Source organism: Tursiops truncatus, chromosome 15 (genome assembly GCF_011762595.2).
Source record: "Tursiops truncatus isolate mTurTru1 chromosome 15, mTurTru1.mat.Y, whole genome shotgun sequence".
In the NCBI taxonomy this organism is placed as follows: Eukaryota; Metazoa; Chordata; class Mammalia; order Artiodactyla; family Delphinidae; genus Tursiops; species Tursiops truncatus.
Window position 1 is genome coordinate 38171421 of NC_047048.1, and position 68005 is coordinate 38239425.

Sequence of the window (68005 nt, forward strand, 5' to 3'; positions counted from 1 at the left end):
GCCCTCGTGCTTATTCATACCTCTGCACTGGCCATTCCCAGTGTGGGGAACACCCTGCCACCTAACCTTGCTCACTAGATCAACTCGAAAGCCTTTGCTCAGACGTCACTGCACAGAGAGGCATCGCTCCTCTGACGACTGTAATGTGCTGGTTTTTGCTTTATCTTTTAATTAACTTTTAAAAAAATTTTACTTATTTTTGGCTGCGTTGGGTCTTCATTGCTGCACGCGGGCTGTCTCTGGTTGCAGAGAGCAGGGGCTACTCTTCGTTGTGCGCGGGCCTCTCATTGCGGTGGCTTCTCTCATTGCGGAGCATGGGCTCTAGGTGTGTGGGCTTCCGTAGTTGTGGCACGCAGGCTCAGTAGTTGTGGTGCACGGGCTTAGTTGCTCTGTGGCATGTGGGATCTTCCTGGACCAGGGATCGAACCCATGTCCCCTGCATTGGCAGGCGGATTCTTAACCACTGCACCACCAGGAAAGTCCTAATGTGCTGTTTTATCCCTGTCACACGTTGCAGCCTTTAGCACAGTGTATCTACACGTGAGCTTATTGTTTGTCTGGACTCTAAGCTTGAGGAGTGCAGGGATTTTGTCTGTTTCGGTTTCCCTGCTTCTCCACCAACATGTCCCAAGCACCTAGGAGTGGCTCATAGTAGGTCCTCAGCTATTCGTCACAGGAATGCATGTTGTTTGAGGACCTAGTGTGTGCCTAGCCGTGTCTTTCGGGACGACAGAGGCAGGAACCAAGCGCGTGGGTGCTGAGCCCATGCTGGGACTCTGGCAGCGGAGCCGTGCCCACGCCTGTTGGGCTGTCCCTGCTTCTCCCTCCTCCTGTGTCTGGGCCCCGTGGACCCTCAGAGATCTGCCAGTGCTGTTTTTTGGCTGCGCCATGCAGCTTGCAGCATCTTAGTTCCCCGACCAGGGATTGAACCCGGGCCCCCGGCAGTGAAAGTGTGGAGTCCTAACCACTGGGATGCCAGGGAAGTGCCTGTCAGCGCTGTTATTGAATAACACACCACGCCCCCTAGGCCCCCCTAGCTCTGCCTGGAACCATGGGTGAGGCCCGCAGGGACAGCACCAGCAGCCTGCAGCGCAAGAAGCCGCCGTGGCTGAAGCTGGATATCCCGGCCGTGGTGCCCCCGGCAGCAGAGGAGTCCAGCTTCCTGCAGGTAGGCCCTGGCCAGCGGGGGCTGCAGGTGCAGCCCATCCAGCCGCCTCACTGGGTCCCCATTGCCCAGCCCCTGAGACGCCAGGCGTTCCTGCGGAGTGTGAGCATGCCGGCCGAGCCCACCCGCGTCCCCTCACCCCACCAGGAGCCCCGGCGGCCGGCGCTGCAGCGCCAGATGTCCATCACACAGACCATCCGCAGGTACTTCGCTGTCCCGGCTGCTCCGCGGCAGGTTGGGGGCTGGGCCGGTGGGACAGAAGCAGGCATACAGGGTCCCCTTCGGGCACTGGGGCTGGAAGTGGGGCAAGGGCTTTCTCCTCCATCCCGTCCCCTCATCACCCTGTCCTCCTCCTGCTCTGGGGACTGACTGCTGTCACCTACTGCCTTTCTCTGCTCCCCCCAGAACTTGCTCTCTCCTCTCTCTCTCGCCCGCCCCCCCCACCCAATGCTCTGGTCCCCCCTGAACAGCCGACAGGTGCGCTTTGGGCGTGTCCACACTCTGCCCCTGTTGGGTGCCCCTGCTGCCCGCAGGGCCCTCACACAGCGCTCGTCTCTCTCTTGGTCCCTGCTCAGGTACCTTGGGCAGGGCATGAGTGTGTTGGCGTCAGCTGGCGTGTGCATGGCTTGTGACCTCTCGGGAGCTGCCAGCGTGGTTGGTGTTCCCCGGGGGCTCCTGACGGCAGGTGCTGGCAGTGTTTTTGCTTGCATGTCCAAGGACTATGGGCAGCCTGCCTGGGTGTGCGGCGCCCCCTGCCTGACTTCTGTGGTGTCCAAGGTCAAGCTGCTGCCCAGGGCCACGCTTTCTCTGGCTGAGCTAAGGGCTGAACTCTGACCTCTGTCTCCAGACTCAGTGTCTCCCCACAAATGCCCGTCTCAGGGATGGAGTGAGGGCCTGTGAGAAATACTCACCTATTTCACCAAGGCCTGCCATCTCTGGTGCTGGTGGCAGCTTGGAGCTGGCTAATTGTTTAGCGGGTGGCCAGGGCCGAAACCCACCTATCCTCTTAATCAGACCCAGCCCACCTGGACCCCAGACCCTGGAATGTCCGGAGGCTTGGGGCGGGCATGCTGCCCAGGTGGAGTGCCTCTGAGGCCCCTGCTGGGGAGAGGGGACAGCTGGCCTCCCCTTGCTGAGTCCCTCCCCTGGCAGGGGCACTGCTGACTGGTTTGGAGTGAGCAAGGACAGTGACAGCACCCAGAAGTGGCAGCGCAAGAGCATCCGTCACTGCAGCCAGCGCTACGGGAAGCTGAAGCCCCAGGTCATCCGGGAGCTAGACCTGCCCAGCCAGGACAACGTGTCGCTGACCAGCACTGAGACGCCCCCTCCTCTGTACGTGGGGCCATGCCAGCTGGGCATGCAGAAGGTATGCCCTCCCGCTGCTGCCTCCCACAGTTCCCTCACTCTGCTGCCCTGAGCTGGGGCTGGGGACACAGCCTGTCTAAGCACAGAGGTTGCTTGGAGCTCACGGTCTGGGCGGGTGGTCGGATGGTCCCGTAAAGGCACCTAAGATACTCTCTGGGAAGCGGGGCTTGGGGGAGAGGACAAGTCCTGGGATTGTACCACAGGCCAGCCTCTGGGTGGGAGAGCATCCCAGGATGAACAGCAGCGTAAAGGAAATACAGGCGGAGAACGGGACCCCTCTGGTGCAGTGGGGTGGGGTGGTACCCACTCAGCTGTCCAGGGAGCCTCTGGGCAGCGGGACGAGCAGCAGCTGTGTTCTCCATGGCGGGGCCGGGTGGGGGAGGAGCCCCCTTGGCTATGACCCAGCCCCCGACTCCTGCATCTCCTCCCCTCCTCCAGATCATAGACCCCCTGGCCCGGGGCCGGGCCTTCCGCTTGGCGGATGATGCCGCCGATGGCCTGAGTGCCCCGCACACGCCGGTCACGCCGGGTGCCGCCTCCCTCTGCTCCTTCTCCAGCTCCCGTTCGGGTTTCAACCGGCTCCCGCGGCGGCGCAAGCGCGAGTCGGTGGCCAAGATGAGCTTCCGGGCAGCCGCTGCGCTGGTGAAGGTGGGTGCGGGGGCCGGGGTGGGGGCGGGGGCTGAGCCAGTACCACGCTGCGTCCTCACCCCCTCGCTGGCAGGGCCGCTCGGTTAGGGATGGCACACTGCGCCGGGTCCAGCGCCGAAGCTTCACTCCTGCCAGCTTCCTGGAGGAGGACACGGCTGACTTCCCCGACGAGCTGGACACATCCTTCTTTGCCCGGGTAAGAGCCTGGCACCATCACCCATGACCCCTGTGCCTATGCTTCCCACACTGACCACGCGTGTTTGCTCAGGAAGGTGTCCTCCACGAGGAGCTGTCCACATACCCAGATGAGGTGTTCGAGTCCCCATCGGAGGCAGCGCTTAAGGACTGGGAGAGAGCCCCAGAGCAGGCGGACCTCACGGGTGGGGCCCTGGACCGCAGCGAGCTGGAGCGCAGCCACCTGATGTTGTGAGTGCTTCCTGGCGGGCTCCGAGGGGGCCGGGGGGCAGGTCCTGCGGCTCTCAGGAGCAGCTGGCCCCAAAGGCACGACCCTAGAGGGCCCCGGGAGGAGGTCATCTTGTGGACTGGGAGCCCAGCTTGGCAACTGTGTTTGGGGGACCCAGGGGTGGGCACCATTCGAGTCTGGACTGCCCACACCTGGAAGAGGATCTCAGTCCCAGAGCCCACAGGCTGGAGAGAATCTCGGGGGAAGGAGGAGGTGACGTAGTTAACACTTGCAGATTAGCCAGGGAACCTCATGTAGGTCCGAACCCACCTCCCTGCCATGCCAGGAGCAGCCGGGGATCATGCTTTTACTGGTGAGGTGTGGGCTGACATCAGCCTGTCACATAGTGGGGAGCAAGACAGACACGGAGTGTCGCCCATGTCCCGCCGGGGATGGACTGCGGCAGGTGGGAGGTCTGGGGCTGGGAGTGACGGCACCCCTTCCCCCAGGCCCCTGGAACGTGGCTGGCGCAAGCAGAAGGAGGGCGGTGCAGCGGCCCCGCAGCCCAAGGTGCGGCTGCGGCAGGAGGTGGTGAGCGCCGCGGGTCAGCGGCGGGGCCAGCGCATCGCGATGCCGGTGCGCAAGTTCTTCGCCAGGGAGAAGCGGCCGTATGGGCTGGGCATGGTGGGCCGGCTAACCAACCGCACTTACCGCAAGCGAATCGACAGCTATGTCAAACGCCAGATTGAAGACATGGACGACCACAGGTAGGCGTGGAGGGGATGCGGCTTCGGGGAGGCAAGGCTCCAGGTGGGCGTGGGGCTCCGGGTTGGGGATGCCGCCTCTGCTGACGCTTTGCCCCGCAGGCCCTTCTTCACCTACTGGCTCACCTTCGTGCACTCGCTCGTCACCATTCTAGCCGTTTGCATCTATGGCGTGGCGCCCGTAGGCTTCTCACAGCACGAGACCGTAGACTCGGTGAGCCTCGGCGCCTTCCCTGGCGAGCCCTGGGCTCTGGGCTCCCTCCCACCCATTCTGGGAGGAGAGGGCTCGGCTGAGCTCCGTCTGATCTTTCTCCCCAAACTTCCAGGTGCTGCGCAACCGAGGGGTCTATGAGAATGTCAAGTACGTTCAGCAGGAGAACTTCTGGATCGGGCCCAGCTCGGTGAGGGTGGGGCCTGGGGGGGGCGGGGCCCCTGGGCTGGCCGAGGGCCCGGCCGCAGCTGCACATCCTCTTTCCTGCAGGAGGCTCTCATTCACCTGGGTGCCAAGTTCTCGCCCTGCATGCGCCAGGATCCGCAGGTACATAGTTTCATCCACGCTGCGCGCGAGCGTGAGAAGCACTCGGCCTGCTGTGTGCGCAACGACCGGTCTGGCTGCGTGCAGACCTCGGAAGAGGAGTGCTCGGTGAGTGCCTGCCCGCAGCTCAGCTCGCACCCTTGTCTGCACCTTGTGTTTGTGGTTACCTTGGGACTTCAGAGCCAGCTGGTTATCCTAAACCCCTAGTTCTCAGCACATTATGCCGTCCGTCTGTGCCAGGCCCCTTGCATAACATTTTCCTTTTTTCCCGCACCTCTTCCATCTCATGCCGCTCACCCTGTAGACCCTGTGTCCTTAATTTTTTCTTTTTTTCTTTTTTTTTTAATGACCGCGCTGCAAGGCTTGTGGGATCCTAGTTCCCCGGCCAGGGATCAAACCCAGGCCCGGCATTGAAAGCGCCAAGTCCTAACTGGACCGCCAGGGAATTACGCATGTGTCCTTAATTTGGGTGTGCTCTTTCCACACGTGTCCATCTTGTTTTTTGTGCACGTGTCTTAAGTTTCTATAAATGGTATTGCCTTTTCCCACTAAATTAAAAAAAAATTTTTTTTTGAATACTTTTTTGGCTGCATCGGGTCTTATTTGCGGCAGGCGGGATCTTTGTTGTGGCAAGTGGGCTTCTCTCTAGTTGTGGCATGTGGGTTTTTTCTCTTCTCCAGTTGTGGTGCGCGGGCTCCAGAGTGCGTGGGCTCTGTAGTTTGTGGCACGCGGGCTCTCATTGAGGAGCACGAGCTCAGTAGTTGTGGCGCGAGGGCTCAGTTGCCCCGCGGCATGTGGGATCCCAGTTCCCCGACCAGGGATCGAACCCATGTCCCCTGCATTGGAAGGCAGATTCATTACCACTGGACCACCAGGGAAGTCCCTGAATTTTAAAAACTTTATCCACGTTTTTATCATCTTATTTGGAGGTGCCGCAGTTTGTAGCAGTTCTCTGATTTTGGACGCTGGTGGTTTCTATTTTTAAGCTAATAGGAACTATGCTGTTGAATTCCTTATAACCATCTCCCAACACGCGAGCAATTTCCAGACTTTAAGATCAGAGCGGTGGGGGTGTAGAGCCAGAGGGAAGAGCTCAGAATCAGTGCTTCTGATTCCTCCCGTCTGGGAACTGTACCGGGACGTGGGCTCTGACCAGGGCTGAGCCCGTGTCCTCCCACAGTCCACGCTGGCAGTGTGGGTGAAGTGGCCCTTCCATCCCAGCGCCCCAGACCTTGCTGACCACAAGAGGCACTTTGGCTCTGTCTGTCACCAGGACCCCAGGTCAGTCCTGTGGCCCCTCCCTTACTTTCCTTTGTCCACGTCTCCCTTGGGAGTGCGGGTGGAGAGAGGTACAATGGCTCTCCTTGTTGTCTAGTCGGGCAGGAGGGGGCTAAGCCAAGGGCACAAAGCAAGGACTGACCACATCCTGGGCTCGTGCAGGGTGTGTGATGAGCCTTCCTCCGAGGACCCCCATGAGTGGCCAGATGACATCACCAAGTGGCCGGTGAGCCGGGGTGGAGGGGTTGTTTGGGAGTCACCCTTATCGTGTGGGGGAGGAATCCACACCTCATCCATCAGCGATGCCACAGAGGTCCCCGTTGGGGGACCACCCTGTGCTTCCAGATGCTTTGCCCTGGCTGTTAGCCAGCCTGTCCATCCACCACAGCCTACCTCTCTGAGCAGAACCACGTGGAGCCTTGGGAGGTCAAATGACATTATTCCAATTTGACAGATGGTCAAACTGAGGCTTAGGGTGTAGTACCTGCTTGAAGTCAAAGGAAGCCTATTTCCCATCCTAGGAGCCTGTCCATCTTTGCCCCAACCAAGCATAGCGTGGGGCCCAAGGTTAGGGGAGACCCTGACCCAACTCACCCCCGTTTGTGACACAGATCTGCACCAAAAACAGCGCTGGGAACTACACCAACCACCCGCACATGGACTGTGTCATCACAGGCCGGCCCTGCTGCATTGGCACCAAGGGCAGGTAGGGCTGCCTGTGTGGGCATGTGCAGCTGGTCCTGGGCACAAAGTGTTGCCCTGGGGCTATGCCCTCTTCCCCTCCCCAGTCCCCAAATAACTCAAGATACCAAGGGGCATGGGGTGAGGAAGGGGCTAGGCCTATCCAGGGCCAACAAAGGTGGGCAAGTGGGGCTGAAACCTGGGCCTGGAAGCCCTCCCAACTCTGGCCTGACCTTCCAGGTGTGAGATCACCTCCCGGGAGTACTGTGACTTCATGAGGGGCTACTTCCACGAGGAGGCCACACTCTGCTCTCAGGTAGGCCTCCGGGGTAAGGGTCCCTCCCCGTCCCCGCAACCACGGCGGGTGCTGACAGGCCACTCTGCACAGGTGCACTGCATGGACGACGTGTGTGGCCTGTTGCCCTTCCTCAACCCCGAGGTGCCCGACCAGTTCTACCGCCTGTGGCTGTCCCTATTCTTGCACGCTGGGCAAGTGACACCATGTGGGCTGAGCGGGGTTGGGTGGAGTGGGTGGTCCCAGGGACCCCAGGAGTAGCTGGTGAGCCTTCCCCGCTGAATGCCCCCCCTCCCCACAGGATCCTGCACTGCCTGGTGTCTGTCTGCTTCCAGATGACTGTCCTGCGGGACCTGGAGAAGCTGGCAGGCTGGCACCGCATAGCCATCATCTACCTGCTGAGTGGCATCACTGGTAACCTGGCCAGTGCCATTTTCCTGCCATACCGGGCAGAGGTAAGGCTGCCCCCAGGGTGGGGCCCTCCTACGTGCACCTGCTGCCCAGCATGAACTGGTTCCACCACAGAGTCTAGTTCCTACAGTGCCCCGCCTGGGAGCAGCTCCACTTGGCTCCTGTCCCGATACACTCTGGGCGGAGGGAGGTGGGACGGAGCGACCCGCTCAGGCCCACCGGCTCACAGGCACCCACACGCCCCCAGGTGGGCCCCGCCGGCTCGCAGTTCGGCATCCTGGCCTGCCTCTTCGTGGAGCTCTTCCAGAGCTGGCAGGTCCTGGCGCGGCCCTGGCGTGCCTTCTTCAAGCTGCTGGCTGTGGTGCTCTTCCTGTTCACCTTCGGGCTGCTGCCCTGGATCGACAACTTCGCCCACATCTCGGGCTTCGTCAGCGGGCTCTTCCTCTCCTTTGCCTTCTTGCCCTACATCAGCTTTGGCAAGTTTGACCTGTACCGCAAGCGCTGTCAGATCATCATCTTTCAGGTGGTCTTCCTGGGCCTCCTGGCTGGCCTGGTGGTCCTCTTCTACTTCTACCCTGTGCGCTGTGAGTGGTGCGAGTTCCTCACCTGCATCCCCTTCACTGACAAGTTCTGTGAGAAGTACGAGCTGGACGCTCAGCTCCACTGAGCTGGTGGGGTGCTGGGGCCGTGTGCCCTGTGGGCCGGGGCCAGGCCTGAGGCTCGGGACTCCGCCTGTGAGCCCTGCTCCCCTTGCACAGACCCCTTGTGCCGTGTTCACTGCTGTTGAACCCCTTGTACTTCCGGGCATTTATCACAGTAGTTCCCGAGGTTGCCTTCTAACTAGCCTCTCGACGACCACCTCATGTGGCCAATAAATGGACCGGGAGCGTTTTAGCTGCCACTAACTTGACCAGAGCTGCCTCCTCCTTTCCGGGTTCTGGCTGGAGGCTGTGGAGGGAGGTCCTTCAGTGCCCAGGCCTCCCACTCACAAGTCCCCAGAACAGGGAACTCAGTGTCACGTACGCCTCCCAGGGAAGTCCTCAGCCAAGTGCACACACCCTGTCCCCGTTCTATAGAAGGACTGGTAGGCGACAAAGGGACAAGGACCTATGAATGCAGTCACACTTCCCCATCCACACTGAGAGGTGCCCCACCCCAGCCCTCCCTGCCCAGCTGGCAGCTCCAATTCCAGCCCCGAGCCACCACCCTTTCCAGGAGCTGGTGAAGGCACTGCTGTAGGTGAGCCCTTAGGCTGAAGCTGGAGGCCCTGTCCATGGCTGGGCTCAGACACAGGCCTTTGTTTCCCCACAAGCAGAAACAGAGAGCCAGCCGCTCAGCTTTCACCTTCTCCTCGCTGCAGAGATTACAGGGACAGGTGTGTATGGCTTGGGGAATGGGGTGGCCAAGGGCTCAGGTGCAGCATTCAGACCATGTGACGTGCCTGCACGTTCTCTGCCCTCGCCTCCTCACTGTGAGGGGCAGCGCCAGTCCCGCCTGCCCGCGTACAGTGGCTTGACTTTCCAAACTCAGAAGCAAATAGGTTTATTCTGTATACAGGGTCAGGCCCACAGCCCTGTGGGATCCGCCATGGGATCGGGGTTCACGTTGAGAGTCCAGGTGGGTCCAGCTGGGGTGAGGCTATCTCAACACTCTTCTGGGAAAATGGCACAGGGGCCAAGGCTTCCTCCTCTCGGGGAAAAGCTCGGCCACCAGCACAGAGGGTTTTCCATGTCTGGAGATTCACTTTTGTCTCAGCTTTTTGATGAAGGACACCTCATCCCGATTCCGGATACCATAACTGAAAGAAGTAAAAGCACAGAGCGTCCGATCTACCGAAGGGCACATTTGTGACTCCTCACCTGAGGCTTGTGAGGGATAACAGAGACCAGGTGGGAAGAGCATGGTGTCCGGGAAGGTGAGGAGGTGGCAAGGGCCATGCACACTCTTAATTCTCTCCTCCTGGTTCTGTGCAGCCCTGAACCGCTGCTGGAGAGGAGCTGCAGGGCCCCTTCCACTGCTTCTCTGTCTCCCGTCCTGGCAGGGAGGCCTCCAGGGAGCTCCTTGCAGGAGGACCTCAGTCCAAACAGGGACTCTGCTGGTCTCACACATTCCCCAGGAACTGATTTAAGATCCCTCCTTCCCTTACGAGCCTCTGGAGAGGACCCCAGCCGAATGGCAGGGCATGGGGAATCAGAGGGCCACAGACCAGATACTTCCCTGCAGCTCAAGGCATAGCCTGAACTTACTCTCGGAGCTTCCTCTGGTCCTCTGCGAGCTTCTCTCCTGCAGAGGTCAGGTGGTACGTCCTCCACACATAGGACCTGCAAGATGGGAATTCAGTCAACCACGAGCAGGGTGAGCAGGGCAGCTGGGATGCAACTGTGCCTGAGGAGGGCTCAAGGCGCTTAGCTCTGCGGGGCCTGAGGCCACCTGCCTCCTCCTTGGGCTCTTTCCCTGTACCTTGTGTGTACCAGGCCTGAGGCAGGTTCAAGGACGCACTGCTCTCAAAGGGATGCATGGGGTGGCTGGGGGCCAAACCCACGTTGCTAATGAAACGGGTGGCTGTACCAAGACACAGTTAACGGGACACTTGATCCAGAAGAAGACAGAGCTGAGAGCACCCAGGCGAGGAGCTGGCAGCTGCACCATCTGTAACCAGGGAAACCACCTCCAGGCACACCGCAAGTGCCCTAAGGTGTCCTCATGTGAAGATACCCAGCTGCCTGGGTGGGGTGATGTCAGTGAAGAGCAGCTGAGGCAGGGCTCGTGGCACAGAAGCACCTGCCCTGGCCGAGGCTTGGGACAGGGAGCTCGTTGCTCCAGGCCACACTCTGGAGCAGAGCCCAGGTGATGAAAAGGCTCATGTCCAGCAAGAGGTCCTGTGAAGTCCAGCTCCTAGGAAGGGCTGCAAGGAGGAGCTGTGGCTGCACTCACCAGCTGATGTGCTGAATGCCCCCTTCGCGCTCCTGCCTGAGCTGCACGTATCTCTGGATGGCCTTCTTCAGGTCCAGGACTGTGGCGTTCTGGACTACAACCACAGCTGCACAGATGGGAGAAGATCCGTGGTGGGAATCCACAGCCACAGCCTCAGATTGCAGGAGAGGAACCCAGAAGCTTCTTCCTGAGGCTCAAGGCTGGGCAGGGGGAGCTTGTGGCTGCCCCAACAACCCTGGGCACGGCCCTGAGTTTCCACTGTCCAGCCCTGCTAACATCTTCTCCCGTGAAGGTTCAGACTGCACGGCCTGAGGGGGAGGGCAGCACTTACGCATAACTTCTCCATCCATCTTGCACACTCGGACTGTCATTGCTTGGCCGTATTCTAGTGCTATTTGGGAATTGACCTCTTCCAAAGTAACCTAGAAAAGACCAAGGCTGGAGGTGGGAGCTCTCTTCACCACTCCAAACAACAAAGAAAAACAGCTGATAGTCTTCAAAAAGTGGTGCCACATTTTTGGGAGGTTCTTGCATATATGTTAGGATTTCCCGGTTTTTCAGCACTTTAATCTCATGTCTTATCCACGTTTTCTATGAAGTGGATGGACGCTCGGGAGAAATGGGCAAGGAGAATGAATCGCCTTGAGGAACAGCCCCTGGCTCCTCCGGGCCAGGTGCTGGGTGGGAGGAGGAACACTGGGCCCCACCTTCCGGCCTGAGAGCCCCCGATCATCAGGATCCAGGGCCTCCGGCAAGGCTGGGGCACCAAAAAACGGTAAAAGATAAACATGTCAATACAACCGTTAACAAAACAGAAGTTAATTTAAAAATTCCACGATGGGCAAAATAACAAGGACTTTAAAACATGACAGTGCCAAAACTCACTGAAGATTGAGGAGAAAGGAAAAACCGGTAACAGTGATCTTTTATTTGAAAATGATATTATTTTGTTTGCCGTAGGCTTTTGTAAACCAACTTTGCGTTTTAAAAACACTGATGAAAAGTCATGTGTGTTAACTAGTGGGGGTTTTTGGCGCCCCTTTAAATTCCGCGCCAGAGGCGAGAGCCTCGCTCGCCCCCAGGCCGGGCCGGAGCCTAGACCCTCGTTTACGACCGGAGACGCCATCCCAAGGCCTCTGGCCGCAGCCCCCATCGACACTCCGGGGTCCGTCCGCGCCCCGACGGCCCCCGGCCCGTGCGCACCTGGATCGGAAGGTCGCAGAGCAGCGGGTCCTGCACTACCATGGCCAGACCCTCCTGGAACACGTCCACCGCCTCGGAGTGCGGCAGCGCCTCCTCCTCGTCCTCCTCGTCCTCCTGCGGCTCCCGCCGCGCCGCGGCCCCCGCCTCCTCCAGGCTGCCTAGCCTCCCGCGGAGCGGCCGCGCGACCGTGGTGCGGCACGCATGCGCGGGGACCGCCGCCGCAGACGCTCCCTCGGGGCGTTGAGGGGCGGGGCTACCTCGAGGACCAATGAGAAGTGAGTTACTGGGAGTCGGCCCGCCGCAATGCTCCCTGGGAGCGCGAAGTCGGCGTGACTATTGGTGGGCTGGTTGGGGCGGGGAGGCTGCCGGGACCAATGGGAGTTCGGAGCGTCGGAGCGTCGGCGCGCCGGCGCCGAACGGTCGCGAGAGCTGCCGGGAGAACCGGGCTAGTCGCCGCGATGCTGCTTTTCTGCCCGGGCTGCGGGAACGGGCTGATCGTGGAGGAGGGGCAGCGCTGCCACCGCTTCGCCTGCAACACCTGCCCCTATGTGCACAACGTCACCCGCAAGGTGGGCCCCGGCCGGCCGCGCGGCGCGCACAGCGCGGAGGCCGACCCTAACCTTCCCCGCCCATCCTCTGTGCAGATTTCGCGTCCAGCGGGCCCTCTGCCCGCAACGCCAGCCTCTCCGAGGCGCTCCCGCCCGGCACGGGCACTACTCCTGTAGCCTGTGCACGACTTTTCCGCCTGGGTCGCTCTTCTCCCCTAGGTACCCATGTCAGTCGTTGCTCGTGTCTTTGCTTAAAGGATTATTTAAAATTGCAGCCTCTTTCTAAATTTTATGCTCCTTCCCCTAATTTTATTTTTTCCGTAAGACTCATTTGCCTTCCAATACGCCTTGCAATTTACTTATGCGCTTTGTTTATTAATACTAGGGCATAAGCTGTAGGAGGGCAGGGATTTTTCAGTCTTGTTCCCTCTTATGTTCTAGTCTGAACAACTGGAATGTATTGGATGTTCATTACGTGAGTGATGCACACTTTATTACTCTCCCTCGGTAGTGCATCTTTCCTTTTTAGAACACCTTTAATTTTTAGAAGTAGAGCACGTTGGTACTACCTCATTCTTAATGTTTGTATACTATTCCACCGTATAGCTGTGTTGTAGGAGTTTAGAGTCTGAAACTATGCAAAAGGTGACATTTCAAGGACGTCTGGTAGAACTTGGAAAACAGAAAACTCTCTGCCTGGGGAGAGTGGCTGGACTCCTTTTTGGCTTCAGTTGTATTTGGTTCTCTTATCTTGGATTACCAAGTATTTTAGAGGTGTGGGAAAAGAAGAGGGTCACACCTAAGCCATTTTTTTCCTCCTGCTCTGTTGCTTCATCCAATCCTTGCAGAGATCTTCTCACTTCTTTTGGGGACATCCCAATTGCGGATCCTCTAAATTCTGACAGCATCCTGCTCTGTGACAGCAGGAACTCTGCTTTCATTTAGTATTCCTCCAGTCTTGTGTTGAAGGAAGGAAGCGAAGGCTGGGGAGACACTTGAGGACGGGTATGGTTTGGTGACCCAGGTTTGTACCATTCACTTACTTGTAGAGTCTGAAGACCTGCTGTTGTTTATTAGGTAACAAATCGGAAGTATCCAAAGCTGAAAGAAGTGGATGATGTGCTCGGTGGAGCAGCTGCCTGGGAGAATGTTGACTCTACTGCAGGTGAGAGGGAAAACCTTTTCTGTTCCAGAGCTGTGGGTAAGGATGAGGCTGCTGGCTGTGCCACTCTGCGGCAGAGTCTGTGATGTACTTGTGTGAAGTGGGCTTCTAAAACTAGAAAGTGTTTTCTTCTCTAATAATGTATTTGTTAGGCAAACAATATTGGCACAAGCTTTGGAGTCCTTCAGACCTGACTTAAGAGTCTCAGGGTGTCCTTGATTTGTCTGGGCTAATCCATAGTCATAGATTGTGAGAGCACAAATGAGCGTTTGGCATATAGCAGGCACTTAGCAGATGTGATTGGAGTAATAAAAAAACAGTTTAAGGATTTTGTTCTAATACAGATTTCTAAAAGTTAATGATACAGAGTATTAAACTGCACTAAACATTCAGTAAAATAAATATTTATTCCAAGTTTTGATTCATTTCTGGTAGAGATTAGATGTGACCAAAGAAGGAAGGAGAGCCCTAGACATTACTTGTATTGAGAGGAGGAAGAGCTAGCACATGATCACTGCTGTATTTTTCCCCCAGGGAACGTCCAGATCTGCTATGTTAAAAATCCAGCACTGGCAGAATTTGTCATTAGGAGATGAATTACTTACCAAAATGGTGTTTGAGAGTGTTTGAAGGCATTTCCATCAGAAGCAAGGTTCTCAAATTGAAATCTCAGTGAAAGTAAATACGTGCCTTGGGACACTTTGAAAAGGCGTGGGATGTATGTTGAGATCTTGATAAGAACAGCCTGGACAACTTCTGCCGAGACGGATCCCTAAATTCAAGGGGAAGTGGATTGGTCGTGCGTTGGGATTTCCTTTGGGAAGATGAGAGGGCCTGTCCATTACCAGGTGGTGGAGATGCACTTTTTAGGGGAATTTGCAGGGCATGGACCCTGTAATGCACACGGCAGCCGTGTCACCTTTCACATGGTGTTTCTAGCCAGTCTTCAGCCAGAGTTGAAGAAAAGGGACCCAGGGAAAGGAGGACTGTTTCCAAGATCACAGGTCTCATTCCCTCAGTGTGAGAGCGCAGTGGGAATGATAACGCTGTTGGTAACCTTAAATCTTGGTGCAGGGCACCCTGGGCAAGGGATTCCAGATGAGCTGTCTTTCACGTAACACCTACTTCTAACAAGTGTGTTGGTCACAAGCATCACTTTTTTAAGTAAACGTGGGTCACTTGTTTGTTTTTCTCATTGCCAGAGCCGTGTCCCAAATGCGAACACCCTCGTGCTTATTTCATGCAGCTTCAGACCCGCTCTGCAGACGAGCCCATGACCACCTTCTACAAGTGCTGCAATGCTCAGTGTGGACATCGCTGGCGGGACTAGGGCCAGGCTGGCCCAGCTGTGTCAGCGTCTGCTTACCGTATTCCCCAGGGTGGATTCCCAGCTGCGAGTGTGGCGGAAAGCTAACCCTTTTAGGGTGGCTGGCCAGGGGCTGAGGAAATGTAGCCCATCTCCCAGTCAGTGGATTAACTCATTAATGTCCAGGAGACTGTGTGTGTGGAGAGGAGTATCCATAACTTTAAGGTCCTGTTCTGCATCTTTTACATTTATTGGGCAGTTGACATTCTCTCACCATCAGCCGACACTCTTAAACATTTACATTGTTTGCACGACTAATAAAGTAAAACTTAGTAGTTTAGCACATTAGATGTCCCTCAGTATTTAAACTGTTAATTGCAAACTTATTTAATCAAAATGTATTCTGAAAATTTAATTAAAGTTAAAATTCTAATATCACCTTCTCAGTGTTTTAAATGCCTGAAGAAGTAGACATCAAACCCCAAAACAGGATTCCAAAACTGACTACTATACTTAGGGCCAAACTAGTTACAAAATTGTGAGTAACATGGATTTCTATTTCTTTATGATTTATATTCTTTTTTCCTATGATTGCAATAAACTTAATAGGTAGTATTTTTTTTTACACTTTATATTTTCTGTGTCTATCTTTCTACTCTAAAGAGAAAAAGGACACCCTGGGCTAGCAGGGGACAGGATCTTGGTTATTGATGGATTGGTTTCTTGCTCAGACTTAATTGCTTTTTCAGATCTCTCTCTTTTTTTAGTTTATTGAAGTATAGTTGACTTACAACGCTGTGTTAATTTCTGGTGTACAGCAAAGTGATTCAGTTATGTGTACATGTATTCTTTTTCACATTATTTTTCATTATGGTTTATTACAAGATATTGAATGTAGTTCCCTGTATCTATTCTCTTCATAATGAAGTCTCACTTATGAAATAATGGGACTTAAATTTATGCCTCTGATACAGATTTTTACTTTTTTGAAACTTGTTATCTTTCCAAGAAACTATTAATCTGTATGGGTCACGTGATGGTTGACCAGGTCCTGAGCTCACTGTGTCCAATTTTTTCTGTTTCAGAGCAGTTTGTGCTGGATTTGCAAATGTGGTTTTATCCTGTGGCTGTTATCTTCAGTGTCTTCTTTCTGTGCCATTAGTTAGTTATGTTTCCTCAGATGCCTGTTCTCGTTTTTGTTGTTGGAGGCAGCGTGGATCAGTGGCGAAGGTCGTGCCCTCTGAAGTCAGCCTGCCTGCCTGTCAAGTTCGTTTCCTCCTGTGTAAAATGGAGATAATAATAGTCTATTTCAGGAGTTTACAACTTTTCCTGTAAAGAGCCAGATAGTAAGTATTTTGGGTTTTGTGGGTCAAGAGTCAAAATCTAGGAAAACAAAGTCTTATAAAGAAATTCAAAATATAATCCTACAATATTTTGTAATGCAAGTCCACTGATGAAAGGAATGGATACCATTTTGCATAATTGAGGTTCAGAGTTAGTGTTGCTCGTCATCAGCGTTGCAAACATGTATCTCATAGTGGTTCAGGCTATGAGAGCAGGGGAAGTTCACTGTTGACATTGCTGATGGATTCAGTAGATGCAGTGTGGTGAGAGATGCAGATGTTTTCCTCAGCATATTTGTAGGTGAATAGTGCAGTGCAGACTCACAGCCTGTGAGCACTTTCTCTCTCTCTTTTTTTTTTAAATTAATTAATTTATTTTTGGCTGTGTTGCGTTGCTGCGCGCGGGCTTTCTCTAGTTGCAGCAAGCGGGGGCTGCTCTTCATTGCGGTGCTCGGGCCTCTCATTGCAGTGGCTTCTCTTGTTGTGGAGCACGGGCTCTAGTCGCGTGGGCTTCAGTAGCTGTGGCATGCCGGCTCAGTAGCTGTGGCTTGCGGGCTCTAGAGCGCAGGCTCAGTAGTTGTGGTGCACGGGCTTAGTTGCTTCGCGGCACGTGGGATCTTCCCGGACCAGGGCTTGAACCCGTGTCCCCTGCATTGGCAGGCGGATTCTTAACCACTGCGCCACCAGGGAAGTCCAGGAATTCTGTTTTGTGTTGAGATTCGTGCCAGTGACGAGTGCTCGGTCTGGCAACGTCGACCATTGTGGTATCGTTGCGTGATAAACTGCTCTGCTATCCAGTTTGCTGACAAGATAGTCTGCACTGCCCTGTGCCTTAAAAACATGACATTCTGTGCCCACTTTTCTTATTTTGACATGCTGGGTGTGCACTCATAGTAAGCAAAAAAAAAAAAAAAAAAAAGAATAAAGAGAATGGATACAACCGTATGGTGGCCCTTGAAATGCTGTTAAGGTCACTGCTGAGTTGTGAGCCGGCAGAGCAAGGGCTGGAAGCCCTGTCACCAGTACTTCGCTGTCAGCACATGAGAGCAGCTGCAGATAACACGAGTGGGTGGTATGGCTGTCTTCCAGTGAAGCTGGATGCTGACATCTGAATTTCATAGTAATTCCACATGTCGTATAATTCTTTAAGCTTTTTCCCCCCAACTATTTAAAAATGTATAAACTATCTTAATTAATTAATTAATTTCTGTGAGGCACGGCTTGCAGGGTCTCATTTCCCTGACCAGGGATTGGGACTTTATTTATTTTTCATTTTTTTAAGATTTTTTTGATGTGGACCATTTTTAAAGTCTTTATTGAATTTGTTACAATATTGCTTCTGTTTTATGTTTTGGGTTTTTGGCCGCAAGGCATGTGGGATCTTAGCTCCCCGACCAGGGATCGAACCTGCACCCCCTGCGTTAGAAGGCAAAGCCTTAACCACTGGACTGCCAGGGAAGTCTCCCACAAGGGATTGAACCTGGGCCCACGGCCGTGAAAGCCTTAACCACTGGACTGCCCACAGATTCCTAACCACTGGATTGCCAGGGAATTCTCCGTATAAACTATTTTTAGCTCACAGGTGTTTTTTTTTTTTTTTTTTTTTTTGCGGTACACGGGCCTCTCACTGTTGCGGTCTCTCCTGCTGCGGAGCACAGGCTCCGGATGCGCAGGCTCAGCGGCCGTGGCTCACGGGCCCAGCCGCCCCGCGGCATGTGGGATCCTCCCAGACTGGGGCACGAACCCATGTCCCCTGTACCGGCGGGCGGACTCTCAACCACTGAGCCACCAGGGAAACCCAGCTCACAGGTTTTTTTTTTAAAGGGTGGGGTGGATTTGGCCTGTGGGCTGTAGTTTGCTAACCTCTGGTCTACCTCATAGGGTTGTGAGGATTTATGTAGCTTCACATATAACATCCTTAGGACATGTCTGACCAATGGTGTTTGTTATTGGCTGTTCCTTGCTTTCAAGGGGCTGGATTTCAGCAGGTATTTGGCGACTCTGGTTGTATGGTCTTTTACCCTCCATCTATGGATGTTTTTCTTTTTATCTCCATTTGTTATGGGAGGGGGTGGGGCGTCAGGTTGTGCCGTCAGAACACTTCTGGGCAGAGGCACTGGCCTTCTTCCCACATCTAAGTGTCCATGATAACCCACCTTTGTAGCCTTGGTGGTGTCTCCTTGTGGGGTTGTGGTGTGGGTGGTGTGTGGTCTGCTGGTCTCAAGGTAGTAAGTTCTAACCTGACAGAGAGAAGGAAGCTCTTTTGATGGGATACTAGGGAAGGGATGGCACCAGTAAGTATGAAAGTACGTGCTTATAATAGGTAAGATAGGGGCCAAGCTAATTGAAATTGAAATATTAGAAAGAAGTATGATTACGCCCCTGGTCATTCTTAAGGTGTTTCATGGACTTGAGCCTTTGATTCCATCTCTCCATGGGTCCTGGTTTCTCAGACTCTAGAGAAACTGGAAACCAGCTCTGGGGTCTCTAGACTGTGCCTCAGTTGTTTTGATGCACAGAATACAGACATGCACACTCACACCTAAACGTAGGCACAAGGACACACTGAAATGTGACCTTATTTGGTGCCCCAAAGAACACATAGCCAATAAGTGTATGAAAAGATGCTTATCTTCACTGATAATCAAGTGCAAATTAAGACAACATTGAAATGTCTTTGCCTATCAGATTGACAAAGATTTTTTTTTTTAGATTGACAAAGATTTAAAAGACTGATAATGTATACAGTTGGTGAGGGCTACAGGCTTTCTTACACATCTAGTGGGAGTAGAAGTTGGTACATTTTTGGGGGGCCACTTGGCAATATCTATCAGTATTTTACAACGGTCAACCTTAGACACAACAGTTCCACACCTAGCCATTTTTTAAAAAAATAAATTTATCTATTTATTTTTGGCTGCATTGGGTCTTCGTTGCTGCACGCGGGCTTTCTCTAGTTATGGCGAGCAGGGGCTACTCTTCATTGCGGTGCACGGGCTTCTCATTGTGGTGGCTTCTTTTGTTGCAGAGCACAGGCACTAGGCATGCGGGCTTCAGTAGTTTGGCACGTGGGCTCAGTAGTTGTGGCTCGCGGGCTCTAGAGCACAGGCTCAGTAGTTGTGCCTGGGCTTAGTTGCTCCGCGGCATGTGGGATCTTCCCAGAGCAGGGCTCAAACCCGTGTCCCCTGCATTGACAGGTGGATTCTTAACCACTGTGCCACCAGGGAAGCCCCCTAGCCATTTTTTGTATAGTACTCATCCTGGTGATTAAAGATCCAGGCCTGGAATTGTTCACAACCTTCATTTAATTTCTTAAAAGTTTATTTATTTATTTTTGGCTGCCTTGGGTCTTTGTTGCAGCATGCAGGCTTTCTCTACTTGCGGTGCGCGGGGGCTACTCCTCGTTACAGTGCCCAGGCTTCTCACTGCAGTGACTTCTCTTGTTGCGGAGCATGGGCTCTAGGCACCCAGGCTCAGTAGTTGTGGCTCACTGGCTGTAGAGCACAGGCTCAGTAGTTGTGGGCCAAGCATGGGCTTAGTTGCTTTGTGGCATGTGGGATCCTCCCAGACCACAGCTCGAACCCATGTCCCCTGCATTGACAGGCGGATTCTTAACCAGTGCACCACCAGGGAAGTCCCTACCTTCATTTAGAATAGCATGTAGCATATATATACCTGAAACTAATATGATAACGTCAGTTATATATATGACAATTAAATTGAAATAGCGTATGTAGGTAACAATCCAAATGTCCATCAGCAGGATTATTAACCATGGCCTGCACCACCAGTAAAGGCGTGAGGTAGGTTTTTATGTAGTTCCCTAGAAAGATTTTGAAAAGAGCCAGAGCAGCAAGGAGGCCGCAAAGCTCAGAGTGAGGAACGAGGCCATTAAATGTGCATTTGTTGGGGCTTAGACGTGGTCTGGAGGGGCTTGTGCCTGGCTTCATACAGGGGCTGCCTCTCCGAGGTCAAAGGGGACTCCCATTTTTTATTTCCTTCCTGAACTGAGACTGCAGTACTTTTATGTTTAACACCCCCTCCACCCACCCCAGTGCTCACGGATCGCCTGAGCTGCACCTCCCAGAAAGCCTAGGAAAGGAGACCTGCTCTGTGCCTGGTCAGGGTTCTCACCTCCCGGCGCTAATTTAATATATCTCACTGGTGTTTCTTGAGAGGAACATGGTGGACAGTCATCCGCCAATCAGTGGATGGGTCACCAAAGTCCACGTTCAGCAACTTTTCTGTTCCTGAGGAGTGAAAGGTAGGATTTATGATTGGGGTGATGGTCGCCTGTCATCCCCACTTGGGACAGCTGCTCGGCTCTGCGCTCGTGGTTTCAGTTGTGGGTGGCCTATGTCAGCCTGCCGTGAGAGGCTCACGTCACCGGGCGGTGCAGTTATCTCCTGAATCAGGCTGAGGGACTTGCTGCAGATGCAGGGGTGGTAGGGCGACAAGTCACCTCCAGGGCTGCAGGGTTGGGGGCCAGTCAGACTTGCCATGGGACCTAGCAGATGCGTCTGGGAAGGTGAGTCTGTAATCTGGGCTTCTCAACCACTGAGGTCAGCGTGAACTTTGTGGGACAGAGAGACTGGTGGCCTGCCATCCCAGGCCCCAGGAAGAGCCTGGGGACCACACTTGGACGAGAAGGGCGGAGGGCGTTTGGGCGGCCACCCTTATCTTACCGCCTTTGATGTCCTGGCCTCGGGCATCTCCCAGAGACAGCAGGATTGCAGTGGTGATCACAGGATGCTGGGCTGCCATTCCCAGGCCTGTAGGGGTCATGGGTGCCTCTGGGCAGAAGGGCTCTGAGCTTGTCAGGCAGTTTGTAGGTCCTGACCTTTGTGGGGACAAGTGAGCGGGAGTTCTGGGGCCAGGTGGTCTCAGCCATGACAACCACAAGTGGAGCTGAGGCCCAGTCCTGAGTTTGGTAAAGCCCCTTCTCTCCACGGCACCTTTGGGGGGCTTTAGGACAGAAGAGGAGCTGCGAGTCTGTGGACTCCCCTTGGAGCTGTGGACGAGGCAGTGGGTGAGGGTGGGATTCTGGGAGGGTTACTCAGCTAAGCAAGGGAGGGGAGTAGAGGGTTCTGCTTGAATAATGTTTCAGAGCCCCCAGGGAACCTAAGGCGTTAATAACACTGTCTACCCCAGGCAAGGGCGGGCCTGTGGGGAGGTTCAGGATGTGCTTCTTCAACAGTGAGGGGCTGGGTGCAGGGGATGCAGCATAAATCAGACAGGTTCTTGCCCTGGAGGAGCCAGATGCAGGGGCGATGCCGGCTGAGCCTCGCTGCCAGGGCTGCAGGGGCAGCACGGGAAGAGCAGGGGCATCGTTTCCCCCCATTTAGTCCCAGGCCTGTGTCAGTGTCCTTCCAGCCCGTGCCCATAGCCACTACCTGCCCTGTCCCCGCCCCTGTCCTAAGCAGGCTGGGCCTGGCTCAGGGGTGTCTGCTCTGGCTGGGGAGACAGCCAGGGGACTCGGGGGCTTCATGAAGGCTCATCACGCAGAAGGCAGCCGGGCAGAGGGGACAGTGAGGGCTCGTCCTGAGGGACCTCAGGTCCTCTCTGTGCTACTCCAACTTCCATCTTTGGACCTCCTCCTCCCTCTGCTCTGGGCCCCGCCCTCTGTGCCCCTGTCCACCCGAGGCCGCCCCTGGCTCAAGCCTGGCCTTTCCACATCTCCCGGACATCCACCCCACTGAGGCGGGCGCCCGTCCAGCTCAGCTCTCTAGGAAGGCAGGTGGCAAGTGCGCCGTGGAGCCTCCTCCCTCTTCTGCCCTCTGCGCCTTCTCCGCACTCTCCCCAGCTGGCCTTGACCTCTTCTGCTCCCTGCCCTTCCCCAGCAGGGTTGGCACCACCATGGGAAGCAGAGTCCTCCAGCACTTCTGCCCCACAGCATCAGGTCCGAGGGTGCTGGAGTCGCCCACCTGCGCACGTGGGGCCCAGAGCAGGAGCCGCCTGCTCCCATTTCCAGCCTCATTTCCTGGCTAGTCCCCGCCTCCCCCAGGTTCCAGCTGCTTCTGGGGAGCCAGGACCTGGATTTCTTCCTCCTGCCCCAGCAGAGAGGACAGTGGTGGATAAGCGGCAGCCTCCATTTCACCCCCCTCTGTGTCTGCCAGCTTCTGGGGTGGGCAGGGAGAGTAACAGGGTACCCCTCGCTCTCCATTAAAAATACAGACTCTGTGAAAGGGGACAGAAAGTGGGTGCGGTAATTGCCATGAAGCCAGTCCGGAGGGCGCGCTGCGATGCACCAGCCCCCTGACAGAGGCCTGCTCTGGCCGGGCAGTTCGCCCGGCAGCAGGTGAGCGCTCAGGGGAGCGGGGGGCTGAGTCCTTCTGGAGACCTGGCCCTGGGCTGGCAGCGTCTGTGGGCCCCGAGGCAGGGGTCCAGTGCACGGTGGCCCATGCCTTCATGTTGGGCCGGGAAACCAGGGCAGGCAAGCTGTGGGGACCAGTGGTCATTTGGGCCAGAACTTGACCCAGAGGCCAGGGAGGAGATGGGGTCCTGAGAAGGGGCCAGAGTGGTTGTGTGCTGAAGGTCTTGATGGAAAGGGACAGTGCTGGGTGGACATGTCAGCCAGGCTCCCAGCAGGATGGGAGGTGTAGTGGGCGGCTCTGCCCGAGGGCCCAGATTCTGGGTCCCATCCTCCTGCCATCACAGCCGTCCCGTGACCTGGTCTTGTCTGAGCTGTGATTAGGCCTCCCTGGGGCCATCCCAGTGCCTCTTCCAGGACCAGGGAGTAGTCAGGTGGGGTTTCTGCCCCACCTGGCCCGGTGTCTGTTGCCAAGGATGGGGGCAGCCCTGCCTCAGTATCGAGGCTCCCTGAGGAGAGAGACTGATGCCCCGGGGTGGGGGAAGCTCACAGCCTTGCGTGGGAGCTGGTGGGGCAAGTGCCCAAGCCAGGTGACCAGTGCCCCCAATCCTGCAAGTCTGGTATCTCTGGGCCTCAGCCTCCTCGTCCATAGGAGGGTGGTGGCCCTGCTCGGCTCACTATGTTTGGACAGAATCGTTGTGCAGAGGAAAAGCAGGGACCCCCCCCCCAGATGGCCGAGTTGCCGTGTGCCCTGCCCACCTCTCCCCAGGGTGGGCCTGGCCTGCTACTTCGCACGAGTGTCCCGTGTGGGTCCTGTCCTCCCCACGCTTGCCCCTGGGGCCGGCTGAGCTTGGAGCGCCCCAGTCCACGCTCCTGAGTCAGCCTGTGGCCGTGCCGGCCCAAGTCGCACAGATGCAGGTGTCCCTCCACCGCTGGGGCAGTGGCCATCCCCACTGTGGCCTGGGTCAGCTCTTAGCCAGGCAGTGGTGGCTGTGCCTGAGCCGCCCCCATCCTGGTGCTCCCTCTGATCCTGTCCTCATGCGCCCTGAGAGCCAGCTGCTGCCAGGCTGCCTGTCTCCATCCAGTGGCCGCTGCAGCCTCTCCTGCTGTGGCTGGTTGTAGCAGGTGATGCTTCAGTCTAGGGAAGGGTGGGGTCTTCTTGACTGTTGGCCTTGACAGGGGTCCATCCTGTGGGTCCACAGAGAGGCTGCAGGGGGCGGGGTGGGAGGGTGTCTGCTACCGGGTGAGTGTGTGCGGGCTCCTGGAGCGCTTCCGTGCTGCGGTCTGTGCACGTCTGCTTCTCTTCTGCTTCCTTATCACTCATCAGGCTTGCATAACCAGGCTGGTCCTGCTTCCTGCAGAGGAGCTATCAGTGTACCATCTGGAGCTGCAAATGGGGTGACAGGGTGTTAGCGGCCTGTTCACCCCCAGGCGCTTCCCAGCACCCAGACCCTGTCTCCAGGGATCCTGGGGCTGACACCCCTGCACTGAGCCCTGCTCCCGGGGGCGCTGTCCTCTGCAGGGCACCTGGGGACAGGTGTGTGACAGACAGCATGTGGGAGGTGTTGGCTGTCGCATGGACACCCCGCTGCCATCCTCCTCCACTTTCCTGGGGCAGAGCACCAGGATGGGAGCAGCTAGCAGTGTGACCCTGGGGTCCGCTCCCTTGTCAGTGATCAGGGACTGTCCCCCACCTCATGTGGCTCTGGTGGGAATTCGCGTGGGTGACGCGCCTCACACAGTCGGCCCAGGTGTGGGACCAGGGGGTCCAGCAGAGCTTCCCTGTGGTGGTTGTCCGCGACCCCATTCCCCCAACCGTGCCTCCCCTGTGGGAGGGGACCTGGGCCCAGAGAGGTGCCCGCTGGGCAGACCTGGACACGTGGCTGAGTCAGAGTCCAGTGACGCCAGGAGGCCTGAGCTGGAGGTTCTTGCCGGTGCTGCTTGGACAGCGTGCTCAGCCTCCTTCACGGGACAGGGTGAGGATGTAGGTGGTGACCCACTCGGAGTGCCCCTCACGGGAGCACCCACTGGGGCACTCCACACACAGCCCCTCAGCCCAGCCTCTTCCAGGTTGGACATTGCAGAGCGCGGTCCTGATGCGAGAGGTGGGCACCTGGCTCCTGACCTGCACCTGCATCTGCGCCTGGGTCGGCTTGGGCGTCTCTGTCCCAGGGGACAGAGGAGGTAAGGACTGGCACTGTGTGTGTGGGGGGGGCTGTGGGGGCAGAGCTGGGGACAGGGGTGCCCCCGTCAGGCTCCACGGGGAAGGGTTGGGTTTGGGCTGTGCGGGACCGGGGCTTCAGCCCCACCCAGGTTGCACGCTCAGAGCCCATCCCCTTGGGGTCTCCCAGCCTTGCCCGCGGTAACTTCTCCTGGGCTCGTTCTCTGGGGCCTGCCTGTCCGAGGGGTCAGCTGCCACGCCCTCCCCCTCCCCCAGCCCTGCCCTGAAGCAGCCACTGTGGGCTTGCAAGGGTCACTGTTCCCAGGGCCTGGGACTTTCACGTGCCACACCAACAACATCCTCAGGATTGACTGCCACTGGTCTGCCCCAGAGCTGGGCCAGGGGGCCGGCCCCTGGCTGCTCTTCACCAGGTGAGGCCGGAGGGCAGGGGGTAGAGGGCAGGGGTGGGGGTAGGGAGCCGGGCTGGTGCAGTGGCCCTTTGGTGCCGACACGTGCCCTTTCCAGCAACCATGCTCCAGGCAGCAAGCACAGGTGCGTCTTCCGGGCCAGCGTGTGCACAGTGGAGCTGCCACCCGAGGAGGTGCTCGTGCCTTCTGACAACTTCACCATCACCTTCCACCGTCACGTCTCTGGGAAGGAGCAGGTCAGCCTGGTGGATCCACAGTACCTGCCCCGGAGACATGGTGAGGCCTGGGCCATTGCGTTGTCCGGGAGCATCCTGGCTACATCACCCCCCACGGCCCAGTCAGTGCTCCCGGTCCCTGCTGACGGATCCAGGGCTAGCATCAGGCGGGGCCCCCGGGGAGGGGGAGGGTTTTGGAGGAGGATGAAGGTGCAGGGCTTTGAGTTGGGGCAGGAGCTGCAGTTTGAGTCACTTGCGATCTACTTCAGTCACAGCAGGAAGGACTTCAGTAAGACACTAGGAAGAACTTCCAGCAGCAGCTTAGATCTGAAACTCACCTTGTCTGTCTGCAGAGGCTGGAGGAAGTCACTGCTGTCTTGTCCCACCTGGGGCTTCTCTGGACCAGTTTTCCAGTGAGGCCTCTGCTCTGAGAAGGCCTTGGCCACGTGCCCCGTCCTTCCCGGGAATCTTTGCGATCCCCAGTCCTGGGCGTGCTGGCCCCCACACCGTCACACAGCTTCATTCTGTTTCAGTGAAGCTGGACCCTCCCTCAGACTTGCTGAGCAACATCACTTCTGACCACTGTGTCCTGACCTGGAGCATCAATCCTGCCTTGGAGCCGCTGGCCTCACTCCTCAGCTACGAGCTGGCCTTCAAGAGGCAGGAGGAGACCTGGGAGGTAAGGCTGGGTCTGCCTACCGTGGGGACCTCTCCTGGGAGCAGCAGCCAGGGTCACTCCTCGTCCCATCTAGGGTGGTGTCACCTTGGAATTGTGAGGAGGGAAGTGACCAGAGACAAGGGTAAGTGAGTGCAGGTGTGGTGAGTGTGCCTGTGTGTACGTGTGAGCGTTCACAGGGCGTGCCTGTGTGGATGAGTGTGCATGCACGTGGATACATGTAAGTGTGTGGACACGTGTAAGTGTGCCCACGTGTGTGTGTACACGTCCTCGAGGGCTGATGGGCCCAGTCTCACCCCCAGCACCTCCTAACTGTTCACCCCACAGCGGGCTCGGCACAAGGATCACATTGTTGGGGTGACCTGGCTGAAACTTGAAGCCACTGAATTGGACCCTGGTTCCACCTATGAGGCCCGGCTGCGTGTCCAGATGGCCACACTAGAGGACGCGGTGGCGGAGGAGGAGCGCTATGAGGGCCCATGGAGTGACTGGAGCCAGCCCACCCGCTTCCACTCCCCCCAGAGACAAGGTGGGCGCTGCTGCCTTCAGGGGCCTGGGTGGGGCCTCCCCGCCCCCTTGCGTCCCACCCCTTACCCCTCCTGGGACCCCCTCCCTCGTGGCCCAGTTGACTGCCTTCCCCTGGAGGTCTGTGTGAAGGGGAAACACCTGCCAAGTGCTGGGCCTCCCAGGGAGCTGCAGCTCCCGGTCTCCTTGGAGCGAGTGTGGCCCCAGCTGCACAGCAGGCTGGTGCTGCTGTCTCTGGAGCCCGGGCAGGGCCTCGTCTGCTTAGGGGGCTGGGCTGACTCTTGTGCACAGAGGTACTGGAAAGGATCTCGGACTCTGGTGATCTTATGGATGGGAAAGGCAAGGCCCAGGGGTGCGTGATTCACCCAGAGTACTCTCGGAGGCGCGACATAAACCTTCCATTTTGGCCTGAGGCGCCCATCCAGGTGCCTTTGCCAGGTGAGTTTGGAGGAACACAGCCCTGGGCCCTTCCTGCTATAGGTCTCCTGGTCCCAGCTTTGGGGCAGCGCGACAGCACCCTGGTCTCTGTGTCCATCTTTCTCCTGCTGACCAGCCTGACCTACCTGCTGTTCAAGCTGTCACCCAGGTCTGTAGCCAAGGAGTGTGTGTGGGAGTGTGTGCATGTAAGTGAATGTGTTATTGTACATGTGGGTGTGAGAATTCGTATGTGCATGAGCGTGTGTGTGCGTTTGTGGGTGTGGGGTAGGCGGTGCATTGAGGGCCCAAACCCACACCCCCTCCCACAATGCTCCTGGGTGGGGAGGGGTTTTCAGGCCTCTGACCCGGACCAGTGGGGATGTCCCCAGTTGCCAGGTGCATGTGGGTGGTGGGCAGTGTGGCCCAAAAGAGCTCTGGAGGGACCCAAAGTCCCTGGGGCCGAGTCGCCTGAGGCCCTTGTCTCCTGCCTGTGGAGGTGCTTGGCACTGGCTCATTTGCACAGTGGTTTTATGCAGACAGTGTTGGGCATCTGGTTTTCACGGGGCCCTGTTTCCCGCCCTGATGGGTGCCACGGACAACCAGATGAACAAAAAGCCCTCCTGAAACAAGCCATCACACATGGGGCCTCGTCCCGCAGGAGACCGGCCAGGCGTGGACGGGTAGCAGAGAGGATGGGAGGAGGTTGGACAGAGGCAGCCAGGGTGAGGGAGGGACGGGGTGCTGGGCCCGATGGGTGGCCAAGAGGACCAGGGAGGGCTCAGGCTTGCCCTCGGGTCCCAGGAGAGCGCCTGAAGCCTGGTCACGTGGGATGGGATCTGGTTTATGTTTTGAGAATGGAGTTCTGTGGTACAAGTGAGGAGGAGAACCTGTAGGGTGGCCAGGGGTGGGGTCCAGAGGGAGGCAATTGTGTGTGAGCTGGCGGGAGAGGCAGAGCTAGAGCTAAGTGCAGGGTGTGACAGGGTCTCAGGACGGGAAAGTGAGGGGACGTTGGGTGGATGCGATGTGACTCGTGGCCCCTGATGCCACCCTGGGGTGGGGAATCGGGACAGGCCCCCAGGGAGGCTGGCGAGGTTGATCTGGACTTGCTGGGTCAGAGTCTGGGGCGCCGTTCTCAGGGGAGGAGCAGTGGGTCTTGGGTGGGTAGATCCGGTGCTCGGGGAGAAGTCTGATGGGGTTCCCGGAAGTACTGTCTCCCCCTCCGGCTGAAGACACAGCTGGTCACCCCCACCCCTGAACCCGCCATCACCACTCACCTTAAAGGGACCCATGTCTTGGTATAAATCAGTTCTGTGGGGTCATTAGCGAGGGGGCCGCAGGTGCCAGGTGTCAGGCCTGGACCCAACGAGAGGAGAGGGCGACAGCAGCACTAACGGGGCAGGGCTGGTCCCTGCTGCGTGGAAGGAGCCGTGTTCCTGGCAGTGACCTCCTGGAGTTGGGCCTCTGATTACTGTCTCCTGACCTCAGGATGAAGACAGCCTTGTACCAGGACGTGCCGTCCCCAGGCCCGTTCTTCCAGTCCCTGTACAGTGTGCACAACGGGGACTTTCAGGTTCGTGACCCGGTGGGCCTGGGGTGCCCAGATGTCTGGACCGCCCAGGCTGTGGGCTCTGGGTGAGGTTGGGGGCCTCTGTCAGTGCTTTGAGCTTTTTTGCTATATATAGTGGTATATATAGTATATAGGTAGTATATGTACGCACTGTGACTCAAAGGGGCCAAAGACAAATTAGCTTTATTCTCTATTGCCGAGTTCTTTTTCTTCTCATGTCTCTGATTCCATTGCTGATGGGAAAAAATGTCAAGTTTCTCATGACGTTATCTCTGCCTCTTCTGGTTTGCAGCAGCCCTTGGAGGTAAATGGTCAGTTTAAGGTGCCAGCTCAGGGGGCTGTGTGCACCTGAAGGCATCTGTGTCTTGTGCTGCCTCTGGGGCCCTCCCTGGTCCCTGGGCTACTCTGGTGGCCGTCATGGAGTGCCTGGCCCCTCCCGGCCCCCGGGGTAGCGATGAGTTGACCCTACACCACCCCCCCCATCGTGGTGCCCTGGGGGGCTCTCACAGGCTGCGACGCTGAGAACAGCCTGGAGGCCCCGTTGGACCCTCCCTGCTGGCCTGGTAGTTCCTGCTCCACAGGCAGGAGGAGGGGAGGAGGAGCTCCAATGGGTGGTCTCTGGTCCCCACCCTCTCGGGCCCCTCACTTTGGGCAGAGGATGGAGGTGGCGCTGCCCAGGTTCTCCCACACCAGCTTTGCGTGGCTGCCTTCTGCCTGGCTCTTTTCTCTCTTAACAGGGAGTCTAGTTTTCAAGCTTGTCATCCAAAAATATAATTTGAAGCTTAAAGCCGAGCACTTTGTCAGGGCTGCATGGGGAGTAAATGTTCTGATGCCTGCACTCATCTTCTGGGCTGCAGGCACCCAGCCCCTTCTCTGTAGAACCATAGCACCTGTCAGGGCTTAGTTAGCCCCTTGGGAGGTGGTCTGGAGCCACGGGCTGGCTCTCCGGGGGCAGGACAATGATGGAAGGTGTGGTGTGTGGTGCACTCGATGGAGACTCCTGGTCCCACCTAGGAAACAGCTTCCTTTTTTTTTTTTTTTAAATTCTTTTCCATTATGGTTTATCATAGGATATTGAATATAGTTCCCTGTGCTATACAGTAGGACCTTGTTGTTTATCCATCCTATACACACTAGTTTGCATCTACTAACCCCAAACTCCCAGTTCATCCCACCCCCACCCCCTTGACAACCACAAGCCTGTTATCTATGTATGTGGGTCTCTTTCTGTTTTGTAGATAAGTTCATTTGTGTCATATTTTAGATTCCACATGTAAGTGATATCATATGGTGTTTGTCTTTCTCTTTCTGACTCACCTCACTTAGTATGATAATCTCTAGTTGCATCCATGTTGCTGCAAATGGCATTATTTCATTCTTTTTTATGGCTGAGTAGTATTCCATTGTATGTATGTACCACATCTTCTTTATCCATTCATCTTTTGATGGACATTTAGGTTGTTTCCATGTCTTGGCTATTGTGAATTGTGCTGCTATGAACATGGGGGTGCATGTATCTTTTTGCATTAGAATTTTGTCTGGATGTATGCCCAGGAGTGGGATTGCTGGGTCATATGGTAGCTCTATTTTTAAATTTTTTAAGAAACATCCATACTGTTTTCCATAGTGGCTGCACCAACTTACAGTCCCACCAACAGTAAAGGATGGTTCCCTTTTCTCCACACCCTCTCCAGCATTTGTTATTTGTAGAGTTTTTAGTGATGGCCATTCTGACTGGTGTGAGGTGGTAGCTCATTGTAGTTTTTTTTTTTTTTTTTTTTTGCGATACTCAGGCCTCTCACTGTTGTGGCCTCTCCCGTTGCGGAGCACAGGCTCCGGACACGCAGGCTCAGCGGCCATGGCTCACGGGCCCAGCCGCTCCACGGCATGTGGGATCTTCCCGGACCGGGGCACGAACCCGTGTCCCCTGCATCGGCAGGCGGACTCTCAACCACTGCGCCACCAGGGAAGCCCACTCATTGTAGTTTTGATTTGCATTTCTCTAATAATTAGTGATGTTGATCTTTTCACGTGCCTCTTGGCCATTTGTATTTCTTCTTTGGAGAAATGCCTATTTAGGTCTTCTGCCCATTTTTCGATTGGATTTCTTTTTGTTATTGAGTTGTATGAACTGTTTGTATATTTTGGAAATTAAGCCCTCGTCAGTCGCATCATTTGCAAATATTTTCTCCCATTCTGTAGGTTGTCTTTTCGTTTTGTTTATGGTTTCCTTTGCTGTGCAAAAGCTTATAAGTTTGATTAGGTCCCATTTGTTTATTTTGTTTTTATTTCTGTTGCCTTGGGAGACCAACCTGTGAAAACACTGGTATGATTTATGTCAGAGAATGTTTTGCCTGTGCTCTTTTCTAGGAGTTTTATGGTGTCCTGTCTTATGCTGAAGTCTTTAAGCCATTTTGAGTTTATTTTTGTGTATGGTGTGAGGGTGTGTTCTAACGTCGTTGATTTACATGCAGGAACATCTTCCTTTTGGAGGTAGTGGGCCTCCTGTGGCCCCACAGAGGGTCCAGGTCTGCTGGCCTTGGCCCCAAGGTGCCAGCCCAACAGCACCTCCTGTGTGTGCGTGCGTGCGTGCGTGTAGTGGGGTTTGGGTGAGGGTGCCTGGGCTCTGCAGCTGCTGGCAGTGTGTGAGGCAGCAGTGTCTTCAGCCCTGTCACCATCTGTACCCTGGTTCAGGCCTCTGTGAGCACAGGCCTGTGCTGGGAGCCAGGGGAGGGTCCTGAAGGGAATGGGGGTTCTGTGTTGAGGCTGGGCTGGCCCATGGGGGGAAGACAGAATGTTCTGGGCACAGGTGCTCTTGGTCTCTGGGAGTGGATTTCTGGAGAGCTTCCTGGAGGAGGGGAGGCTGCTCCCACAGTGAGTCCTGAACACACTGCCTGAGGCCTTCCCTCCTCTCGGTGCTCTGTTCCAGACCTGGATAGGGGCCCACAGAGCTGGTCCAGAGCCAAGCCCGGACTGCACAGGCCCTGCACGAGGAGCCTGGGAGACCCGTGTCCGGGAGGCCATCGCTTTGCTCACCTATGACCCGGTGGACGTGGGGCCGTTAGCGGGCCTGGAGGAGGAGGGGAGCACTGGCACCGGCCTCCCAGCAGATGCGCTGCCCGCAGGATGTGTGGAGGAGGGGGGGCCGCTGCCCGCCTACCTGCCACAGGAGGCCTGGGCCCCCGCAGGCCCTACCAGGCTGGCTCCCCCGCAGTCCCAGGGCAGCAGCAGCGACTACTGTGCCCTGGGCTGCTCCAGGTGGGGCGGCCCCTCCACCTTCACAGGAAGCGCGCAGAGCTCTGAGCCCGACGCTGCCTTGGCCTGTGGCCCTTTCTATGACCAGCAGAGCCTGGATGCCCGGCCAGGAGGTAACTGTGCAGGCGTTGGTCACAGTCAGAGGCAGGACGCTGGTGGATGGGCCGCATGAGGCTCTCCTGCTCTTGGCAGGCCGTGGGCTCCGTCCCCACAGTGCTGCAGCACGTCCATCCTGGGGAACATGAAGCAAAGTCCCTGGAGCCAACACTTGACTGGCACTGGACCTGCGGAGGGCCACCCATGCAGCGGTCACATGTCCGGTCCGGGTGGAGGCAGGAGGCTCTCCCCTCCTCCCCTCCCTCTGCATCTGTCGGGAGGGGGCTCTGCCCTCAGCATCCTGCCATCCTGGCCCCCCGTCCACCACTTCCCTCCCCGCTTCCTGGCTTAACCCCAGGGCCCACAGCCAGTTCTGCCCTCAGTCCCTTAAAGGGCCAGCCTGGGCCCCGTGGACACAGGTGAGACACCGTGACCAGGCCTAGTGTCCTGTTTCTGTGCCTTCCTGAGGTCTCTCCCCTACTGAGATTAAAAGGGACATAGCAGCTGTTTCAAACTGCTGTTGGCTGGGAGAGGGGCCCAGATGACATAGGAAGGGTGGCGTCTGGCTATTCCTGGGCTTTCTGGGCTCCACGAATAGCAGGGGGAGGCTCAGCGACCAGCTCCAGGGAGGCCGCCTCCCCGCCCCTCCTTGTCGGCCCCCGGGGCTGAGTGCTGTGGCCAGAGTAACCATCCAGCAGTGGTCTTGGCCTCTGAAGGGCCCTGCTTCTACCCCCACCCCCGTGGTCTGGAGAGAGGGGGACAGAGCAGAGGGCGCCTGTGTCCGTCCCTTAGGGCTGCCATAACGAAGTCCCACAAACTAGGTGGCTTAAAAGGCACCAGGGAGGATCTGATTCAGGGTTCCCTGCACCTCTGGTAATTTCTGGCTTGGGACAGCGCAGCTCCAGTCCTCACAAGGTGTTTTCCCTCTGTGTGTTCCTGTCCAAAGCCCCTCTTTTTATACCAATGTAATCATAGTGGATTAGGGCCAACCTGAATAACTTTATTTTGGCTGGATTATCTGTAAAGACCCTATTTCCATATATGGTCATGTTCACATGTACTGGGGGTTAGGACTTCAACATATGAATTTCTGGGCAGTGCCCCTGCCAGCCATGTCCACCTCTCTGCTGGCCTGAGGCGCCGTGGTCCCTCCCAGGGCAGCCCCGTCACTCTTACTCGGGGCCTCAGGCAGGAGACCCTATCCCACCGCCGGGCTGCGGGACTTGGGTCTGGTGCTGGGATCCTCCACCCAGTGAGGGCTGGACCAAGACTGTCCTGGTGTTGGAGGTGCTGAAGTACTGAATGTGGGATAGATGGAGGTTTGTCTCCCTGGGTGCTGAACCAGAGGGGGCACCTCTCTGGGGGTCCAGGGTCCCCTGCAGCCTGAGCAGAGAGGAGCACATGCAGCCCCAGGCCCCCGAAGGCAAAGGTCCCCTCTGTGTGCCTGTGGAGCCCTGAGGTTTTGCGGGGGCCGCAGCAGAGCCAGATCCTGGTCAGCAGGGATGAAGAGGACCCCGCATGTATCTTCAGTATCCAGAGAGCGGAGGGGTGTAGATGGAAATGAGGCACAGGCGCCATCCGCTCTAACCAAGGGTAAAAATACCAGCGTGACTCCACTTCCTGGAGCCTGTGTATATGACAGCAGCTGCATGGCTCCTGTGGCTTCACGTGGACTTGGGCCCCCATGGGATTCCACACCCGGGGACAGTGTTCGTTTGACTAACACACTCGGTCCTGGTGGCGCCTGAGTGAGGAGCTACTCAGAGGCCGGTGGTTGTAGGTGAGCCGCGCCCGCCCCTCAGGACACAGGCCTGGCAGTACCTGAGCCAGGTGCCTGCATGTCGTGGGGCTCAGAAAATGCTAATTTCCACTTATCCGACGAGACGACCCTTGGAAACTGCACGCTGAGATCGCAACGTTTGAAAGACCCCGTGAGCCCTGGTGAGGGGTCGCTGATCCCCAGGTATCTAGGAAGGAGTCAGAGAAGGTGGCCTGGGACTCGATGAGGAAGCTGCTGGTGGAGGAGCTGAGTGCACGGTGTGGCTGGAGCACAAAGGTCCAAAATGTAGCTGGACCGGGGAAGACCTTGGAGGCCAGGCCAGGGCAGGGTGAGGGGAGCAAACTCACCCTGCTCAGGGGAGGCTGCGGGACGCTTTCTCTTTCTTTGGCTTTTGATGAGGTGAAGTTTACATAGTACGAAAGTAACCATTTTAAAGTGTACAATTCAGTGACATTTAGTACGTCTGTAATATTTGCAACTATCACCTCTATCTAGTTCCAAAACATTTTCACCCTCCAAAGGGAAATCCCCTGCCCCTTAAGCGGTCACCCTCCTCCCCACCCTCTCTCTGACCTCTCGCCACTACGAGTCCACTTTCTGTCTCTGGATTTACCTACTGTGGATATTTCATATAAATGGAGTCATATAATGCATGGCCTTTCGTGTTCATTTTTTTCTCCTAGCGTAGTGTTTTTTTTAAAATAAATTTATTTATTTTATTTATTTATTATTTTTGGCTGTGTTGGGTCTTTGTTGCTGCACGCGAGCTTTCTCTAGTTGCGGCGAGCGGGGTCTACTCTTTGTTGCTGGGCGCTATTGTAATTTTTTTTTTTTTCATTTCGAATTCCAATTTGTCCCCTACATCATTGCTGATTGCCTTAGTCCATCTGGGCTGCTATCACAAACTACCACAGACGGGGTGGCTCATAAGCAATAGCAATTTATGTCTTCCAGTCCTGGAGGCCGAAAGTCTGAGATCAGCTGCCAGCCTGGTAGGGTGAGGGCTCGCTTTCTGGTGGCAGACTTCTCCTTGTATCTCACATGGAGGAAAGGGGCTAGGGTCTCCTTTACAAGGGCACTAATCCCATTCCTGAGTATTCCACCCTCATGACCTAATCACCTCCCAAAGGCTGCCCCTCCTACCACGATCACATGGGTGTTAGGATTCCCACCTGTGGATTTTGGGGGAACACAAACATTCCGACCATAGCACTGTGATATAGAAAATCAGTTGACTTTGGTTGACCTTCTACTTTGCTTTTCCTTACCTGTATATTTTCTGATCAAGGCACAGGACTGGTGGGCTCTACCTCACTTGGAATTTCTAAATTACGGCATTGAATAATCAGAACACTGAATTTCAGAGATTCACCAGGACTGTTGGAGGGGATGAACTGGCCACTGCTAAACTGTGAGTGGGGCGTGTTGGGCGCTGCATCCCGGAGGACACAGCTGGGATCGTGTTGGCAGCCCTGAGTTCGCAGTGGGGATGTGTGGTGTCCTCCCAGGGATGTTAGTCTTCTACGCTTGTCTCTTGGACTCTGCCACATGGTGTATCTCTGTTTCTCCTGGAGTATTTCAGCAGGACTTATTTCATAAAAGCATCCCTGCATGAAGGCTTTGGGCACTCTTACTCATGGCACCCTGTGGTTCTTAAAGATTCAGGGCGTTACGGAGAGAAGTCCCTGCAGAGAAAGAGGAGAAACTCTTGGGCCATGGGGATGGCAGTCCTGCGTCCACCTGAGGGCCAGATGCCCCTGTATTCTTGCCCTCAAGAGTGTTATAATGGTCCTTTTTTGTTACAGTGTTAACACAGTTGAAAAAATTAATTGACATGCTGAAAAGTAGGTGTATTAAAACTCGCAGCATTATTTAAGTTTAAATTTAACATTTAGACCCAAACCAGAATTTATTAAAAATGTACTTTTCTGGGGATCATCCCTGGTGGTCCAGCAGTTAAGACTCCACACTCTCAATGCAGAGGGCCCAGGTTCAATCCCTGGTCAGGGAACTAGGTCCCATGTGCAATGCCTGATCTTGCAGATGTGCATGCCATGGCCCCGGTGGGCAAGGGATTTCCCAGGCTCTGTAGCAGGTGCTTTGCAGTCATGACTCAAGCTGGTGTCTTTCTTGCTGTCCAAGGAACAAGAGCATCAGTGGTCTTTGCGAGCTGCACCCCAGGCCTCCAGGTCTCAGGAACTGCAGTAAAGACGAGGCCTCCAATGCAGCGATGTCTGACCTCACGGGGCCCCCTCCTCGGCAACCTTTGTGCACTTTGGAAATGGGCCTGACATTAGCTAATTCAGCCTCATCAATGTCAATAAGATCAAATTAGGTTCTATCTTATTACATTAGTTCACAGCAAATCAAATTAGACATTTTTGAAAATCTGAGTTGACAAGGCTACCCCCGCAAGGAAGTTTTCCAGAAAATAAGCCACGATTTATGGAGCAGCAACTCACAGCCCAGTGACTTGGCTTGTAGCTGAGGCCTTCCTATAAACTCCTCTCCGTGGCTCATGCCACATTTCCTGCTGCTGCCAGGTGGCGGTCAACCCCAGGGCTGGCCTCCATCCATGGTACATACACGCCTCAGCACAACCAGATGGGCCACTGGCATGGAAGCTGGAATGGAGACTAACAATCTCTGAGCCCAGATCTAACGTCCAAGGGGATCCAGCCCTCAGAACAGAGCTACCTGGGCATATGGCTCTGACACAGACATCCATGGTGCTGAAATGACCCCCTGGCCTCCCCCTACCCCACCTCCTCCTGCCATAAACGGTTGACTAGAAATTCCAGTTCTAGGTGAGTGAGGGGCTATTAGCCCTGGGAGGTGGAGAGCAGCAAACTGTCCCAGGTCCGATTTCTCCCCCTTCTGGCCCATCCCTGGCAGCATCAAGTCATCTTCGGCCCCAACCTCCTGCTTCAGGACCAGATGGAAGGAGACCACTTGAAAAAGCCAATCTCACAGAATCAGCATTTCTTTCCAAGACTCCAAGTCACATCTGAGAAAGGAAAGATCAACCACAAGCAAAGAGCAGCTGTCAGCCCGGCGCTTCACACCAGCCCTGGCTGGTGCTCTAGGGTCCAGGGTTCCAGGGGGAGGATTCATGGGGTTGGGGAGGAGAGCTGCTTCCAAAGGTCTGGGTGTCTCTTCATCATCTCCACCACTGGGTATGATTTTCTTGGCTTATCCCCCTGCAGCCTGCAGATGCTCACCTGTTCAGGGTGACAACCTGTCCACCAGAACATGTGTGATCTAGGGGCACTTCGGGGCCACAGAGGGGGCAGAGCACCCGCAGGCCTGTGTTCCTTAGAAGAGATGCCCCCATGGTTAGGATGTCCGCTTATCCCAGTGTGGAGGCTGAGGAGATGGTTGGTGGGGAGCGGGGGGTGGGGTCAGTGTGACCAGGGGAAGGGATGAGGTCCAGCAGCTGGAACCCCCTGAGACCTTGACACTTGGAGGGGCCTCGAGATGACATCCCTGGTAAGGCCTGCACCCCCTCCTTCCAGCCCACTTTACCCTGCTCAGACTCACCTCTCAGAGGTCTTCATGGGAGGGTCCCCTCGTAGGTGGCCTTTGATGTGTCAGGTGACCAGAGTGTCACCTAGAGACACATGCTGGGTGAGGGGTCCCCCACCCTGATCCCCATCCCAAACCAGGAGATGCATGTGGGTCTTGGGACTGCTCTCCTCCAGGAGGGCATGAGGTCCTCTGTGTTTCAAAACTGCCCATGTGTGAGGGAGGTGCTTGGTGAGGGCTGCTGTCCACCAGTTCCCTGCTTTTCCATCCCTGCCTCTCCCAACAGGGGCCCTTATAGGAAAAGCTCCTCAGATTCTTCTCTTTCAATTTCACTCTGCTCTCCCTCATTTCGGAAGGTTCTGAAGCACATTCTCTCGTTCCTTTGTCAAGCTGCTGTGTCAGAGTTTGAGGTACCACCAGGAGACCCCTGAGCCTGGCACTGCTGTGGCTTCATCAAAGGGGCTTGGGTGGAACACAGAACCACTGCAGCCCCGCCGATGTCCCCACTGGGAATGAACCCCATCAGGGCACCAGGGCTCACAGACTTAAGGGGACCCCTGCCTTTGGGACTGGCTTTCCTCCTTCCTCTCACCTGCTGGTCAGAAGCCCAGGCATCCCCACCTTGGCTCCAGCCCCCTGGGACAGCTTTGGGGTAATTCAAGAGCCTCACACTCCTTTATCTGCCTGGGGATGAGAATTTTTTTTTTTTTTTTAAGATTTTAAAATTATTCATTTATTTTGGCTGCATTGGGTCTTCGTTGCTGCGCGTGGGCTTTCTCTAGTTGCGGTGAGCGGGGGGCTACTCCTCGTTGCGGTGCGTGGGCTTCTCATTCCGGTGGCTTCTCTTGTTGTGGAGCACGGGCTCTAGGCCTGCGGGCTTCAGTAGTTGCAGCATTCAGGCTCAGTAGTTGTAGTACACGGGCCCTAGAGAATGTGGGCTTCAGTAGTTGTGGCATGTGGGCTCAGCAGTTGCGGCATGTGGGCTTTAGGGTGTGCTGGCTTCAGTAGTTGTGGCTTGCGGGCTCTAGAGCACAGGCTCAGCAGTTGTGGCACACGGACTTAGTTGCTCCGTGGCACGTGGGATCCTCCCAGACCAGGGATCAAACCTGCGTCCCTTGCATTGGCAGGTTGACTCCCATCCAGTGCTCCACCAGAGAAGTCCCAAGAATGTCTTAAAAACTGCAACTGGCTGATTATGGAGGGCTGAGTGTGTGCTGCAGGTGTGGGTGGAAAGATGGGGTGTGAGGTTCCTATGTCGGCAGGGTCTTCCAAGCGTGAAGATTTGTGTGTTTCCCCCAGCCAGTCGACTCCCCACACCATCCTCCCAGGAAGCCCAGAGCCAGGATTATGAGGGCAAAGGTTTTCCCCTTGCTTATCTGTAACTTCCACTCCTTCGTGGGTTCAAGTCCCAATCCGAGTTGCACGGTGACATATGTAAGATTCGTCCATGTTTTTGCATGGGTTGATGGTTCATTTCTTTCTATCGGTAAATTCCATTGCATGTGTATGGGAGGAAAACTAATTTTCCCTCTACCCTTCTAGGTTTGCTTGAGATCCCCTTACCCCCCACCAATAAAAGACAGATTAATAGGCGAAAAAAATAGAAGTTTGATAACATGTATACCTATTGTATACATGGGAGATACCCAGGAAACTGAGTAACTCCCTTAAATGACCCAAGTTATTTCCTTAAATGCCATCTTCAGCTAAAACCAAAAGAAAGATGATGGGGTTGGGGGGGAGCCAGTAAGGGAGCTTATCAGGCAAAGCACAGTGAACAAGGGTATGATTCTTATGCAGATTTAAGTTCGGGCCTTCTCCACTGACAACAGTTTCATGTGATTTAGTCATCCTTCAATTCCCTGTGCGGAGAGGGAGAACCCTTTCAAATGGAGATTTGCATAAATGTAAATTTCCCTCCCAAAAGGGCAAATTTACTCATTTTTCAGAGATTCTCCTGTGTCTGCTGTTTTTAAAAATAAATAAGGGAGCGCACTGCAATGAAGAGTAGCGCCACAACTAGAGAAAGCCCGCGCATAACAACGAAGACCCAGTGCAGTCAAAAATAAATAAATTAAACAAACAAACAAACAAACAAATAAATAAATAAATGAGGGACTTCCCTGGTGGTCCAGTGGGTAAGAGTCTGAGCTCCCAATACAGGGGGCTCAGGTTCGATCCCTGGTTGGGGAACTAGATCCCGCATGCTGCAACCAACAGTCCGCATGCAGCAACTAAGAAGCCCGCTGGCTGCGACTAAAGTCCGCATGCCACAACTTAAAAAAAAAAAAAGATCCTGCAGGCCTCAACAAAGATCCCGTGTGCCTCAACTGAGACTTGACACACCCAAATTAATTAATTAAATTAAAATTAATTAATTAAAAATAATTAAATTAATTAATTAAAAATAAATGAGCTCAGGGACTTCCCTGGTGATCCAGTGGTTCAGAATCCGCCTTCCAATGCAGGGGACGTGGGTTCGATCCCTGGTCAGGGTACTAAGATCCCACATGCCGCAGGGCAACTAGGCCCATGTGCTCTGGAGCCTGGGCACTGCAATGAAGATCCTGCGGTCCACAACTAAGACCTGAAGCAGGCAAATAAATAAATATTTAAAAAAAAAATGAGCTCACAATAATCCTTATGCCAAAGAGACATATTTTGGGGTGGCACATTCTGCTCCCCTTGACATGTATGTGCCCCAATTTCCTTATGTATTCATCTACAGAAGGACATCCTGATATCTTTAAGTTTTTAGCCATTAGGAATGTGCTGTGCATAATTTTTAAAAAATATTTATTTATTTAGCTGCGCCGGTTCTTAGTTGCGGCACGTGGGATCTTCGTTGCGGCGGCATGCAGGATCTAGTTCTCTGACCAGAGATAGAACCTGGGCCCCCTGCATTGGGAGCGCGGAGTCTTAACCGCTGGACCACCAGGGAAGTCCCAGGAGCTCCTCCTTGAATGTCGTGCCCCTGGTGCCTCACTAGTCCCACCCTGTCCTCACTCTACTGAAGGATATATTTCAGAAGCCTGAGCTGTAAGAAAGAATGAATAACAAAAACAGTGGTAAATACAAACATTGATTGTATGTACAGTTATAATGTCTATGGAGTTAAGAAGAAAACAAACAAAAAAACAACCAAAAATCCCTACACAGACCCAAAACAACAGTCTTGGGCTGTGCATAATTTTATGTTAGTTTTTGTTTGAATACGGTTTCTCAAAGCAGTCGTCTAAATACTGGAGGTGTGATTGTTGGATCCTAAAGTGAGATTTGTTTAGATTTGGAAGAAACTGCCAAATTGACCTCCAGCGTGGCTGTATGTGCATCCCACCAGCAAGGAAGGAGAGTTCCTGAGGCAGGAGATAGATGGGCCCCAGGCTGAGCAGCTGGAGTTTGTCCCGTGTGGACAGATACTCCAAGATAGAGATAATAGCAGGAGGCTAATAGGAGAGGCTGAGCCCCGCCCAGATTAGAGATAAAAGACCACAGATTCCTCATTCTCAAGGTCAAGGAGACCTCTCCGACTACACGGGTGCAGAAAGCCTCCTGGGGGTCAAATAGGGAGGGGGCGACACCCCACAGTAAGTGATGCCAACCTACCCATAGGCCTCTTCTCTAGACTACATCTTGGCTAAGAGATGCACGCGCACACATGGGAGGACCCTGAGATAAACCAAATACAGACTTAGAACCAGACAAAGCAAGATGATTGGCCAAAGGAAACCTGGAAGAAATGCCCCATAAAAGTGATTCAAACTACCATGAGGGCGCAAAATCTCTCTCTGAGCCTGCCCTTGTGTCAATCTACACGTACCCTTTTTCCTCCTAATAAACACTTTACTTGTTTCACTATTTTCCATCTCTATGTGGAAATTCATTTCTACACAGCTGATAGGCCAGGGCCTTGTCACTGGCCACTGGTCCCTGGTGGTCTAGTGGCTAGGATTCAGCGCTCTCACTGCCACGGCCTGACTTCAATCTCTGGCAGGGAACTGAAACACTGCTTCAAGCCGCTGCAGGCCGAGGCCACCCGCCATCACTGTCTAGTCCACTAGCTCGTATTTTTTAATTAAAATTTTATTATTATTATTATTTTGGCTGTGCTGCAGGGCATGTAGGATCTTCGTTCCCCGACCAGGGATGAATCTGCGCCCCTCGCATTGGAAGTGCGGAGTCCTAACCACTGGGCCTCCAGTGAAGTCCCTCCTCTAGAATTGTTAGTTTTGCGATTTAAATTTGTGGACAATTTTTTTTTTTTTTTTTTTTTTTTGGTGGTACGCGGGCCTCTCACTGTTGTGGCCTCTCCCGTTGCGGAGCACAGGCTCCGGACGCGCAGGCTCAGCGGCCACGGCTCACGGGCCCAGCCGCTCCGCGGCATGTGGGATCTTCCTGGACCGGGGCACGAACCCGTGTCCCCTGCATCGGCAGGGGGACTCTCAACCACTGCGCCACCAGGGAAGCCCTGTGGATAATTTTGAGTGCCTTTCGGTGTCAGTTGTAAAGCTTCTGTCTGCATTTATTTCATTCCATATGGTTTCCAATTAGTTGCTCCTTAACTATGTTTTGAGAAGACGCGCCAGGATATTCAGCTCGATTTCAATTTGAATTTCCAAAATTTAGTGGGAGCAGCCCAAGGGCCCGCAGGGAGTGCGGCCTGGCTGAAAGCGGAGCGCTGCGGGGCCTGCACTTCCTGGGCGTCCCGCAGGGGGCGCGCAACCCACCCGGCTGACCCCACCGTGCGTGCGAGTTCCGCCCCCGGACTTCGGTTTGCGGCCGGCTGGCGGGAGCTCGGCCTCCTCGGGACCCGCCAGGGCTTCGGGACAACGCGGGGCCGTGTCCTCGCTGACAGGAGTCCAGTCTCCTCAGGACCTGCCCGGAGGTGCCGACGCGGGAGGAAATTGTGAGGAGAAAGTGAGGAGACTTCCTGAGCTTGCGCACACGCGTTCCCCGCGGGCTCGACTCTGCGCCCAGCTGAGAGCAGTTGGGTCTCCTCAGGCACCGCCGGGGCTTCGGCCGGGACGCCCGGGTCAGCGTCTCTGCTGACAGAGCTCAGTCTCCTTAGGACTCACCGGGGTTTCAGCTTTAGGACAACACGGGGCTGCGTCCACGCTGATGGGAGCTGGATTTCCTGACGACCCAGGCGACGCCGGGAGGAAAAGGTGAGAAGTGGGGAGAAGCTTCCTCTGGGTGACTGACGTCTGTTTTCAGACGACCCAGAAGCGCTTGCTGTGGAAAGCTGGGTTTTTAGTCAGTTTGGTGTGTGGTGTAGATGGTGTCCAGTTTTCCCAGCACCGTTTATGGCGGGGACTGTCCTTCCTCTTGGTGTGTCCTTGGCCCCTTTGTCATAAATTAATGGACCCCCTCCATGTGGGTTGAATTTTGGGCTCTCTGTCCTGTTCCTCTGGCCCGTGCTCCTGTTTTTGTGCCAATTCCGCACTGTGTTGGTGACTGTAGCTTCATACCGGTAGTGTGAAGTCGGGAAGGAGATGCCTCCAGCCTGTTCTCCTTTCTCAGTGTTGCCTTGGCTATTTGGGGTCCTCTGTGGTTCCACACAGATATTAGGAGACTTTGCTCTATTTTTGTGAAAAAATACCATTGGAATTTTAGGAGGGCTTGCATTCACTGTGTACATTGCTTTGGGGGGAATAGACATTTTATTTTGATAAATTTATTTATTTATTTATGGCTGCGTTTGGGTCTTCGTTGACGCGCGCGGGCTTTCCCTAGTTGCGGCGAGCTGGGGCTACTCTTCGTTGTGGTGCGCTGGCTTCCCATTGTGGAGCGCGGACTCTGCAACAGTAGTTGTGGGCTTCAGTAGTTGTGGCACGCGGGCTCAGTAGTTGTGGCTCGCGGGCTCTAGGGCACAGGCTCAGTAGTTGTGGCGCACGGGCTTAGTTGCTCCGCGGCATGTGGGATCTTCTCCGACCAGGGCTCGGGCCGTGTCCCCTGCATTGGCAGGTGGATTCTTAACCACTGCGCCACGAGCGAAGCCCAGAATGGACATTTTAACAACAGTAATTCTTGCATTCCATGCGCACGCGGTACCTTTCCATTGATTTGTGTCTTCTTCAGTTTCTTCATCAACGTCTTAAAGTTTTCAGTGTGCAGGTTTTTCACATCCTTGCTTAAATTTATTCCTTGTTATTTTGTTCTTTTTTTTTTTTTTTTTTTTTTTTTTTTTTTTTGTGGTACGCGGGCCTCTCACTGTTGTGGCCTCGCCCGTTGCGGAGCACAGGCTACGGACGCGCAGGCTCAGCGGCCATGGCTCACGGGCCCAGCTGCTCCGCGGCATGTGGGATCTTCCCGGACCGGGGCACGAACCCGTGTCCCCTGCATCAGCAGGCGGACTCTCAACCACTGTGCCACCAGGGAAGCCCTATTTTGTTCTTTTTGATGCAATTGTAAGTAGAGTTTTTTTTCCACTTTCTGATGGTTCATTATTAGTGTTTAGAAATGCAGCTGATTTCTGTGAATTGATCTGTAGTGAATTCATTTATTATTTCTAATAGCTTTTTGATGGAATGTTGTAGAAAATTGGAATTCCAAAATCCCACTGTTTCTACCACATCCAGGTCATCCACAACAGGGAAGAAAGGGAAGTCCTTTATATTGGGAAGTCCTAATATAGTCTTCCCACAATGCCTCTAAATGACATGTGGACTTTGGGTGAACTGGGTCTGGGTAAGGCTTGGCCTCAGTATGGAAGTTTGATGTTTTCTCTGCTTTTCTGGCATGGTTTTGACATGGTGGTTTGAAAAGTAATTTACTTGCCAGTAATTTCAAATGTACAGACAACTTTACATACATAAAAGCAAGTCTTGTATCTTGATTAACTATATTCTTAAATATTAATGTTGACATTATTTAAAATTGTTTTCATAAGTTCTTTTTCAGATTATTTATTGCTAACGTATACGTATAAGATAGATTTTTGTGAATTGATATTTTGTCCTATAACTTTGCTGAATTAGTTGACTAGCTCAAATAATTTTTTGTTGTTACAGGATGTTTTATATATAAGATGATGTGATCTGTGTTCTGTGAGTAGACACAGTTTTAATTTTTCCATTCACACATGGATGCCTTTTATTTCTTTCCTCAAAACTCTGGGTAGAACTTCTAATACACTATTAAGTAACAGTGGTGAAGGCCAGTTTCCTGGCCTTGTTCCTGATTTCAGGAGGAAAGCTTTCAGTTTTTAACATTGAGCATGATGTTAGCTGTGGCTTTGTGTACTGCTCTTTTTCATATTGAACAAATTTCCTTTTATTCCTACTTGCTTGAGTGTTAGTATCATGAAATAGCACCGGATTTTGATTATAGCTTCTTCTGCAATAATTGATACGATCATGTGTTTTTACTTCACACTGTTATAGAGGTTCAATACATTGCTTAGTTTTAATATGTTGAACAACCTGACATTTCTGGTGTAGAGAGAGTTGCTTATGGCATCGTCCATTTCATGTTCCGTTGGTTTCATGTTGCTCTAATTTTGTGGAGGATGCATTCATATTTACAAGGTATACTGGTGTAATTTTCTTTTGTATGATGTATTTGTGTGGTTTGATTAGATCTGGCTTGGTGTTGGTGGTTTGGAGGGTTAGCATTAGGGCTGGGGCTGGTGGCCGTTATGTGACCCACATGTTGCAGACCAGGCCGCCTGCCTCTCACCTCCGCGTCCCGCCCACCAGCTCTGGCCCGGCCCTCAAGAGACTCCTCATTCCCTGGAGGGAAGGGCTGACCGCCTGCTCGGCGCCCTCTCGCCTCTGCCTGTCCATCTGTCCTCCCTGAGTCAGGACACCATGTCCTCCGTGAGGCTCCTGGCTTCCGGCCTTGGGGCCCCACCCCCACGAGCTGTGTCACCCACTAGGATAGGTCACCTCAAGAGGCCCTGGAAGACGGACTCCCTGGGACCTCAGAATGGGACTTTGTGGGCAGATGGGCCACCGCAGAGTTGCCCGGGGAGAGATGAGGTCACTGACCTGTGTGTGGGGAGGTCCTCATGGGCAGAGGTTTGGACACAGACACACGGGGGAGAAGGCAGCGTGATGGCAGAGACAGAGACGGGGCTGAGGGTGGCCTGGGACCGACTGACCCCAGAACCCGTGGGAGGGGAGGGCCCCCAACACCTTGATCAGGGCTCCGGGCCTGAGAGTAAATGTCCCCTGTTCCACCCCTGCCCCCCATCTGGTGTGCAGTGATGGGGCCGCAGGAAACCCACACCCGGCCTGGGGAGGGGACACTGTGCTTGTTGACACCCAGGACCGTCACTGGCCCCTCCCCTCTGGGCATGACCCCCACTCCTCCTCAGAGAGGGACCCAGGGCTCCCAGCCCACATGTCCCTGTAACGGCGACCTTCCCCCCGCCACCCCTGGGGCATCTCAGGCCCCAGAAAGGAGCCACAGCGACATGGTGACCACCGAGTGGCTGCAGGCCACCCCACCCCACCCTGAGACCTGAGCGTGGTCATCTGAGAAGTGACCCACCAGCGCCCCCGACCCAGGCTCCCCGTTTCACAGGGCAGGTGCTCGTGCCGAGTTCCTGGAGGGGGATGTCGAGCAGGGGTGACTGAGGCCTGTGAATTTGGGGGCCAGAGAGATCTTCCGCAGGAGCCCAGGCACAGCTAGGCCAGGACGAATCCATCCCTCCCCTCCCGTACCCCATGGAGTGAGGATAAAGCCCCAGTGACCCCCAAGAAGAGACATGACACCCAGAGGGCTAGAGCATCCACAGAGCAGGGACTAGTGTCCGCCTCATTCCCCCAGAGAGAACGATGTCTTCACCGGGGCCACCAGGCTGGCCCATGATCCCACAAACATCCAGCCTCAGTGAACCAGCCAGACAGAAAACTCTCTTCCAGGGTCCCCTGTGTTTATAGGCCCAGGCTCGGGGGAGGCTGGCTGGCCCGAGGGAGGACGGACGTGCTCCAGCGCCGGACACTCACTGCCCGCCCCCTGCCCACCGCCTGCCCCTCTCCTGCGCCCTGTGGTCTCACCCCTCAGGAACTCCCCTCTCCAGGCTCCCAGCACCCACATTTCCTACCTCAGCCCCATCACTCTCCAATTCAATTTGCCTGTTTCCCCGCCGGGTGAAGAGGAGGGTGAATGCCCGGCACCGGTGTTTCCAGCAGTGTAGACGGGGCTTCCCTTCTCTTCCCGGCTGGGGTCTGGCCAGACACCAGGTGGTTTCCAGCTGTGCAGGTCTCAGGCACCAAACAGCAGGGAGCAGCCCTGATACCCGCGCCTGCAGCGCCGCCTGCTGGTCTCTCCGTCCTCCCGTCGGGCACAGTCTTCACCTTCGCCGCTGCTTCGGATGGTCCGTCTCCTCACTGTCCAGCCATCAGCCCCTTCTCCCCACCGCCATCACCCCCAGCTCCACACCCCTCGTCCAGCCTCAGGGATGACCCAGGACCCTCCCTGGGCTCCCCCGCCTGCCCACCCATGGTCGCTGTCCTCAATCCACCTGTGCAGACAGGTGAGGGTTCCCTCCAGTGGCCCCCAAACGCTTCATCCAACATCCTCCCCGAGGTCGGCCCCATGTCCCGTCGGATGTTCCACCGTCACCAAGCCCCCAGCTCCATGGCAAGGGCAGGTATCAGGCCTGCTGCATGCACTGCTGTGTGCCCTGCTCTATACACAGGCATGACCCTGCCCCAGGACGCAGGAAAGGTGGCCCTACCGCGGGATGCGGGGAGGTGGGACTGACCACAGGGAGCCCTGGCCGTGCTCGCACCCTCCCGGGGAGGACACTTCAGTGCCCTGGAATGACCGGGAGGTTGGCCAGCAGCGCCCCCACCCAACCTCACTGTCACCACAAGAAACAAAAGATGCCTCTGTGCAGGAAGACAGAACATCACCAGCCTGATGCTGTCCTGAGCAAGGCTGGGAACTGGGCTGCTGGAGTGGGTTGAATGCGGGGCCCCCAAAAGTTACGTCCATGTCATGCCCCCCAGAATCTGAGAATGGAACCTTATTTGGAAGCAGGGTCTTTGCAGGTACAATTAGTTACGGATCTGGAGATGAGGTCATCCTGGATCAGGGTGGCCCTAAATCAATGACAGTGTCCTTCTAAGAGACAAGAGGAGAGACAGAGAGGAGACAGCAGGTGAAGCTGGAGGCAGAGATGGGAGAGATGTGGTCACAAGCCCAGGGACGCCTGGAGCCCCCAGAAGCTGGAAGAGGCAGGAAGGACCTTCCCCTGGAGCTTCCGGCGTGAGCGCGGCACTGGGACACCTTGATGTGAGATGTCTGGTCTCCAGCACTGAGAGGACAGGTTTCTGTTGTTCTGAGCCTCCGCTTGTGGCCGTTTGTCACAGCTGCCCCAGGAAGCTAATGCAGCTGGTGAGCAGCTCCCCGCCCAGATCTAAACCCTCCCTCCTCCCATTAGAGGCAGCCCCCTGCACCTGTGCTGTCTGCACAAACCATGTGGTTCACACCGAACCCCGGCTCCCCTTCTGGGCACTGGCATTTCGGAGGGTGAGGGCAGACAACACCACGTGACCAGCCCCCAGCCGGGTGCCAAGTCTCTAATGAGCTTCCCCAGGGGGACGGGGGTGGGGGTAACTGTCATGGTTCTGCCCTTCCTCACTGGGGGAAGAGACACCCCAGAGACCCTCGAGGGAAGGAGGGGGCACGAAGGGTCATGACGTGTCTGGAGCAGGGGCCCTCCCACCCGTGCATCCCTACTGTGCACCTGACCCATCTCAGCCGTGAGCACACAAACGTGTGCTGAGTCCTGTTAGCCTCCCAGCAAGTCGCTGAAGGTGAGGGCAGCCCTGCAGACCCCACCCCTTTCCTCCACGTCTGGTAGGTGGAAGACCCACTTCTTGCCATTCCAGAAGCGGTTCTGGAGCTGCTCTGGGAGTGGTTCTGGGGTTTTGCAGGCTGAGCCCCTGTTGCTATGCCCCCACTTCCCCACAGTAACATCCAGAACAAGCTGTTTGCTCTGTTGCCTGAATGCCCCCCCACCCAATATTCTCAGGAAAGAATTGGAGAGGACGCTCATTCACATGCCCCTTGCAGCACACAGGGCTCTCATGGGCAGGCACCCAGCAGCCCATGGGGCTCGCGTGGGAAGACCCCTCTCAAGGCACAGGGCCCAACTTTGCAGACCCCCCGACAGGCTCAGCACACAGGAACCGTGCACATAGCCCTCGTTGCAGAGTATCCCCAGCCCACCTGTTGGTCAGAGCAGGATGTGAACTAACAAACAGCAGCTCCTGGATAGGTCTGTGACCCTGGGCTTCACTCACGCGCCTCCCTCCACCGGGTCTTCCAGAGGCTTCCACTGCCTCTGGGGCACTGGGCTCCTGTCTCCACCCACCACCCCTCCTCTCCCCGACTCCTGGGTTCTTTTCAGTAGGAAAGGGTCTTCTTGAAATTGTCTCCCACTCGTGGGCCAGATAAAATGATTAGAAAACAAGCCAGAGTGACAGCCCCATGTCCATCCTGATCTTAAAGACACCTGTTCCTTGGACTTGGCCAGTGCAGCAAGACCCATTTTCTGCAGTTACAAGCCCCTGATGGGCGAGGACTGGCTGAGCTGGGCAGCCTCCCCCGGCAAGCCAGCCGTCCCCAGGTGTGCCTGGGTTGAGCTCTGTATAGACACCCTCTCCGGGCAGCAAGAGCACCGCAGCTGTACCTGAAGCCATGCTCTCTGCCCCATCAGCTACCGCGGGGCTGGGCTTGTGGGAGGGAGGGAGGGGCCGCGGCCTTGTGGCTGGCCCGGTCTGAGTGGGGCTCTGCTGGACCTTCCACAGGAGTTGCTGGGCTGCTACCTGCTAAGGAAGAGGATGTGTCGCCCATACCTGCCATTGGAAGTTCTCCCCAGGCAGAGGTGAGGAAGCATGAAAAAAGGCAGTGGGGGTCAGGAGAGGAGGGATAGTTCAGGTAGGTAAATGGAAAGCTCCCAGGAGAGCACCCGGGGCCAGGACCATCCTACATGGCCTGCGGGAGCCAACTCAGTAAGCGTGCTGCCACTGGCGCGCTGCAAGCCCTTTCCTCCAGCCTGTAAGGTCCTTGCACATATTTAGGTTTGCTTCCCTGCGAAGGGTGGATAAAGTCCAGGAGCAGCTGGCCTGGGGGTCAGCTGAGGTTTACTCAGAGACGCCGCCGCACCAGCTTTCCAATGAGGACGCTCCTTGGGGTGGGGGGAGCTGCTGGCTGCTTGAGAGAAAACTGCCCACCTCTGACCAGCTTGAGACTTGTTCATCGGTGAAGCAAGTGTCCTGATAGGCTTTTCATCTGTGTACCTGGCGGGTTCTTAATTAGCAGCGTGGATGGTGACATCAAAGGTCCTGAATCAAGACTGAAATACTTACCCCACACACGTACAGGTGTAAGAACCTGGGGAGGCCGTGTGCAGCCGGCACCCTTAGGGATGGGTTTCCGACTTGACCCCCAATATTCTGGTGTGCATCCACTGCTTTAGGGTTTCTGGGGGCCCAGTGCTGACTCTAAGGGTTCCTCAATCCAGCCTCTGTCTGCCTTTAGTGAGACCCCACTTCCAGGATCCTACAGAGCAGGGTCTGTGTGACTGTTCTGTGGCTTCTCTAACAAATGACCGCAAGCTGGGTGGTTTAAAACAACAGGAATTCATCCTCCCCCAGTCCTGGAGACCAAACATCTGAGATCAAGATGTCTCAGGACTGAGGTCCCTCCAGAGGTTCCAGGGGAGGATATTTCCTGCCTTTTCCAGCTTCTGGGGGCTCCAGGCGTCCCCAGGCTTGTGGCTGCATCCTTCCCGTCTCTGCCTCCGTCTTCACGTGGCTTCTCCTCTGTGTCTGGGTCTCTCCTCTTCTGTCTCTTATAAGGACGCTGTCATTGGCTTTAGGGCCACTCTAACCCAAGATGACCTCATCTCGAGATCCTTAACTACATCTGCAAAGACCCTTTCCCCAAATATGGTCCTGTTAACGTGTTCTGGGGGGACACATCTTTTGGGGCCACCATTCAACCCATTGTCTGTGTATGAAATAATCCTCTCATTTTAGGAGATTACCAAGGTCCTGTATAGACTGGCACAGACAGCAGCCATGTGGGTGGGGGTCTGGGGAGAATGAGGACCCAGGAAGCACCTGGAAAGGATCAAGGCCTGGTGAGCTCTTCCACGTGGGGCTGTGAAAACAGCCACTCCACTCTGTCCGTGGAAAGGAGCCCAGTGCAAGTGCCTAGGTGGTTACCTTGCAAAGCTGGCTCTTCTGGGATTTCATCATCAATAGCATCATGTAACCAATAACTACGGGCTTGGAGGAAACGCTTTCTGGTGTGTGATGACGGCACTGTCACTTTAGGCTCATCAAGCCTAGAATAGGAATGTTTGAAGGAGAAGAGTTTGGGAGATCGTGAAGGAAGCTTCTTTGGGAGATTGTGAACCAGTCTTCTTTGGTTGTCAAGGAAACCAGTCAGGTTTGTCAAGATTGTCAAGGAAACTGCTTTGAAGCACCATCACCTGAGTGGTGGTCTCAGCACGAGCTGTGGTTTGAGAAAAGTGTGATGAGATTAAGCCTTACTTTCTGTAACAGCTGGGGAGGGATTTGTAAAGCACCTTGGCTTTTAGGGCAAATGTTCGTTGCTGGAACAAAGGGTCTCCTCGGATGGGTTGAGGCTCAAGGTGTCTCTGTCCCCCTTCATGCAAGAGTCCAGGGCAGGCGTGTGTCAGGGCCCAGGCTCTGTCCCCCTTGCTTCTCCTCCCTGCTTCCAGGTGGAGAGCTCCAACCAGCACGGTGGGGTGACCATGTGGGCACCAAGCCCTCCATCCTAGGATGCAGACTGGCCAAGGCCCTCACCCCCTCCACCACTTCCCCTTGGTAACAGGAGATACTGTGCCCCAGCTGCAAGGGGTGAGAAGGCTGGGAGGTGCAGGGGAGCCATGAGCAGATGAAAGGAAAATGGGTTCTGGTGGGCAGCTGGGCAGCTCTGCTGTGAGGGTCGCCCGGAGACCAGTACACAGTCCTGGGTGCTGTGAAATGTGATGACACATCAGCATGAGCTCTTCGATGCTTTGTGGTTCTGGAAATCCTATAGGAGGTGGTTCACAGCAGGTGAAGCTAATGCTCTCAGTGGAGGTGGTCAAGCCAAAGGTCTGCGGTTCAGACTGAAGGTGCCGATGTACACACAAGACAAAACCATCTCGTGTGAACGTAGTTCAGGCATGTTTAACGTGAATGCAGTTGTGTTATGCCTAAAATCTTCTATCTTGGGCCTCTCCTCGGGGACAACATCCTCAGTTCCTGAGATTCCTGTAACTCACGTACGGGGGAATGGAGAGTGGGCTCTGTCCATCTGAGACTTGAGTTACTACCCTATGTGTGAGTCTGCTCGGGGCTTCGCTAACAAATACCACAGACAGGGCAGCTTAAACAACAGACCAATCTCCCAGTCCTGGATGCTGTCTGAGATCAAGGTGTCTGCAGGCTGCTTTCTCCTGAGGCCTCTCGCCTTGGCATATAGACAGCCATCTCTTCTCCCCTTGTCCTCACATGGTCTCCCCCTGTGCCTAACTGTGTCCTAATCTCTTCTTGTAGGACATCAGTCCTATTGGATTAAGATCCAGCCTAGTGACTCCATTTTACCTTGATCACCTCTTTAAAAACTCCATCTCCAAGTACAGACACATCTGGGGTCCTGGGGGTTAGGGATTCAGCATGTGAATCTGGGGGGACACAACTGAGCCCACACTCTCCTGCTTAGGTACCAACATGTGCCTTGGTCCCTCCTTCCCTCAAGTCACTCGAGGATCATGCGATGGCCCAGGGAGAGGCCACTCCTGCAGTGTTTGTATCCAAGCTGGGGAACCCTTCTCTGCTCTCTTTGATCACGCAGCAGCAGTGCCAGCCCCCTCCTGAGGTGATCAGTTCTGGGGTTTTGTGCCGTGTCGCCTGGCCTGCTGAGGCACTCAGTGTCAGGGAACCCAGGAGCCACAGCCTAGCAGGGATGCCGGAGACTCTCAGGGCCTTGGCAGATGTCTTCTCACCAGACACCCAAGCAAATGAGGGAAAACTTTTGGGGGGAATCACAGGAGGGAGAGAGTCAGTCTCCTTCATGCTTCAGAAAGACCACATTGGGGTGGGACGTGAGACGCATCATGTGGGGGTTACGGAGTCTAAGCTGGCTCTGCTTGCTGCATGATAGACCAATAGATCAGAGACGAGGTGCTGAGGCAAGGAATACAACTTTATTTGGAAAGCTGGTAGACCGAGAAGATGGCAGACTAGTGTCTCTGAAAAACCATCTTACCGGGGTTTGGATGCCAGTTTCTTTTATAGAATAGAGAGGGGAGGATATGAGGAAGTAAAGTAAAAAGGCCATAATATTTGCAAATATCCCCTGCAACGGCCAGCCTCAGGGAGCGATGTGTTAATTTCTTCTTTCTTGCAGCCATCCACAGGTGGACAGGGTCAGGATGTACAAAGGCACTTTGGTTTAACATTCTGGCAGAGGGGCAGGGTTCCCTGAGGCAGGCCATTCTGTATGATTATAATAACAAAGGCAACAAAAAGCAAAGGCTAAAGTCAGAGAAACAGATGGAACTTGGAGTATGATTGAGCTCTTCCCTGTTACAGAGGCGGGGCTTTGTCAGGGCCTGATGGTGGAATCAGGCCCAAGATCGGGCTTGGGCCAGGGCTGTGGATATGGAGGGGAATTAGCGTGGGGACTGGCCACAGACTCTGGAGGAGGAGCTGACAGTCTGGGGCACAAGGGCAGTGGGAGCCTGGAGACCCCAGTGTTGCCGAACCAAGCGTGGTTCCACGTGCCCATGCCTGGTAAAGCCAGTCTACTGACACCAGGCTGTGGTGAAGGAAAGTGCAGTGTTAATTGTAAAAGCGCCAATGCAAGGACAGGTGGCTTGTGCTCTAAAAACCCCGAACTCCCTGAAGGGTTTCAGCAAAGCAATTTTATTTTTATTTTTTTTCAGCAAAGCAATTTTAAAGGCCAGGTGAGGGGATCAGCTGGTGCACAATTCTCTGGCTGATGGTGAGGCAACGACGGTTAACATTGTAAATTCTTAGGCACCAGTAGCTCTGGGGCTACGTGTTCATGACCATCAAGTAGTTTATTTCTTCCATTTGGTGGTGGGTTTAGCATCTGTAAAACAACTCAGGAAGTGTGCATCAAATACTATTATCTAGGTACTTCAGAGAAGAGTTACAACAGAGGATATGGTAGAGGGGTCTGTCCCGGGAATGCCCCATAGGGTCCTGCTCAGTTACAGCAGGTGTCTGGGCTCAGCAACCAGGGGAGGTGGGTGCCTCCTGGGTGTGGGGAGCTGCAGGATCCCAGCCCTCTGAGGGGCCTGTTAGCCCCAGGGTAAGATGGGGATGCAGTGGCTGGACAGAGGCGTCTGGCCTGGGAGAGGGGTCCAGGCTGGAAATGTCACTGGAATCATCGCAGGGAGGAAGAAGAAAGACCAGGCTGAAGCAGGTGGGTCATAGCAGATTATATGTAGGTGACAGTGGTCCTGATAGAAGCAACTCAGAGCCAGAAAGGAGTGGCCATCAGGGGCTCAGCTTCATTCTCTTGTTCCTTTGTAAAACTCCTATGACAGTTTGAAACACCGCCAGGAGACCTCTGGGCCCAGCGCTGCCATGGCTTCATCAAAGGGGCCCAGGTGGAAACCAGAACCACTTCAGGCCCTGCTCATGTCCCCACTGGGAATGGATCCCATCAGGGCACCGGGGCTCACAGACTTCAGTGAACCCCTTCCCTCAGGACTGGTCTTCCTCCTTGCTCTCACCTGCTGGTCAGAGGCCCAGGCACCCATATCCTGGCTGCACCCCCCGGCCCCCGGGACTGAGTAGTATGCCATTTTATATCTGTACAACATCTTCATTTTTCTGTCAGCGGACAATTTGGTGGTTTCTCTATCTTGGCTATTGTAAATAATGCTGCCCTGAAAATAAGGGTGCACATGTCCTTTCGAATCATGATTTTCTCCGGCTCTAAGCCCAGGAGCGGGATTACCAGATCCAATGGGAACTCCACGTTTTGGTTTATAAGGAACCTCCATACTGGTCTCCACAGTGGCTGTACCAATTTGGATCCCCACTAACAGTGTAGGAGGATTCCCTTTTCCGCATGCCCTGTCCAGCACTTATTCTTTGTAGATATTTGTTGGTGATGGCCATTCTGACTGGTGGGAGGTGATACCTCATTGCACTTTTGATTTGCATTTTTTTAATAATTAGTGATGTTGGGTATCTTTTCATGTGCTTATTTTTTATACAGTGTGAGTAAAATTTACCTCTTGCAACTGGCTTCTTGGAAGTCATCCCTGTTTTGAATTCTTTTCCGATGATTTACCCCAGGGCATTTCTTGAGGGCAGGTGACATTTAGAGCCCTGCAGGCCTTTTGAAGATTGTGTCCATCAGCACCGGGTTTTTTTTTTTCTGCGGTACGCGGGCCTCTCACTGTTGTGGCCTCTCCCGTTGCGGAGCACAGGTTCCGGACTCACAGGCTCAGAGGCCATGGCTTATGGGCCCAGCCGCTCCACGGCATGTGGAATCTTCCCGGACCAGGGCACGAACCTGTGTTCCCTGCATCGGCAGACAGACTCTCAACCACTGCGCCACCAGGGAAGCCCTGGCCCTTTTTTTTGATTGCTTTCTTGTTGTTGTTGTTTGTTTTTGATATTGAGCTGCATGAGTTGTTTGTATGTTTTGAAGATGAATTCCTTGTGGGTATTTTCTTTTGCTAGTAATTTTTCCCATTCTGAAGTTTTTCTTTTGTTTATGGTTTCCTTTGCTGTGCAAACGGTTTTAAGGTTAATTAGGTCCCATTTGATTATTTTTGTTTTAGTTTTCATTATTCTAAGAGGTGGATCACTAGAGAACTTGCTGTGATTTATGTCAAAGCATGTTCTGCCTATATTTTCCTCAAGAGTTTTATAGTATCCATCCTTACATTTAGACCTTTAATCTATTTGGAGTTTATTTTTGTGTATGGTGTTAGGGAGTATTCTAATTTCATTTTCCTTTTAATTGTTTAGGGAACTTCCACACTGTCTGCCATAGTGGCTGTTACCAGTTTACATTCCCAGCATCAGTGTAGGAGGGTTCCCTTTTTTTCCACACCGTCTCCAGCATTTATTGTTTATAGACTTTTTGACAGTGGCCATTCTGACCAGTGTGAGGTGATACCTCATTGTAGTTTTGATTTGCATTTCGGTAATATTTAGCGATGTTGAAATCTTTTCATGTGATTTTTTTTTTTTTAACAGTGTGAGTAAAACTTACCTCCTTAAATTGGCTTCTTGAACGTCTGCCCTGTTTTGAATTCTTTTTCGATGACCTATCCCAGGACATTTCTTGAGGGCAGGTGTTTTTTTACCTACAGTCCCACAGGCCTTGTGAATATGAAGTGTCCATCACCGCTGGGTTTAAAGTTGTTGTTATGGGAAACGGCCATAGGAGGCACCATTTCTTCAGGCCCAACTTTTTTTTTTTGTAATTTCATTTTTATTTTATATTGGAGTAGAGTGATTTCCGATGTTGTATTTGTTTTAGGTGTAGAGGACCTTGATCCGGCTCTACGTGGACATATGTCTATTCTTTTTCGGGTTCTTTTCCCATATAGGTTATTACAGTGTGTTCAGAAGAGGTTCCTGTGCTTTTCAGTAGGTCCTTTTTGATTAATTATTTGATATGTATTAGTGTATATGTGTTAATCCCAGCCTCCTAATTTATCCCTCCCCCACCTTTCCTTTTTGATAAGCATAAGTTGTTTTTCTGTGAGTCTGTATCTGTTTTGTAAATTAGTTCATTTGTATGAATTTATAGATCTCAGCTGTAAGTGACACCTTAGGATATTTGTCTTTCTCTTTCTGACATACTTAACTTACTAAGATTATCTCTAGGTCCATAGGTGACTGCAAATGGCATTATTTCATTTTTTTCATGGTAGAGTCATATTCCATGTGTACACGTATCACTTCTTTCTCCATTCATCTGTTGATGGACATGTTGTTTGCTTCCATGTCTTGGCTGTTGTAAATAGTGGTGCAGTGCACGCTTGGGTGCACGTGTCTTTTCAAATTCTGGTTTTACTCTTTATTTTTTAACATCTTTATTGGAGTATAATTGCTTTACAATGGTGTGTTAGTTTCTGCTTTATAACAAAGTGAATCAGCTATATGTATACATATATCCCCATATCCCCTCCCTCTTGTGTCTCCCTCCCGTCCTCCCTATCCCACCCCTCTAGGTGGTCACAAAGCACTGAGCTGATCTCCCTGTGCTATGAGGCTGCTTTCCTCTACCTATCTGTTTTACATTTGGTAGTGTATATATGTCCATGCCATTCTCTCACTTCTTCCCAACTTACCCTTCCCCCTCCCCGTGTCCTCAAGTCCATTCTCTACGTCGGCTCAACACATATACTCTTAAAAGTGGGACTGCCAGATCATATGGTAGCTCTGTTTTTACCTTTTAAAGGCACGTCCATAGTGTGCTCTATAATGGCTGCTACCAATTACATCCCACCAACACCATAGGAGGGTCCCATTTTCTGAACTCCCACTCTCGCAATTACTGTCTGTAGTCTTTTTGATAATGGCCATTTTGACTGGTGCGTGGGGGTATCTCTCTGTAGTTTTCATTGGCGTGTCTCTAATAATTTGCCGTGATGAGCATCGTTTCATGTGCTGTTTTTTTTAAACAGTGTGAGTTGTATTTACTTGTTGATATTTTCTTCTTGATAGTTTTCCCTGTTTTTAATTATTTTCGTTTACTTGCCACTGGAAATTTTTTGAGGGCAGGTATCATTTAGAGCCCAGCAGTTCTTGTGAATATTAAGTGCCCGTAAGCAATAGTTTTCAGGTTGTTGTTGCTGGAAATGTCCACAAGGCGGCAGGATTTCTTCTGGCTAAGTCTGGTTAGTCCGGCTGCCAGAGCCTTAGTAGAAGGCTTGGGGTTTTGGGGTTGTAATTTGAGTGGAAATTTCCATCACCCAATAGTTCGTGTCTCATTAGTTCCGCTTTTTATTAAATTAATTTCTATTTCTTATTGGAGTAACATTGATATACAACGTTGTTTGTGTTGTAGGTGTGCACAAAGATTCTCATTTATACATATATATATATCTAATCATCTTTGGATTCTTGTTTCATATAGGTTATTAAAGAGTATTGATAGGTATCCCTTGGTGTGTGTGTGTGTGTATATATATATATATATATACACATCTTTGTTGATTAGCTACTTTATTTTATTTTTTATTTTTTATTTTTTGTGGTACGCAGGCCTCTCACTGTTGTGGCCTCTCCCGTTGCGGAGCACAGGCTCCGGATGCGCAGGCTCAGCGGCCATGGCTCACGGCCCAGCCGCTCCGCGGCATGTGGGATCTTCCCAGACTGGGGCACGAACCCGTGTCCCCTGCATCGGCAGGCGGACTCTCAACCACTGCGACACCAGGGAAGTCCTAGATTAATTTTTAGTTTTTATTGGAGTAACATTGATATACAATGTTGTGTTTGTTGTAGGTGTAGAGAATATTTTTGTTATATATATACGCATATCTGTGCATGTTCAGCTTCTTTTCCTATATATGTCATTAAAGAGGGTTGATAGCACTTCCTTGGTATACATAGACCTTTGCAGAATATGTTTTATATGAAATAGTTTGTATTTGTTAATCCCAATCTCCTATTTATTCCTTGACCCCCTTATGTCCCTTTGGTAACAATTTGTTTGCTTTCTAAGTCCCTGAATCACTTTATGTGTTCTTAATTTGTTCAAGGGTGTGTATGTATTTTTAGATTCCAACTATAAGTGATATCATATGATATTTGTCTTTCTGATGTTGACTTACATTATTTAGTATAATTAAAAAGAAAAAGAAAAATAATGCGACTCTATTCCTCTCAGTCCTTGATGACCTGGGCTGTTGTTACATCCCTGGAGCCTGAGCAGGCTTGGGTCCCAAGGCTGGACTCTCGTGGGGCTGAGTGAGCTGGAGAGGATGTGCCAGCTGGTGAGCCCCCAAGATGGACTTGGAGTACCTGATCTGCTCTGCCTGAGCCCACAATCTCCAGATCCAGGCGGGCCCTCCTACATTGAAATCAAGCCTAGTGCATGCAAACGATGGTGGAGACTCTGGGCTGGAAGAGCTTTGAAAAGTGCCCTGGGTTCCATGTCTCCTGCCAAGTGGTGTTACAGGAGTTGGGATTTGTCCTGGGGGGGGAAAGGGTAAGGTGGATGAAGTACTTTGACACAAACCTTGGGTGTTTCTTCAGGCACATTCCACTCTAATTGACAACCCAGGAAAAGGACATTCCCTAAGGCTCTGGTTGCCCAAGTAACCAGATTTGGGCATGAAGAAATGCTGCCGCCTTGTGGCCACTTCCCATACAACAACTTTAAAACTGGTGCGGGTGGGCTCTTAACGTTCACAAGGCCTGCAGGGCTGTAAATGACACCACCATCAAGAAATGTACTGGGGGGCTTCCCTGGTGGCGCAGTGGTAGAGAATCTGCCTGCCAATGCAGGGGGCACAGGTTTGAGCCCTGGTACGAGAAGATCCCACATGTTGCGAAGCAACTAAGCCCATGTGCCACAACTACTGAGCCTGCATTCTAGACCCCCGTGAGTCACAGCTACTGAGCCCACGTGCCATGACTACTGAAGCCCACATGCCTAGAGCCCATGCTCCGCAACAAGAGAAGCCAAATAAAATAAAAATGAAATTACAAAAAAAAAAAAAAAGTTGGGCCTGAAAATATGCTGCTGCCTTATGGCCATTTCCCGTAACAACAACTTTACAACCAGTGCCGATGCGCACTTAATATTCACAAGGCCTGCAGGACTGTGGGTAGAAAACACCTGTCTTCCAAAAACATCCTGGGGTAGGTCACTGAAAAAGAATTCAAAACAGGGCAGACATTCAAGGAGCCAGTTTCAGGAGGTAAGTTTTACTCACACTGTTTAAAATAAAAATCACATGAAAAGATTTCAACATTTCTAAATATTAGAGAAATGCAAATCAAAACTACAACGGGGAATCACATTCACACATGTCAGAATGGCCCTTGTCAAAAAGTCTACAAACAAATGCTGGAGAGCGTGTGGAGAAAAGGGAACCCTCCTACGCTGATGCTGGGAATCTAAGTTGGTAACAGCAACTGTGGCAGATAGTGTGGAGCTTCCTTAAAGAATTAAAAAGAGAATGAAAGTAGAATACTCCCTAACACCTTACACACACACAAAAACTCCAAATAAATTAAAGATCTAAATATAAGGATGGATACTATAAAACTCTTGAGGAAAATATAGGCAGAACACGCTTTGACATAAATTGCAGCAAGTTCTCTAATGATCCACATCTTAGAATAACGAAAAATAAAACAAAAATAAACAAATGGAAATTTGCTTTAAATTAAATTAGGAAATGGAACCTAATTAACCTTCAGAGTGTTTGCACAGCAAAAGAAAACCATAAAAGAAAAAGACAAATTTCAGGTAGGGAAGAAAAACTTGCAAATAAATATACCCACAAGGAATTCATCTCCAAAACATACAAACAGCTCATGCAGCTCAGTATCAAAAAACAAACAAACAAACAACCCAATCAAAAAATGGGCCAAAGAGCTAAATGGACATTTCTGCAAAGAAGGCATACAGATGGCCAGAAAGCACATGAAAACATGTTCAGCACCACTAATTATTAGAGAAATGCAGATCAAAAGTCCAATGAGGGATCACCTCACACCGGCCAGAATGCTCATCATCAAAAAATCTACAACAATAAATGCTGGAGAGGGTGTGGAGAGAAGGGAACCCTCCTGTGCTGTCGGTGGGAATGTAAATCGGTACATCCACTATGGAGAACAGCATGCAGCTTCTTTAAGAAACTAAACATAGAACTAGCATGTGACCTGGCAATCCCACGCCTGGACATAGATCCAGAGAAATCCAAAATTTTAAAAGACCCCTGCACCCCAATGATCATGGCAGCACTAGGTACAATAGCTAAGACGTAAAAGCAACCTAAGTGTAGAAGGACAGATGAATAGACACTGAAGATGTGCGACACAGGCACAATGGAATATTACTCTGCCATAAAAAGGATGAAATAATGCCATTTTCAGGCACATGGATGGAAGTAGAGACGATCATACTGAGTGAGGTAAGTGAGACAGGGGAAGATGAATATCATATGATATCACTTCTAGGTGGAATCTAAAAATGGATACAAATGAACTTCTTCACCAAACAGAAGCAACCTCACAGACTTACAAAAGAAACTGACGGCTGCCAAAAGGGAAGGGGGGGGGCAGGGAGAAATTAGCAGGTTGAGATCAACATATGTACACTACAATTTATAAAATAGTCAATGAAGACCCGCTGTATAGCACAAGGAACCCTAGTCAACACTCTATAAAAACCGACATGGGAAAAAAACCCGAGAATGAACTCATATACGTCTATGTATAAGTGAATCGAGTGGCTGTACACCTTAAAAAAACAAAAACAAAAACCCACAGCATTGTAAATCACCTATATACTCCAATTCAAAATAAACATTAAAAAAAAAAAAGAAGAAAAAGATGCTGACTCTATTCCCCTCAGTCCTTTGTGACCTGGGCTTATGTAACATCCCTGGAACCTGTGCAGGCTTGGGTCCCAAGCCTGGACTGTCATGCGGCTGAGTGAGCTGAGGAGGATGTGCCAGCCAGTGAGGCCCCTGGAGGGACCTGGTGTGTCTGTCCTCCTCTGCATGAGCCCACAATCTCCAGATCGAGTCAGGCCCTCCTACAGCGAAAGCAAGCCTAGTTCATCCAAAGGATGGTGGAGCCTTGGAGCTGGAAGAGCTTTGAAAAGTGCCCTGGGCTCCATGTCTCCTGGTGGTGGGCTCCCACCTCCAGCCTCCTTCCTTAGGGTCGCCCCACCTACGGATGACAGCACCCTCAGCAGAGTGGTGTTACAGGAGTTGGGATTTGTCCGGTGGGCAAGGAATTAGGGGGAAGAAGTAATGTCACACAAGCCTTGGGTGTTTCTTCAGGCACATTCCACTCTAACTGAAAACCCAGGAACAGGACATTCCCTAAGGCTCTGGTTGCCTGAGTAACCAGAGTTGGCCATGAAGAAATGTTGCCAACTTGTGGCCATTTCCCATAACAACAACCTTAAAACCAGTGCTGATGGACACAATCTTCACAAGGCCTGCAGGGCCCTAGATGTCACCTGCCCTCAAGAAATGCCCTGGGGTAAATCATCGGAAAAGAATTCAAAACAGGGCTGACTTCCAAGAAGCCAGTTGCAAGAGGTAAATTTTACTCACACTGTATAAAAAATAAGCACATGGAAAGATACCCAACATCACTAATTATTAAAGAAATGCAAATCAAAAGTGCAATGAGGTATCACCTCCCACCAGTCAGAATGGCCATCGCCAACAAATATCTACAAAGAATAAGTGCTGGACAGGGCATGCGGAAAAGGGAATCCTCCTACACTGTTAGTGGGGATCCAAATTGGTACAGCCACTGTGGAGACCAGTATGGAGGTTCCTTATAAACCAAAACGTGGAGTTCCCATTGGATCTGGTAATCCCGCTCCTGGGCTTAGAGCCGGGGAAAATCATGATTCGAAAGGACATGTGCACCCTTATTTTCAGGGCAGCATTGTTTACAATAGCCAAGACAGAGAAACCACCAAATTGTCCGCTGACAGAAAAATGAAGATGTTGTACAGATATAAAATGGCATACTACTCAGTCCCGGGGGCCGGGGGGTGCAGCCAGGCTATGGGTGCCTGGGCCTCTGACCAGCAGGTGAGAGCAAGGAGGAAGACCAGTCCTGAGGGAAGGGGTTCACTGAAGTCTGTGAGCCCCGGTGCCCTGATGGGATCCATTCCCAGTGGGGACATGAGCGGGGCCTGAAGTGCTTCTGGTTTCCACCTGGGCCCCTTTGATGAAGCCATGGCAGCGCTGGGCCCAGAGGTCTCCTGGCGGTGTTTCAAACTGTCATAGGAGTTTTACAAAGGAACAAGAGAATGAAGCTGAGCCCCTGACAGCCACTCCTTTCTGGCTCTGAGTTGCTTCTGTCAGGACCACTGTCACCTGCACATAATCTGCTATGACCCACCTGCTTCAGCCTGGTCTTTCTTCTTCCTCCCTGCGATGATTCCAGTGACATTTCCAGCCTGGACCCCTCTCCCAGGCCAGACGCCTCTGTCCAGCCATTGCATACCCATCTTACCCTGGAGCTAACAGGCCCCTCAGAGGGCTGGGATCCTGCAGCTCCCCACACCCAGGAGGCACCCACCTCCCCTAGTTGCTGAGCCCAGACACCTGCTGTAACCGAGCAGGACCCTATGGGGCATTCCTGGGACAGACCCCTCTACCATATCTTCTGTTGTAACTCTTCTCTGAAGTACCTAGATAATAGTATTTGATGCACACTTCCCGAGTTGTTTTATGGATGCTAAACCCACCACCAAATGGAAGGAATTAACTACTTGATGGTCATGAACACGTAGCCCCAGAGCTACTGGTGCCTAAGAATTTACAATGTTAACTGTCGTTACCTCACCATCAGCCAGAGAATTGTGCACCAGCTGATCCCCTCACCTGGCCTTTAAAATTGCTTTGCTGAAAAAAAATAAAAATAAAATTGCTTTGCTGATACCCTTCAGGGAGTTCGGGGTTTTTAGAGCACAAGCCACCTACCTGTCCTTGCATTGACGCTTTTACAGTTAACACTGCACTTTCCTTCACCACAGCCTGGTGTCAGTAGACTGGCTTTACCAGGCATGGGCACGTGGAACCAAGCTTGGTTTGGCAACACTGGGGTCTCCAGGCTCCCACTGCCCTTGTGCCCCAGACTGTCAGCTCCTCCTCCAGAGTCTGTGGCCAGTCCCCACGCTAATTCCCCTCTACACCCACAGCCCTGGCCCAAGCCCAATCTTGGGCCTGATTCCTCTATCACACCCTGACAAAGCTCCCCGCCCCCAGGGTGCATCTCACATCCCACCCCAATGTGGTCTTTTTGAAACATGAATGTGACTGACTCACACCTGTAATCCCCCAAGTGTTTCCCCACTTTCGCTATGGTATCTGCTGGGAGAGACATCTGCTAAGGCCCTGACAGTCCCCGGGATCCCCAGTAGCTGCTAGCTCCTGGGTTCCCTGACACTGAGCGCCTCATCAGGCCAGGCGACATGGCACAAAACCCCAGAACTGCTCACCTCAGGAGGGGGCTGGCACTGCTGCTGCGTGATCAAAGAGAGCAGAGAAGCGTTCCCCAGTTGGGACACAAACACTGCAGGAGTGGCCTCTCCCTGTGCCATTGCATGGTGCCTGTGTGACTTGAGGGAAGGAGGGACCAAGGCACATGGTGGTTCCTAAGCAGGATGGTGTGGGCTCAGTTGTGTCCCCCCAGATTCACATGCTGAATCCCTAACCCTCAGGACCTCAGGATGTGGCTGTATTTGAAGATGGAGTTTTTATTTTTTCTTATTTTTTAATTAAAAAAAAAGTATTTATTTTATTTATTTATTTTTGGTTGTGTTGTGTCTGTTGCTGCATGTGCGCTTTCTCTAGTTGCGGCAAGTGGGGGCTACTCTTCATTGCTGTGCACGTGCTTCTCATTGCGGTGGCTTCTCTTGTTGCGGAGCACGGGCTCTAGCCGCACGGGCTGCAGTAGTTGTGGCACGTGGGCTCAGTAGTTGTGGTGCACGGGCTTAGTTGCTCCGCGGCATGTAGGATCTTCCCGGACCAGGGATTGAACCGGTGTCCCCTGAATTGGCAGGCGGATTCTTAACCACTGCGCCACCAGAGAAATCCCGAAGATGGAGTTTTTAAAGAGGTGATCAAGGTAAAATGGAGTCACTAGGCTGGATCTTAATCCAATAGGACTGATGTCCTACAAGAGGAGATTAGGACACAGTTAGGCACAGGGGGAGCCCATGTGAGGACAAGGGGAGAAGAGATGGCTGTCTATATGCCAAGGCGAGAGGCCTCAGGAGAAAGCAGCCTGCAGACACCTTGATCTCAGACAGCATCCAGGACTGGGAGATTGGTCTGTTGTTTAAGCTGCCCTGTCTGTGGTATTTGTTAGCGAAGCCCCGAGCAGACTCACACATAGGGTAGTAACTCAAGTCTCAGATGGACAGAGCCCACTCTCCATTCCCCCGTACGTGAGTTACAGGAATCTCAGGAACTGAGGATGTTGTCCCCGAGGAGAGGCCCAAGATAGAAGATTTTAGGCATAACACAACTGCATTCACGTTAAACATGCCTGAACTACGTTCACACGAGATGGTTTTGTCTTGTGTGTACATCGGCACCTTCAGTCTGAACCGCAGACCTTTGGCTTGACCACCTCCACTGAGAGCATTAGCTTCACCTGCTGTGAACCACCTCCTATAGGATTTCCAGAACCACAAAGCATCGAAGAGCTCATGCTGATGTGTCATCACATTTCACAGCACCCAGGACTGTGTACTGGTGTCCGGGTGACCCTCACAGCAGAGCCGCCCAGCTGCCCACCAGAACCCATTTTCCTTTCATCTGCTCATGGCTCCCCTGCACCTCCCAGCCTTCTCACCCCTTGCAGCTGGGGCACAGTATCTCCTGTTACCAAGGGGAAGTGGTGGAGGGGGTGAGGGCCTTGGCCAGTCTGCATCCTAGGATGGAGGGCTTGGTGCCCACGTGGTCACCCCACCGTGCTGGTTGGAGCTCTCCACCTGGAAGCAGGGAGGAGAAGCAAGAGGGACAGAGCCTGGGCCCTGACACGCGCCTGCCCTGGACTCTTGCATGAAGGGGACAGAGACACCTTGAGCCTCAACCCATCCGAGGAGACCCTTTGTTCCAGCAACGAACATTTGCCCTAAAAGCCAAGGTGCTTTACAAATCCCTCCCCAGCTGTTACAGAAAGTAAGGCTTAATCTCATCACACTTTTCTCAAACCACAGCTCGTGCTGAGACCACCACTCAGGTGATGGTGCTTCAAAGCAGTTTCCTTGACAACCTTGGCAAACCTGCTCGGTTTCCTTGACAACCAAGCTTCACAATCTCCCAAACTCTTCTCCTTCAAACATTCCTATTCTAGGCTTGCTGAGACTAAAGTGACAGTGCCGTCATCACACACCAGAAAGCGTTTCCTCCAAGCCCGTAGTTATTGGTTACATGATGCTATTGATGATGAAATCCCAGAAGAGCCAGCTTTGCAAGGTAACCACTTCGGCACTTGCACTGGGCTCCTTTCCACGGACAGAGTGGAGTGGCTGTTTTCACAGCCCCACGTGGAAGAGCTCACCAGGCCTTGATCCTTTCCAGGTGCTTCCTGGGTCCTCATTCTCCCCAGACCCCCACCCACATGGCTGCTGTCTGTGCCAGTCTATACAGGACCTTGGTAATCTCCTAAAATGAGAGGGTTGTTTCATACACAGACAATGGGTTGAATGGTGGCCCCAAAAGATGTGTCCCCCCAGAACACGTTAACAGGACCATATTTGGGGAAAGGGTCTTTGCAGATGTAGTTAAGGATCTCGAGATGAGGTCATCTTGGGTTAGAGTGGCCCTAAGGCCAGTGACAGCATCCTTATAAGAGACAGAAGAGGAGAGACCCAGACACAGAGGAGAAGCCACGTGAAGACGGAGGCAGAGACGGGAAGGATGCAGCCACAAGCCTGGGGACGCCTGGAGCCCCCAGAAGCTGGAAAAGGCAGGAAATATCCTCCCCTGGAGCCTCTGGAGGGACCTCAGTCCTGAGACATCTTGATCTCAGGTGTCTGGTCTCCAGGACTGGGGGAGGATGAATTCCTGTTGTTTTAAACCACCCAGCTTGCGGTCATTTGTTAGAGAAGCCACAGAACAGTCACACAGACCCTGCTCTGTAGGATCCTGGAAGTGGGGTCTCACTAAAGGCAGACAGAGGCTGGACTGCGGAACCCTTAGAGTCAGCACTGGGCCCCCAGAAACCCTAAAGCAGTGGATGCACACCAGAATATTGGGGGTCAAGTCGGAAACCCATCCCTAAGGGTGCCGGCTGCACACGGCCTCCCCAGGTTCTTACACCTGTACGTGTGTGGGGTAAGTATTTCAGTCTTGATTCAGGACCTTTGATGTCACCATCCACGCTGCTAATTAAGAACCCGCCAGGTACACAGATGAAAAGCCTATCAGGACACTTGCTTCACCGATGAACAAGTCTCAAGCTGGTCAGAGGTGGGCAGTTTTCTCTCAAGCAGCCAGCAGCTCCCCCCACCCCAAGGAGCGTCCTCATTGGAAAGCTGGTGCGGCGGCGTCTCTGAGTAAACCTCAGCTGACCCCCAGGCCAGCTGCTCCTGGACTTTATCCACCCTTCGCAGGGAAGCAAACCTAAATATGTGCAAGGACCTTACAGGCTGGAGGAAAGGGCTTGCAGCGTGCCAGTGGCAGCACGCTTACTGAGTTGGCTCCCGCAGGCCATGTAGGATGGTCCTGGCCCCGGGTGCTCTCCTGGGAGCTTTCCATTTACCTACCTGAACTATCCCTCCTCTCCTGACCCCCACTGCCTTTTTTCATGCTTCCTCACCTCTGCCTGGGGAGAACTTCCAATGGCAGGTATGGGCGACACATCCTCTTCCTTAGCAGGTAGCAGCCCACCAACTCCTGTGGAAGGTCCAGCAGAGCCCCACTCAGACCGGGCCAGCCACAAGGCCGCGGCCCCACCCTCCCTCCCACAAGCCCAGCCCCGCGGTAGCTGATGGGGCAGAGAGCATGGCTTCAGGTACAGCTGCGGTGCTCTTGCTGCCCGGAGAGGGTGTCTATACAGAGCTCCACCCAGGTGGAGGGCTGGCTTGCCGGGGGAGGCTGCCCAGCTCAGCCAGTCCTCGCCCATCAGGGGCTTGTAACTGCAGAAAATGGGTCTTGCTGCACTGGCCAAGTCCAAGGAACAGGTGTCTTGAGGGTCAGGATGGACATGGGGCTGTCACTCTGGCTTGTTTTCTAATCATTTTATCTGGCCCACGAGTGGGAGACAATTTCAAGAAGACCCTCTCCTACTGAGAAGAACCCAGGAGTCGGGGAGAGGAGGGGTGGTGGGTGGAGACAGGAGCCCAGTGCCCCAGAGGCAGTGGAAGCCTCTGGAAGACCCGGTGGAGGGAGGCGCGTGAGTGAAGCCCAGGGTCACAGACCTATCCAGGAGCTGCTGTTTGTTAGTTCACATCCTGCTCTGACCAACAGGTGGGCTGGGGATACTCTGCAACGAGGGCTATGTGCACGGTTCCTGTGTGCTGAGCCTGTCGGGGGGTCTGCAAAGTTGGGCCCTGTGCCTTGAGAGGGGTCTTCCCACGCGAGCCCCATGGGCTGCTGGGTGCCTGCCCATGAGAGCCCTGTGTGCTGCAAGGGGCATGTGAATGAGCGTCCTCTCCAATTCTTTCCTGAGAATATTGGGTGGGGGGGCATTCAGGCAACAGAGCAAACAGCTTGTTCTGGATGTTACTGTGGGGAAGTGGGGGCATAGCAACAGGGGCTCAGCCTGCAAAACCCCAGAACCACTCCCAGAGCAGCTCCAGAACCGCTTCTGGAATGGCAAGAAGTGGGTCTTCCACCTACCAGACGTGGAGGAAAGGGGTGGGGTCTGCAGGGCTGCCCTCACCTTCAGCGACTTGCTGGGAGGCTAACAGGACTCAGCACACGTTTGTGTGCTCACGGCTGAGATGGGTCAGGTGCACAGTAGGGATGCACGGGTGGGAGGGCCCCTGCTCCAGACACGTCATGACCCTTCGTGCCCCCTCCTTCCCTCGAGGGTCTCTGGGGTGTCTCTTCCCCCAGTGAGGAAGGGCAGAACCATGACAGTTACCCCCACCCCCGTCCCCCTGGGGAAGCTCATTAGAGCCTTGGCACCCGGCTGGGGGCTGGTCACGTGGTGTTGTCTGCCCTCACCCTCCGAAATGCCAGTGCCCAGAAGGGGAGCCGGGGTTCGGTGTGAACCACATGGTTTGTGCAGACAGCACAGGTGCAGGGGGCTGCCTCTAATGGGAGGAGGGAGGGTTTAGATCTGGGCGGGGAGCTGCTCACCAG

General features: G+C 53.5%; 4 protein-coding genes across 6 annotated transcripts; 3 read left to right on the forward strand and 1 right to left on the reverse strand.

The window, feature by feature from the left end:
• The first annotated feature begins 1027 nt into the window (after window positions 1-1027).
• Window positions 1028-8455, forward strand: RHBDF1 (rhomboid 5 homolog 1). 2 transcript variants are annotated; one of them, XM_033839419.2, is made up of 17 exons: window positions 1028-1168; window positions 1238-1368; window positions 2318-2531; window positions 2969-3178; window positions 3252-3374; window positions 3447-3604; window positions 4091-4348; window positions 4448-4559; window positions 4672-4746; window positions 4827-4988; window positions 6061-6161; window positions 6321-6384; window positions 6770-6864; window positions 7080-7155; window positions 7228-7328; window positions 7436-7589; window positions 7793-8455. In XM_033839419.2, exons 1-17 carry the CDS (start codon window positions 1052-1054, stop codon window positions 8210-8212), a joined length of 2571 nt encoding a protein of 856 aa, XP_033695310.1. In that variant the 5' UTR covers window positions 1028-1051; the 3' UTR covers window positions 8213-8455. The 2 variants fall into 2 exon arrangements, with proteins under 2 accessions (XP_033695310.1, XP_033695309.1); XM_033839418.2 differs by having other exon boundaries at window positions 1028-1368.
• Window positions 8456-9071: 616 nt separating this feature from the next.
• Window positions 9072-11892, reverse strand: SNRNP25 (small nuclear ribonucleoprotein U11/U12 subunit 25). The gene is made up of 5 exons (XM_019927506.3): window positions 11683-11892; window positions 10811-10901; window positions 10480-10585; window positions 9792-9866; window positions 9072-9343 (listed from the first exon to the last, which is right to left on the reverse strand). The coding sequence occupies exons 1-5, from the start codon at window positions 11722-11724 to the stop codon at window positions 9286-9288; spliced, it is 372 nt and encodes a 123-aa protein (XP_019783065.1). The 5' UTR covers window positions 11725-11892; the 3' UTR covers window positions 9072-9285.
• Window positions 11893-12080: 188 nt separating this feature from the next.
• Window positions 12081-15136, forward strand: POLR3K (RNA polymerase III subunit K). The gene is made up of 3 exons (XM_019927505.3): window positions 12081-12251; window positions 13308-13395; window positions 14595-15136. The coding sequence occupies exons 1-3, from the start codon at window positions 12141-12143 to the stop codon at window positions 14720-14722; spliced, it is 327 nt and encodes a 108-aa protein (XP_019783064.2). The 5' UTR covers window positions 12081-12140; the 3' UTR covers window positions 14723-15136.
• A 311-nt stretch (window positions 15137-15447) lies between these two features.
• Window positions 15448-28397, forward strand: LOC117308046 (uncharacterized). 2 transcript variants are annotated; one of them, XM_033839421.2, is made up of 7 exons: window positions 15448-22339; window positions 24422-24535; window positions 24789-24943; window positions 25038-25216; window positions 25694-25834; window positions 26159-26360; window positions 26648-28397. In XM_033839421.2, the coding sequence occupies exons 1-7, from the start codon at window positions 22284-22286 to the stop codon at window positions 27664-27666; spliced, it is 1866 nt and encodes a 621-aa protein (XP_033695312.1). In that variant the 5' UTR covers window positions 15448-22283; the 3' UTR covers window positions 27667-28397. The 2 variants fall into 2 exon arrangements, with proteins under 2 accessions (XP_033695312.1, XP_033695311.1); XM_033839420.2 differs by having other exon boundaries at window positions 24878-24943; window positions 25509-25834.
• The last annotated feature ends 39608 nt before the right edge of the window (window positions 28398-68005 follow it).

Excerpts from the sequence above, each read along its gene's own strand:
- POLR3K (XM_019927505.3), top strand. The coding sequence starts at position 12,141 with ATGCTGCTTTTCTGCCCGGGCTGCGGGAACGGGCTGATCGTGGAGGAG. Across the intron at positions 12,252-13,307 it reads TGCACAACGTCACCCGCAAG|GTAACAAATCGGAAGTATCC; the intron begins GTGGGCCCCGGC and ends GTTGTTTATTAG. Across the intron at positions 13,396-14,594 it reads GAATGTTGACTCTACTGCAG|AGCCGTGTCCCAAATGCGAA; the intron begins GTGAGAGGGAAA and ends TCTCATTGCCAG.
- SNRNP25 (XM_019927506.3), bottom strand. The coding sequence starts at position 11,724 with ATGGTAGTGCAGGACCCGCTGCTCTGCGACCTTCCGATCCAG. Across the intron at positions 9,867-10,479 it reads GGCATTCAGCACATCAGCTG|GTCCTATGTGTGGAGGACGT; the intron begins GTGAGTGCAGCC and ends CCCATCTTGCAG. Across the intron at positions 9,344-9,791 it reads GACCAGAGGAAGCTCCGAGA|TTATGGTATCCGGAATCGGG; the intron begins GTAAGTTCAGGC and ends TACTTCTTTCAG.
- RHBDF1 (XM_033839418.2), top strand. The coding sequence starts at position 1,052 with ATGGGTGAGGCCCGCAGGGACAGCACCAGCAGCCTGCAGCGCAAGAAG. Across the intron at positions 4,349-4,447 it reads GAAGACATGGACGACCACAG|GCCCTTCTTCACCTACTGGC; the intron begins GTAGGCGTGGAG and ends TTTGCCCCGCAG. Across the intron at positions 7,156-7,227 it reads AGGCCACACTCTGCTCTCAG|GTGCACTGCATGGACGACGT; the intron begins GTAGGCCTCCGG and ends CACTCTGCACAG.
- LOC117308046 (XM_033839420.2), top strand. The coding sequence starts at position 22,284 with ATGCACCAGCCCCCTGACAGAGGCCTGCTCTGGCCGGGCAGTTCGCCC. Across the intron at positions 22,340-24,421 it reads GGCAGTTCGCCCGGCAGCAG|GTTGGACATTGCAGAGCGCG; the intron begins GTGAGCGCTCAG and ends AGCCTCTTCCAG. Across the intron at positions 25,835-26,158 it reads GGCAGGAGGAGACCTGGGAG|CGGGCTCGGCACAAGGATCA; the intron begins GTAAGGCTGGGT and ends TTCACCCCACAG.